The sequence below is a fragment of the Danio rerio genome, chromosome 17 (assembly GCF_052040795.2).
Source record: "Danio rerio strain M-AB ecotype USA chromosome 17, GRCz13ab, whole genome shotgun sequence".
Lineage (NCBI taxonomy): Eukaryota > Metazoa > Chordata > Actinopteri > Cypriniformes > Danionidae > Danio > Danio rerio.
Genome location: NC_141037.1, coordinates 53,809,750 through 53,881,838, shown reverse-complemented (window position 1 = coordinate 53,881,838; position 72,089 = coordinate 53,809,750).

Sequence of the window (72,089 nt, the reverse complement as noted above, 5' to 3'; positions counted from 1 at the left end):
CCCAAATATGGTCCGTATTTGGCCCTTGTCTGGAAGCCAGATTTGGTCCAGTCATGTACCGTAATTCACTGCGGCATGTGGGCCAAGCAAAACCTGGTTGTGTGGGCCAGAGCTGGGCCAGAGAAATTTTGCTATGTGGGCAATGTAATCAGACCGATCGCCATTGCTATAAAGATGCCATCTGAAGACAAGTTTACATACTTGAATCGGAAACATTTCCATTCAATAAATGTGCAGATAATATGATGCTTAAATGTGCTTAACATAATACACACACTTATTAATGATTCCTATTTGTCTTCCTCGTGATGAATAGTAAGCATAACCTGATTTGAAGCAGGGAAAAAAGAAGAATGAGTTCATCAGACGCTGTATTCAAACTGAGTTCACGATCGAACGTATCAAAAGATGTTTACATGCGCTTTACGAGCTACGCCACTCACGCTGCTGCTTGCTGGTCTCTTCAGTTTTGTTTTCTCTGTCAATCAAACGGTGATGGGTGGGATTCACTCAACTAAGTCATTCCAATGAGGTGTGCTATTTGCACTTATCCTAAATAGACACTACAAAATTTTACACCTTTACATTGGACCATTTCTTTTTTTATTCACTTACAGTGCGATGTTCAGACCCCACTGCGCTAACCGCATCAGCCAAACTCTCCCACTCTATTTTTTTTTTTCGGAGAACAAACTTGCAAATAACACAAGAGAGGAGAACCTCCAATTCACATTCTGTTTCTCTTCTTGCTCGCTTTTGCCATTACTTTTTCGTTTATTTTTGCCAAGGTAGAGTCATTATCATATTTATTAGGGGGAGGAGGCAGGGAGGGGTTTTGAGTTTGTGCATGTGCACTCCGTTTCACGTTAATTCAGATGTACAAAGAGAATATGCGTGAGATTCTGCGTACACAGTGTTTCATACATCTGATTTTTTTTACTGCGTACGCACATTAACAGCTTTGTGTGTACTTAATGTTTTAGTATCAATTCAACGCAAGTCTTCGTACATGAGGCACCTGGTCTTCTGCACTCTCCCTGTCGACCTGTGGTTTTCTTTGAATCTGTCTGTTTATATATATATATATATATATATATATATATATATATATATATATATATATATATATATATATATATATATATATATATATATATATATATGTGTGTGTGTGTGTGTATGTGTGTGTGTGTGTGTTTAAATAAATAACATTTTATATATAAAATAGATTCAGACATAAAAATAATAATAATATAAAACTAATTTATATATATATATATATAAATTAAAAAAAATAAATATAACAATATATAAATTAGTTTTATATTATTATTATTTTTATCATTATTATTTTTTATAAATATACATATATACACACATATATATATACACACACACACATATATATATATATATATATATATATATATATATATATATATATATATATATATATATATATATATATACATATATATATATATATATATATATATATATATATATATATATATATATATATATATATATATGTGTGTGTGTGTGTGTGTTTAAATAAATAACATTTTATATATTAAAGACAGATAGATTCAGACAGATTAAATATATATATAACAATATATAAATTTGTTTTATATTATTATAATTTTTATCATTATTATTTTTTAGAAAAAAAAAAAATATATATATATATAATGATAAAAATAATAATAATATAAAACTATTATATATATATATATATATATATATATATATATATATATATATATATATATATATATATATATATATATATATATATATACTAGTTTTATATTATTATTATTTTTATCATTATTATTTTTTATAAATATTTTATACATTTTTTTTAATATATAAAGGTTTAATTGAGCATTTCATACAAACATTTTAAAGAAAATGTTAAACAGGTGGGTCTTCAAAAATTGAGCGGAAAAAGAAGTGGATCCCAAAGTGAAAAAGTGAAATGACTGGCTTCATTTCAGATGCTATGACCTTTTAACCAAAGCAGTATTTGTAGATAACTAAACTTAGTGGTCTAAAAAATATACAATTTGACATCAACACATTTTAATGGACTTTCAGACACTTAAAAAAAAAAAATGTTGCAACTGAATGTTTCCACGGAAAGTTACGAAGGAGCCGCGACGTCTGGTCAGATAAAATATACACCTTGGCAAAGCAAATAAATGAATAAAAGTACCAAACAATCATAGACTTCCAATAACATTTGTGGGAACCAATTTAGTCTGCTGGTGTTGTGCACTGCCAAGACAAAGAGAAACCCCATTGATCTGCTGGTAATGAAAACGCAAAGCAATCTAATCATGCTTTCATTTGGCCTTTCGTTTGACCGCTGGCACCAATGACTAATGACATGTCTTCAAACAAAACAAGTGCAGATGAAGCTTGTATGAATATCACTCTCGCTTATTGAAGGAGCTATTTAATGCACAGCTCAGCTGTTTGTTATTGAACATGAGCCACGGGAGAAGTCACTTCTTATGATACATCAACTAAAAACAGGAGAATCTGTCAAATGTGTAAGTATTAATATGCTTCCTTGTATATTCACAAGCGGGAACATCAGTATATTCACAGTTACATTAAAATCATTACATTTAATTGTCTGTTTTAATGTCCCTATAGATTTTTCAGAGATATTATACTTCAAACACTCTTCAGATTTACTAATACTTTATATTTAAAAATATGTTATTTGAAAAAATACATCCTTTTGAGTCATCGATGTGGCAATAATTGATTTTAAATTACTTATTAAAGAAATCTACCCACTACAAAGCTGTTTGTTGCCACAGCGATGTAGAAGAACGTTCTATATTTTGAGGCTAAAAACTATGTTCTACCAGGGCTTGACATTACCTTTTTTGATCACCAGCCACTGCGGCTAGTAGTTTTCCAACAGTACAGACAGAGACAGAGGAGGCAAAAATTTTGAAGAGAGCCAGGCGAAGACCCAGAGCTCAGCCAGGAATGAGGCCCATGACCACAACAGGGAAAAAGATGGATACACAGCCAATTCAGATGCTATAGGCTATATTTACACCAAACAAATAACAAGTGTATTGTTGAAATGTATATATAAAAATTATGTTACAATTATTTCATGATTTCAAGTTAAACGAAATCGGTCACACTTTACAATAAGGTTCATTAGTTAATGTTAATTAATGCATTTACTAACATGAACAAATAATGAACAATACATTTACTACTGTATTTGTTCATGTTAGTAAACGTTAGTTAAGGAAAATGCAGTAGTTCATTGTGAGTTCATGTTAACTCATGGTGCATTAACTAATGTTAACAAGCATGGACTTGGATGTTTAACAATGCATTAGTAAATGTTCAATTATGATTAACAAATGCTGTACATGTGTTGTTCATGATTAGTTCATGTTAGTAAATGCATTAACTAATGAACCTTATTGTAAAGTGTTACCACGAAATCTGCAAATTCCTCTACTTCAACATGTTATTATGTGCCAAAACTAGTGGAAAATAATTAAAAAAGGGCATAATAAAAGAAACAAAAAAATGGGTTTCATTCATACTCACTTGGTATAGATTATTAGATTTACTGTTATTCTTAGAAAAGGATACCAAAGCATCTCTTCAGGGTGGCCACAACCAACAACAAAAGGAAAATACAAAATACAATTATTAAAATTACCTTTAAAACATGTTCAGTAATATTCCAGATAGGCCAGTGAATGCCATAGACCTTTTTGGGAAAGGTTTGAGAGATAGCCTTATATTAGGGTTGGGCATCTAAGCTATAATGCCGATCCGATACGCATCTTGATACAAAGAATACGATCCGATATATTAGCGATACATTTGTGACATATTGCGATGCAACACGATACGATTCACACCCATATCACGATACGATGCGATATTTCAGCACTAACTAATTAGATCAAGTTTATGAGATGATGTGAAAGAGGATGCTGTGCCATTGAATGAGTTTGATTATTTATAAACCAAGCAAAACCAAGACTTTTTTTACAAACTGGCTCTTCTCTCAGAGCCAGAGTGTCAGTTTACAGTAGAGGGCCATTTTAGAACATATAGCACATATTATTTAAGTATTTTCAAGATAAACAGAATGTATAAGTGCAATATATATATTAATATATATTAATATATATATATATATATATATATATATATATATATATATATATATATATATATATATATATATATATATATATATATATATATATATATATTTGCACTCTTTCAACATAAAGGTTTACCATTGCACAACAAGAATTGTGATTTAACTTTTCAACTATGAAAACAAGTTTTACAAAGATATTTTGCCACTGAATATTCAAAACTTAAGGTCGTGAACTAGCAGTGTTATGCTGCTTTGAAACATCACTGTCACTGTAAACAACAGGCTAATAAAAATATAACAAACCAGCAATCTTCTTGCTGTGAGGTGGTCAAACTACCCACTGTGCCACCGTGACACCCATTATTTTTATCATTATTATTATTAATATTATTATTATTATAATTAAATAAAAATAAACAGGAGGAGGTGTTTAAAACCTTCGTTCTCAGTGACACTTGGCTGAATATCTTTGCAGATGAACAATGCAATAGCATCCGTTATTGGAGTAGTGCGCACAAAACAGTTGCGCACGGAAAAAAAAACTTGCAATACTTTTCTCACCACTTTTGGAGCTGGTTGAAGCAGTGCGAAAGCCGGGGATGCAGGAACACTGGAAAATGCTTTCACAACAACACCGTGGCGCCGCTTCAAGTGAGATTTCAGATTAGTCATACTGCCCGCGTATTTTACAGATGCGCGGCACATTTTGCAAATTGCATCTGTCCTGTCATGTCGTCCATCCTTAAATCCATAATGTTGCTTGCCATACTTTAGATTTAAAACTCAGTGAGGACTAAAATGTTTGCTTTGCTTTTCACGCTTTCTGAGGGCGCTCCACTAGCTTCATCCGCACACCTGATACACTGAGTTGTAGTGAAAGTGTACACATCCGCAAATCCGTTGCTAAGGCTTACTTTATGTAGGTCGATTAAATTATGCGCCAAAAACAGGTTGACAACACTTGTTAATAAAAAAAAAATACATTCTATATTAAAAATATAAGCTGTATCTCGGAAAAATCGATGCATCTCGCAAAAACCGATGCATCTCGATTTGCTTCCAAAATTTCATTCATCCTCTGCTGCTCAACCGATGCACTCGCATCGTGCACGCGCATGACCGCGTATCGATACATATCGATGAATCTTCCCATCCCTACCTTATATATAGGGCACTTTTAACGTTTTTAGAGAACACAAGATTAGGTCATAGGATTTAGTAGGGTTTTAATGATTCTGTCCATTTCGGAGTTGAGGAGCTCAGTGGGAAAGGTGGAGGTGGTAAACACGCAGCGCCAGCTTTGGTCTAAGAACTGATGCTCTGAGGTGGATGGGTCCCCTTTTGAAGCTGCGGTCACACTTGACTTTTCTCCCATAGACTTCCATTCATACGCACGCGAATGCCACAGACTGGAAACGCAGAGTCCTAGTTTAGTTTCGCAGGTTGCTATGCTGCAAAGTTCAAGCTTGGTGAACTCTGACCTGCAAAATCGCATCACTTGACTGCGTGAGACCAGGCGAGGATAAAAACATGACCTCTCTGGACAGAAATTTAAAACGTGGAGCAATCGCTTGCTTTTTTAAATGTCTAATAAGCTTGTTTAATCCCGCCTCCTTTTCGCAGCGCCGCACGAAAGAATATCCCTTAATACACAGACGTAGATATCCATCACCCGAATGCACGAAAAATACAGTAGGTGGCAGTAATACTCCCAAGGAGTGAATGGCCAATAAACGAAAAAGAAGAAGAAGAACCTTTAAAAAACAGATGCTGTGTCCCAAATGGCACTCATGCACTATGTACTTATGCACTTACACACTCAACAGGATAGTATATGTATGTAGTGGCGTCCCAAATGGCACATTAATGTTTTTTTTTACTAAGCAGATATTCAAACCGTTTCCTTGATGACGTTTGACGGTTGTCAAATCAGTAAAATAAATGAGCAAACTATCAAATAATACCTGCCGTGAGTATAACCGCATTCACCAACGGGAGGCGCTTTAATCCCTCTCGCAGGAGAAATTTGCTTTCACCATCCAAAATAAATAAAGTTATCCAACATGTGCGTCCGATAGCTCCGCCCTTTCCGCTATGTGAGCAAACCTGCTGTCGTTGAGTGCGTGAAGTGTCCATTATTACACACTTCATTTTACCGGCTGAATGAGTGCATCATCCGGGTAATTAAAGCACTACTTACACTATTTATACTACAAAATGGCGTAGAATAGTGCATAAGTATGCGATTTGGGACGCAGCATAAAAGAAAATACAGAAAGCTTCAAATCCTTAAAATCAATGCAGAGGCAGGTCACCCCTAACCCCTCAACTTTTCAAAAATAATTTCAACATGTCACACGTCACATGCGTTGTTAAAATTAATTAATTAATTGCATACAGTTGAAGTCAGAATTATTAGCCCCCTTTTGATTTTTTTGATTTTTTAAATATTTCCAAAATTATGTTTACAGTATGTCTGATGATATTATTCCTCTGGAAAAAGTCTTATTTGTTTTATTTTGACTTGAATAAAAGCATAAATATTTTAAACAACATTTTAAGGTCAAAATTATTAGCCCCTTTAAGCTAATTTTTTATCAATAGTCTACAGAACAAACCATCATTATACTATAACTTGCCTAATTACCCTAACCTGCCTAGTTTACCTAATTAACCTAGTTACGCCTTTAAATGTCACTTTAAGCTGTATAGAAGTTCTTGAAAAAGATCGAGTCAAATATTATTTACTATCATCATGGCAAAAATAAAATAAATCAGTTATTAGAAATTGGTTATTAAAACTATTATGTTTAGAAATGTGTTGAAACAATCTTCTCTCCATTAAACAGAAATTGGGGAAAAATAAACAGGTGGCTAATAATTCAGGGGGGCTAATAATTCTGACTTGAACTGTATGTATCAAAGGTTTGTAATCAACCTGAGGAGAAATCCAGGAGCTCTCAACCCCACCAAGATCACACCAGAAATAATCTCTACAAGAACTATTGGCAGATCTTTTTGATAGCTATGAGTTGGTGGGCATCCAATAGCGAATCAGACCACATCATCAGAGAGGCTATGTGCTAACAGTCACCGCAAGCAGATGAAGAGATATAAAAAAAACAAAGTGCAACAAAAACACGAAAGACTTTACATTAATGCTGGCATACACTCACTGGACGCTTGGCACACCCGTTCAACTGCTCAGTGACACATATATCTAATCAGCCAATCACGTCAGCAACTGAATGCATTTAGGCATGTAGGCATGATCAAGACAATCTGCTGAAGTTCAAACTGAGCATCAGAATGGGGAAAAAAAGGGGATTTGTGTGACTTTGAAGATGGCATGGCTGTTGATGCCAGATGGGCTGTTCTGAGCATTTCAGGAACTGCAGATTTACTGGGATTTTCACGCACAACCATCTCTAGGGATAGAAGGCTCAGAAAAGAACGAGGAAAACGTGCACTGATTTTGCATATCTGCAGCTTTGTTGGAGAAAATACTTTGTTTTTGCCAGAGGTCAAGGCTGAGAGAATGGCAACGTAACGCAAACAGCCACAGAGACATGAGAAGATAAAAAAATAAAGAAATAAAGAAAAGAAATAAAAGCACTCTAAAGGATTGTTAAGCTGCATTAATGAGGGCAACCAGAGCCAGGAACACTTCTCAAAAAGACACTGTAATCTGAATGATATCTCACTTATAGTCTCTCTGTTTCTCTTTCCCAAGATTCACATAATCGTGGATCTGGCCCGTATCCAGAGCAGATGGCTGTCGTAGTTATCGAAAACTGATTCCTGCAAAGACCCCAGTGACAGACAAATCTATGCATTGATCCTGTTGGGTAGTCCACCCGCCTGATGACTAAGGGCCTACTCACACTATGCCATCCGTACTGTGCCCAGGCCCGTTTCCCGGATCGTTTGAGAAGTGTGAGTGCGTTGAATCGGGCTCAAGCACGGTTCACTTGGCCGGCCCTGGCCCGGTTGGAAGAGGTGTGCCTGAGCACTTGGGCTTTCGCTTGTGTGTGAGTGCAAAATGCGCCAAAGCCCGAAACTGAAAGCGAAACGTGACTTTTAATAATAATTATAATTAATAATTCGTTACATTTATATAGCGCTTTTCTGGGCACTCAAAGCGCTTTACACAATGGGGGGGGAATCTCCTCATCCACCACCAGTGTGCAGCATCCACCTGGATGACGCGACGGCAGCCATTTTGCGCCAGACCACACACCACACACCAGCTGATTGGTGGAGAGGAGACAGAGTGATGATATGCCAATCATGATATGGGGAGGGTTAGGAGGCCATGATGGACTGAGGCCAGTGGGCAGATTTGGCCAGGATGCCGGGGTTAAACCCCTACTCTTTTTCGAAGGACATCCTGGGATTTTTAACGACCACAGAGAGTCGGGACCTCGGTTTAACGTCTCATCCGAAAGACGGCGCTCACTGAGCAGTATAGAGTCCCCGTCACTATACTGGGGCATTAGGACCCACACAGACCGCAGGTTGGGCGCCCCCTGCTGGCCTCACTAACACCACTTCCGGCAGCAACCTAGCTTTCCCAAGTGGTCTCCCATCCAGGTACTGACCGGGCGCAGCCCTGCTTAGCTTCAGTGGGCGACCATGTGAGAGTTGCAGAGAGCTAGCTGCCGGCAAGGGCTTTTAAGGGGCTGTTTCATATAGATTTAGTAATCATTCTTACTGTTCGGTGAACGCAAACTGCCGAAGTTTATTAAAGACGAGAACTCCTTACTGCACGTCAGCTGCGCGGCTTCAGCAGACCTCCTCAGTCCTGCAGCACGAGAGCTTTATGATTGTTTATGAGCGACAAAAGTGGCGGATCTGTTCGGCGAAATATCTGACTGCGTGTCACCGCATCCCTAAGGACTGTTTGGCGAAATATTTGACTGCATGTCACTGCATAACAAACGACTGAAGCGATATAACTAGAGAAATCTCCACTGTGCTGCTGAGTGAGAGAGCGCTTCTTACTGAACAGCGCAGCAGCGATGATGTAAGCGTGCCGAGGCCCATTTGTGGTGTGAGTGCGGGCCGTCGGGGGAGACGGGAGGGGGGACAAGCGTGCTTTGGCCCGGTTCGAGGCAACTGTACCTAGTGTGAGTACGGCCTTAGACCTGCACCTTTTCCATGACGGATAATCATCTAGGCTAAAAATTTGGCCAGAGAGGAACTGGTCACCCCAGCTGAAGCTGAATGTCTTCTCTCTATTTTTGTCAATCGGTGAAGTTTTGGTTCCTTGACATTGTTGCCTCTAGCTTGCTTCGTTGGGACTGGCCAAGCTGCGCTTCAGTGGAGCTGATCTTCAGTGCATCAGGCTTCAACAGTGACATTTGTACTTCTGGCATAGACAGCCTAGTGGGCAGTGCACCAACATATAGTGCCAATGCTATTTGAACGTCCCACGTTTGAGTCTTGGCTCCAACTTTGCTTCCATTCAAGCCACTGTCCAGTCATAAAAAAATAAGGAGGGCTGCATGATGGATCAATGGTTAGCACTGTCACCTCACAGTAAGAAAGTCACTGGTTTGAGTTCCGGCCAGGCCAGGTGGTGTTTCTGTGTAAAGTTTGCATGTTCTCGCCGTATTATTGTGGGTTTCCTCCGGGTGCTCTAGTCCAAAGACATGTAGTATAAGTCGTTATGTCATGTCATCTTCATCCGTTTATCCGGGGCTGGGTCGCGGGGGCAGCAGTCTTAGCAGAGAACTCCAGACTTCCCTCTCCCTGAACATTTCCTCCAGTTTCTCCGGGGGGATACCGAGGCATTACCAGGCCAGCTGAGTGACATAGGGCCCTATCATACAAACGTCGCAATGCGCGACGCAATTGTTGTTTGCTAGTTTCAGCTTGGCGCAAGAGTGGTTTTGACGTTTTGCGCTACGCTGTTTAAATAGCAAATGCATTTGCGCTCATATGTGTGCCCATAGGCGTTCTGGTCTAAAAAAGGAGGCGTGTTGAGGCGCATTGCTGGTGCGTTGCTACTTTCAGAAACTATAATAGATTGTTCAATAGACCAGAACAAAGCTGGTCTAAAGTCCAGCGCAGAGCGCGTTAGTTGTGCACCTCGCTTACACATTGCTTAATACACAAAGGATGTACAGCAATACGCAAATATCTTTACATATGAAAAATAATTCAAATATTAAGAATGTATATAGGATAAAATAAGGATATTCATAGGATATATAATGATATACATTTATATTTATATATAAATAAAAGGATTAAAATATTACAAAACATATTATTTTGTAGCCTACATAAATGTAAAAAACATACTTTCATGCCTTCTAATTTTGTTGCTGGAAATAAGAACTGAATTTAGAGGTAGTTTTGAAACAAATCTTTGCGCTTAACAAACAAAATTAATTATGTGTTGGCTAAAATAGGCAGAAGTATAAATCAGCCTTAAGGCGAGGGAATGCGCTATTAAAAAAAAGCAAATAGCATATAACAAACCAACTTTTTTTCCATTTGGAAAATTTAAGTTATTAACAATAGTTCTTATAAAAGATGCGTTTTTAAAATTTGCACCAAAACTGAGGCCTTCATTTTACAAACTATAAAACATCTATTCTGTATCAAATTAGGCTAATGCAAAACTACTTGTAAAAAACTGGAGGTGACAAATCGCAGTACTGCAATTACTGCGCGTGAAGAAACGTGTGTTTTTAGTAGCCATATCTGTGGCTGTTTCTCAATATGCATTATTTAGCGGTCTTGCATCCTCATGTAACGTCATCATCAGCTGCCAAAGTTCAGTTCCAATACTCAAGACCACAAGAACAGAGGAAGAGTGAAAATTCCCGGATGTGTTCTTGATATAGAGGACGCACCGATGCAGACTTAAGCACCGAACTCGCTGTAGAAGTCCCAGAAGTCATTGTGACTGGAGGTGGGATGCGCAGCATTTTATTTTTTAGATTTATTATTAAAGTTCGGAAATATCACTTATTTATCTCAGGAGTTTCCCTAAATGAGACAGTGAATGTAAACATTAACATGAACATCTTAATAAAAGAATAAACAAATTAAGGGTGTTTGCTTAAATTCATATTAAAATATGTTTTATTTAAATTGTGCAATGCATATTTATGATGTTTTTATTCATGGTATATATTTTGAAAAGGGAAAAAAATTAATCATTGTATGAATACTGCAATGTTAAAAAAAAATTCCATTCAAAACGCGTGAAGGTTATGTGACCATCAGGAAGAATGCAGCGTCTCATTTCTCACAGGACACGTTCTCTTTTCTCATGGTCTCCCGAGTTCGTTCTTCCAAAGACACCTGGCAAGACCGGTCTCCACAAGAATGTTCTCTGCGTTCTTAGAATTGAGAAACAGCCTCCCTAGTAGCAAAGAATTCTGGCCCAGATTTGGCAGAAAGCTGCCACAGCAGGCATTCATCCGGCACTGGCATACAGCATGTGGGCCAAACATGGCCCGGGTTTGGCAAAGGTGGCACCGTCTTTAAGGCGGCACACAAGATTTGGGCCAAATGAAAAATGTAGTATTTGGCCCAGATTTAAAAATTTGAAAGTGGGCCATTTGAGTTTGGCCAGTCTTGACCCACATTTAAAATACACTAAAATCATTTTTGACTAAAGAAAAACAATTCTACCAATCAGGTCACTTTGAGAAAAAGCGTGCCCATAGCGTGCCTAAACCGCATCACTCCATGGGTTTATCAATTTCATTGCAATCGTGACACACCAACCTATCTGGCCCAGTTCAGGCCCAGTTATGAGTTATTAACTTGGCTGAGACTTGGCCCAGATATGGTCCGTGTTTGGCCCTTTTCTGGAAGCCAGATTTGGTCCAGTCATGTACCGTAATTCACTGCACCATGTGGGCCAAGCAAAACCTGATTGTGTGGGCCAGAGCTGGGCCAGAGAAATTTTGCTATGTGGGCTGTATGTGAAGCTGCTTTGACACAATCCACATTGCTATACAAATAAAGATGAATTGAAAAAAAAAATGTATCATGGAATATTTCAAGAATGTTCCAAAGAGCATATTGTGCAGTGTGTACTTGAGCCCTTTTAACCAGCGGTGTGTTTTGCTTCCTGTTTCTGTTGCTCTCTACTGTAGTTCTTGCTCGTTATGTGTTGCTATGGACACCATTTATATTGCAAACCTGTTTCTTGTTGTCCCCTTGTTATTGCCTGTATATATATAGTGCTATAGTTTGTTCAGTTCTTTGTATTACCGCCACATGTCTTTTGTGATACTCTTTGTTTCTAAGGGTAGATTTTGTTCTCTGTTTTTAATAATACAATAAAATAATAACGTCTTATACTTGCAGTATAACTCAAAAGTGGCGAATAAGAGAGCATGAGATGCTTTTTATCATTATATAATAGCTTCAGACCTTATCCCACAATTCACTGCACCACATCATTCATTGCTCTCATGGAAACAGGAGACGTTTCAGATCTTCTTCCATATTTTAGCATAACACATCACCCATGCACTTTAAACAGCCTCGTTATTAACAGCTCACACTTTTGTGTGTTTTAGAACTCGATGGTACTGCCTTCTTATATTTCTTTTACTGTGATTCACTGTGCTTTTCTTGGTCCTCGTAAAAATTGTTTTTCTCAAAGCCAGAAGTGTAATTTTCTCTAGTATGAACGAGAGGTTGAAACAGATGCCGTTCGGAGGTCTGAGGAGAGATCAAGCAACTTGGCAATGCACAGATCAATTACAGCTAATGCACCTCAGAGCACTGTAAAAAAAAAAAAAGCAAGATGCAGATGAAAAAAAAGCAAGTTGGCACCGTAGCATGCTCAGAGCAAAGCATCTTCACAGAAAACACAAATTATTATAAGGTCTGAGCTTTTGGGCACATGTTGACTCTTTTTTTTGTGAGCGATAGGGGAAACATTTCATTATAGAGTTCAATATTCACTGTTATTGCTGTGGTGTTTAAAATATCAGTTCACTTCTCTTGGGATTAAATTAGCATTTTTTTTGCCCATCTTGATTTTACATTCTTTGGCAGATGCTTTCTTTTCTGTGTGACCTACGGCCCACAGCTAATCCAGTGTTTGTGACAAATAACAAGAGATGTATAAAGTACTAGAGACCCAGACTTAAGTAAAAGTACAAGTGCTCTATTGAAAAAGTGACTTGAGTAAAAGTTGAAGTGCTCTTTAAGCACCATACTTAAGTGGAAGTACTAAAGTATTCAACATTTCTTTGTACTTAAGCATTGCAAGTAGTTTATTTCAAAATGTATTACTCATATACTGAAATTAAAAGTAGAAGTATTGTGTATTGTACAGGGTTTAACACTAAGGATTTTTTCTACTGGCCCATTTGGACCAGTGGTTCAGATTTTTACTTGCCCTGCCAATATTTTCACTGGCCCACCAAAAAAAAAAAAAGTTAATAGTTATTACTTAACCACAAAAAAAAAAAAACATGTCAAAATGTTTGTAAATCTAGAATTTAAATATTTAAAAATGTTAATAAATGTATAATGAGAAAAATTCTAAGTGTTTTGGAACAAAAGATGGCTGACCTGCCAAACTGACGGCAAACTGTACAAAACATCACTTAAGTGTTTTAGCCGTGGTGCACCCTCGTAAATGTCTGCTTCCAAGATGTTAGAAACAAATGTTTTCCCTTTAGCATAATCATTTGATGTTACCGCCATGTTGCAGTCTCTTCGCTGTACTGGTCTATATGGAAAAAAATGTGCTCACAACATCCAATCAGATAAGAAGAACCGAGAAGGTAGCATTTGAAGGCTTGAAAACACTGTTTTTTATTTGAAGGCTTAAAAAACACTGTTTCTCAATTCTAAGACTGTATTTGCACGCAATTGACAAAAAGTCACGGGCAAATTAAATTTTAGTGACAAGGCAGCACTGGCCCAATCGGGTCAGTAACGATCCTGTCTACTGTCCCGAGCATCTCACACGCTGCCCCCGGGCCACCTGGCAGTCCTTATTGTTAAGCCCTGTTGTAGTTATTAAAGAAAGCAGTCAAAATACATCATATTGTTTTGCTTATATTAAATGTCTTTTTTGGGGGCATGAAAAGAAACATGGTTTACGATACTGTTTTTCTCTCGCGCTTAAACTTCAGATCTGATAGATTATAACAGCTTTAACACACACCTTTCAAAGTTGTGTGTCACAAAAACACTCCGTAAGATCCTGGCTTGACAGCCATTACAGAAATAAAAACACAGACATGTTAATGCCATTTGAATTTCAAAACAATCAATGCCAATAAAGAAAAAAAAATTACATGTTGGATTCTAAGTGGACTGCAGAAAAATAAGAGCCAAAATACAGGGATTGCAGATATGAACATTGGAAAATAATAACAATAATAATAAAGTATTGAAAACAAACCATTGCACTCATTAAAATGTTGTATTGCTGTGAGTTGAGAACATTAATTATTAAGTAGAAACAATTCTGCTTAGTCCTCCTTTACATTCAGCCAGTTGCTAAGACAGTCCAGTCTGTTGACATTATCGGGAGACAATGTGGACCTTTTCTTTTGAATGATGTGAGCTGAGAGTGAGAACAGTCTCTCACAAGCAGGATCACTGAATCAGCATATGCATTTCTGCGACAAGGACGTAAGAAGCATCAAGCGGTACATCAAAGGCACCCACAGGTACACGTTGTGTCACACCAAGACTTTGGTCACACCATCTCTAAATATTTTAAACAACTTTGAGGGATACGGACGATGACATTTAGGCATTAGTTCTTGCTACTAGGACACGCGCACACACACACACAACGCATGATGCATGATCGCGTTCATCAAATTTGCCCAAACTAAGCGTTCTTAAGTTTGGCCATATTTTAACAAGGATTCTGAAACAGCAAGGTGAAGCAGACGCTTTTAAGGGGAAAACACGTCAAACTTAATGAAACATCTGAGGGTGCGCGCTGGGAGACAGAGGAATGCGCCATCTTTGACAGCTCACGACTTCTTCTGGCTCTATTACTGAGTCCATTTACATGGACACCAATACTTCAATATTAATATGATTTAAATAATACTCTCATTAAGGGTCGACCATGTAAACAGCAAATTTTGATTACAATAAAGGACCACCGAGTCACGAAATGTGAAGGTTTTTCTTTCCGTTCACCATGCAGTCTCAAATTCCATTAAAACAAAAGCCGAAATATAAAAAATGAAAGATAAGAAAACTCTGGAGGAAAGCCTGGAGAGCCTGATAATGTGACATTTATTGTTTTATACTAAAACTTGCCTTCTAAAAGTGCTTCCTTGGTTTCATCCATATTTCTTTGCATGTTGAACACACGTCGACCACAACAGGAAAAAAAACTGCGACTGCGTTAATTGCGTAATTTTTTTTAACGCGTTAATTATTTCAAATTAATCGCATGTGGTAACACACTAATTTTGACAGCACTAATATATATATATATATATATATATATATATATATATATATATATATATATATATATATATATATATATATTTAGCATTCTGTTGCAATGTCTTTATTTTGGTCCTTTTAACCCACCCAATGCAAGTATAATGCCAAATATATTTTAGCACCCTGGGTTGCCTTGAAGGAAAGTTGTGTGTTTGATTAATTTAGTCATGAAGGCTCTTAAAGACTGTGATATTTTTTAAGTTTAAGAAACACAAACAACTAATTAGCAGCTTACTAATAGTTATTTAGAAGTTGAGTTTGGGTATTGCATATAGGATTAGAGATATAGAATAAAATCATAACTGCAAATGTACATTTAATATCTTAATAATAGATAGGTAACACTAGTTAATAGTGGGAATTGGTACTTAAACTGAAGTGTTACAAACAATAATTTTGTAGATTACTGTAAAAAGGCTTGAAATCTCAGGACAGTTGCTTATTATGGAGGATGAGGGAGCTCTCGGATTTTTTTATATTTATTTATTTTGGTGAACTAATCATTTAACTACTTAAGTTACTGTTGTAGTGCATAATTTTACCCTTAAAAGAAAACAAAATTTAGACTACTTCCCCAAGGTTCAACAACTATTTGATACTAAAACTCAAACACAGCTGGCAGAACAAATTCAGAGGTGGCCTGAAAACATGAGAACAGGATGTCCTGGCACCTTTTTTTGTTGGTAATTTCATTAATGGAAGGGAAGTTGACAAGTCCGGAGGGAAGGGCAAAGACATATTTGAGGGCAAACAGTTGCTAATCAAGTCTAAATGGATAAATCCCAAGCAAACCCAAAAATAAATTGTATTGTCAAATTACTGACATCAATTCAATTCAATTCATATGGCGCTTTTACCTTGCAGATCGCATCAAAGCAGCTTCACATAGAAAATCATAGTAAATTGAAACAGTGTCAGTGTCATAAATCAATGATAAAACATTTCTGCTATTTTCCATTATACATCTTTATGATTTAAAGACTCATTTTGTGTAAATTGTCTTATGGCTTGGAAAGCGTGTTCATTTTGTTCTTTTTTCTGCTTGCAGTAACCTTAATTAAATCTTAGATCTTAAGTCTATATCATCAGGAAATCTCCGTCTAAAATTAAATATTTTATATCAAGCATATAGGATCTGATGTTAATTTAGCATTAAACAGAATGCAAAATGATACTAGATTTAAGTACGCAGCAAAAGAGTCACTATAATTAATTCAGGGGCAATTTTATTCAATCTTTCCTTCCTCAAAGCTGTCAGGTTTTGTAAGAGAAACTCTGTATTGACAATCTTTTTACCCTAAAGTATCATGCCACATAATACTGATTGTGATGCTGGACCCATCCCATCCCAAACTATTTTGACATATTGTATATGTACTTGTCCTCATTTTATAAAATACAACAACAAATTAGCAGCTTACTAATAGGTATTTAAAAGTTGAGTTTGGGTATAGCATAAAGGATTAGAGATATAGAATAAAATCATAACTGCTAATGTACATTTAATATCATAATAAAAGGCAGGAAACACTAGTTAATAGTGGGAATTGGTACTTAAACTGAAGTGTTACAAACAATAATGTTGTAGATTACTGTAAAAAGGCTTGAAATTTCAGGACAGTTGCTTATTATGGAGGATGAGGGAGCTCTCGGATTTATTATTCAACTTCCTAATGTGTGCTCCGAAGTTGATCATGTTATTTTGACATACTGTATATGGTCTTGTCCTAATTTTATAAACTACTTGGAAGATGGAGAACAGATTTCATAATGTTTCAAATGATAGAAAGAGCTCTTGGTAAGTAAAATAAATGCAACAGCCTTAGTCACACTGCCTCTTTTCCAGGAACCAGTAAGATACAAAAATATATTTATATAAAAATTATTAAAAATAATGGGAAAATGGTTTTATTTCTACTTGCGACTTCCGTTAAGTTGTTTTACAATGGGCAACTGAACATCCAGAATAAAATGGTGTTAAAAATTCAATTAAAAGGCTCTATGAATCACATTACTTGCAAGACACCAGGCAATTTTTGCCATCGCTCTTGCAATCTGTCTCTTAAAAAACCTCTCTTTCCACTCAATCAGATGGAGTGGGGCAAATTCTGACCAGCTTAGATTGCAGAGTGCAGATGAATTTTTTATGACGGAAGACTGATGAGATTTGTGAAGAGCTAATGCATGCGGCTGCTTCACCTCTGTGCTAAGCCGGTTTCTCTTTTCAGTTAGCAATTAATTACACTGATTATTTAATCAAATATTTATGAAATATTTACAGCATATTTTTGTTAAGCGAAGCTTCTATTATTTTTTAGCATTCACCAATACATCTAAACAAGACAAAAAAAAAAAGAGTTTATTTTAAGGTACAATTATTGCTATCAACAAATTGCAAAAGTGCTGTAAATAGAAGTTTTTGACTCTTCTAAACTATAGAAATACCATAATGTGTTTGCAGATATTAAAGAAACATGATAAGCGAACAATCTTGTTAATCTTAAAAACAGTGATGAAGTCAGATATTCTGCTTTGAAAATGGCTGTTGCAATGTCTTTATTTTGGTCCTTTTAACCCACCCAATGCAAGTTTAGCCAAATATATTTTAGCACCCTGGGCTGCCTTGAAGGAAAATTGTGTATTTGATTAATTTAGTCATGGAGGCTCTCAAAGTCTGTGATATTTTTTTAAGTTTAAAAAACCCAAACTAATCCTTCATTCATTTTCTTGTCGGCTTAGTCCCTTTATTAATCCGGGGTCACCACAGCGGAATGACACGCCAACTTATCCAGCAAGTTTTTACGAAGCGGATGCCCTTCCAGCCGCAACCCATCTCTGGGAAACATCCACACACACACTCATACACTACGGACAATTTAGCTTACCCAATTGACCTGTACCGCATGTCTTTGGACTGTGGGGTAAACCGGCGCACCCGGAGGAAACCCACGCGAAGGCAGGGAGAACATGCAAACTCCACACAGAAACGCCAATCGAGCCAAGGTTCGAACCAGTGACCCAGCGACCTTCTTGCTGTGAGGCGACAGCACTACCTACTGCGCCCCAAACTAATTAGCAGCTTAATATAATATAAAATAATAGTTATTTAGAAGTTGAGTTTGGGTATTGCATATAGGATTAGAGATATAGAATAAAATCATTACTGCTAATGTACATTTAATATCTTAATAATAGATAGGTAACACTAGTTAATAGTGGGAATTGGTACTTAAACTGAAGTGTTACATACAATAATGTTGTAGATTACTGTAAAAAGGCTTGAAATCTCAGGACAGTTGCTTATTATGGAGGATGAGGGAGCTCTCGGATTTATTATACAACTTCCTAATTTGTGCTCCGATGTTGATCGAAGGCTTCAGACAATTGGAAAGAAGTTTCTTTTCTTTCTTTTTTTTCCATGGAAGTCTTTCTATTGCATTATATTGTTATTTAATTGTATGACAGGCCTATGAAAGAAATATGAATGTAAATGGAGAAATGTATACTTGTATGGTAATGTCTTACAAAAGTACTTTGACCTTTAGCCAGTTGTCTCATTAGCTGCATTTCCACTGTCAGGCCAGTGCAAGCTATAGGGCTTTTATCTGGCCGGCCCAGGCCAATTGCCCGGAAGGTGTTGGAGTAGTGAAGCCGAAATCATGTCGCTTTTACATTGTGAGGCTAGTAGCTCAAGTAGCTCGCAGTGCGTCACGCAAACCCCACCCCCAGAAAGTCCCCCGAATCAAACTTCACACAACCCGCCAACTTCAGCAGGAATCAGGCAGATAAAGCACACCATTGCATCATCACAAAACGATTAAAATGAGGACAACCGAAACAAACAAATGACAAGTTACTGTACAGTAGTACATTCATTCATTCATTCATTCATTCATTCATTCATTCATTCATTTTCTTGCCGGCTTAGTCCCTTTACTAATCTGGGTCACCACTGCGGAATGAACCACCAACTTATCCAGCAAGTTTTTACATTTTTAGCGCAACCCATCTCTGGGAAACATCCACACACACACATTCACGTACACACACACTACGGACAATCTAGCCTATACCCAATTCACCTGTACCTCATGTCTTTGGACTGTGGGGGAAACCGGAGCACCCGGAGGAAACCCATATGAACGCAGGGAGAACATGCAAACTCCACACAGAAACGCCAACTGAGCCGAGGCTCGAACCAGCGACCTTCTTGCTGTGAGGCGACAGCACTACCTACTGCGCCACTGCTTCACCCACAGCAGTACATTATATGTCTCTACACACTCTACAGCACTCACTGACTGACTGTTGGCATCGTGCATCGAGTGGTCTCGCCACTAACGCAGGGTTATTGCTAGAGCGGATACGTTTGCGGCCGGAAGTTAACGAGAATTATTTCTATTATTTATAAAATTTCTCATTTGTTGTATTTTATTAACGTCTACCCCCACCCCAACCCTAAACCCAACCGTCACAGTAATGTAAAAACAGTTGTTGAGTATTAGTTATGTTATCTATTAAATAACCTAATAAAATTTATTTTTGAACACCTACCCCCACCCCAACCCTAAACCCAACCCTCACAGTACTGTAAAAATATAAATTAAAAAAATGCTGCTTTATTAATGTGCACAGCGCACTTCCAGCCGGCTGCATATCCGATCTAGACTTTACCCTAACGGAGGGGTGACCCAGCGCAATGAGCGCACCATCCGTAATATAAAACCACAGAAATTCTCTGGTAATAACCCGGTATGAAATATATTTTATAACATTCTGGTTTTGATAGACGTTGTCAAACATTCAGCCCAAATGCTCTGAAGAGACGTAAAACATAATTTTCCCCTATAGGCTATATGACACTTAATAGTTAATTCCCCTTTATTTAAGAATGTTGCATATAATTCGGTGATCTTAAGTGTTAAGTGTTTCAGCACATAAGAGCAAGGCTGGGAGATGACCAGCTAAAACCAGCTTGACCAGCTTAGCCAGGCTGGGAGCCCAGCCAAAACCAGCTATGTCCAGCTTAAACCAACCTGGTCAAGCTGGTTTTAGCTGGATTTAGCTGATCATTTTCCAGCCTGACCAGCTAAGACCAGGCTGGAAATGGCTGGAAACCAGCCTGGAAATGGCCAAAACCCCTCTAAAACCAGCCTGGTCGACCAGCTAAAACCAGCCAACCAGCCTAGGCTGGTTTAAGCTGGATTTTTCAGCAGGGGTGTTCACACCAGACGCGGAACGCGCGGATAAATCGTGCTATTCATGCGTAAATAGCCGCGTGAACATTTGAGTTTACTCGCTTCATACGCGTGTCAAACCCCGCTTCATTCGCCTGTCAAATTCACATTAGAACAGACGCGGATTCGCGTGATGGGCTGGGCTTCTGTCTGCCCGAAGACTCTAGCTACATAGCTAAATGGCTAACATGGATTTTATGAAGAAAATAACAATGTTTATGTGCTTTATGAAGACTGAAAAACAGCGTCGATACGTTTAGGGTCGTGTCTGAGTCCACTACATTCTTTCAGAGGAGCATCCAGCTCTGTGAGCTCATAAATTCCTCCAAAAACTTAATCTGGATGACGGAGGCTTTCAGCGGTGCTTCTGACTGAGCCAAGCCGAGTTTGATGAACTGTTGTCGGTGAAGGCTGGAGGATTTTCCTAGGAACACCGACAACAGGTTCTACATCACAATCACGCCCCCACAAGAGCAAGCTTCTGATTGGTTAAGGCGGCGCGAATGTACGCTGAAGTTCAGATTTTCGAAATCTAGAGATTCGCACGAAACGCTCGTTAAGCACGTCAAACGCGCAAAACGCTCAATTCACCCTGCGTCATTCGCGCAATTTGCGTCATTCGCGACACGCCATTCACGCCGCAGGATGTCTATTCGCACGTTTGCATTGACTTAACATGTAAATCACTCGCGCTTGACGCGCGTTCCGCGTCTGGTGTGAACGCAGCATAATAAAGCTCTACATCAGGGGTCGCCAACCCTGTTCCTGGAGAGCCACCTTCCTGCAGATTTTAGTTGCTACTCATATCAAACACACATGCCTGTAATTATCACGTGGCGTTCAGGTCCTAATTAATTGGTTCAGGTGTGTTTGATATGGGTAGCAACTGAAATCTGCAGGAAGGTGGCTCTCCAGGAACAGGGTTGGCCACCCCTGCTTTACATTTACAATTTCATTTTTGAATTTTTTACCACGTCATATAAAAACATAAATGTCCTTGTTTGAGGACACAGAACACATTTTGTATTCGCAGGTTTCCCCAATGTGTTTGTAAAGCAGCGCTGCGCAGGACTGGATGACAGAAAAGAAGGTCGTTTCTGCTTTCACCCACCCAAAAATGCAGTTTTTCAAGATTTGATTAATACCATCGTATTCAAATACTTTATAAATATTATTTTAAACCTCCGGTGTTTATTGTTTTTAGAAAATATCGAAAAAAAATTTTTCAGATGGGCCTTTGTAAAATGAAAGTTATATATGGCTTGAAAACGGTTAAGTTATGTATTGTACATTCCTACACTGTTATAGCTTTAGTTTGTTTTATATCGGTTTATTTATTTAATGTGATTTTATTATATCTGATATTTGTAAAGGGCGAGGCAGTGGTGCAGTAGGTAGTGCTGTCGCCTCACAGCAAGAAGGTCGCTGGTTCGAACCTCGGCTCAGTTGGCGTTTCTGTGTGGAGCTTGCATGTTCTCCCTGCCTTCGCGTGGGTTTTCTCCAGGTACTCCGGTTTCCCCCACAGTCCAAAGACATGTGGTTCAGGTGAATTGGGTAAGCTAAATTGTCCGTAGTGTATGAGTGTGTGTGTGGATGTTTCCCAGAGATGGGTTGCGGCTGGAAGGGCATCTGCTGCGTAAAAACTTGTTAGATAAGTTGGAGATTCGTTCTGCTGTGGCGACCCCAGATTAATAAAGGGACTAAGCTGACAAGAAAATGAAATAAAATGAAAACTGATATTTGTAAATCTTTAAATTATTTCAATATAGCTTAGGCTATTTTATCAAGATATGACACCATTGTTTTGAGCCTACAAAAGTGAACATGTAATTTGTAAAGTTTTATGTCTTTCTGTTGTATTCATATTTTGTATTTTTCTTCAAAATAAAAATAAAAAAGAAGCCACCCGCGGCATCAACAGAGCTGTGAAGCGAGTGTTCTTTTGCCCTGTCTTTCACTCACCTACAGGCATCTAACACGCACATAGGCTATCACGCACAAACAGACCTTTTAAACTTGATGAAAATTCTCGACAACTTTTACTGGCTGCTGTGTCTTTAATATGATTTAAAGATTAATATGCATAATTGAAACACCAAGGAGGATGCAGCAAAGAAAAGACCCTTATGAATTAAAACTTTATTATTTCATGCAACAGCCTTATATTTAAAAGGAAAACATGAGGGCGATCATAAGCAAAAGACCCCTACCCTATATTCCTTTTATGGTATAGCCGATCTTAAACTGACCAGCTATGTTTTCTTTCCCTTATTTATTTATCTGTTTGCCGCATGTGTGTGTGATCAGAAAATTAGTGTAATGACGGCATGCCATTTTTACCAGACTCGGGCAAAGTCTGCCTCTCCTTTCACTCCGCCCCGAAGGCCCAAGGTATTTGGTAAGCCAAAAAGACCGGCCGCTGGCCATGAGAAAGCCCCGCTTTGGCCCGATCAGGCCCCGGAAGTGACATTGGAAGCGTGACTGGCCTTGGCTCACTCCCTTTAGGCGGGATGGTGGAAACGCAGCAATTGACCTTATTACTTGAAGTGTTCTTAGTCAGGTTTGTATATTAAACACTTAACAATACCACTACATTCAATTCCATTCAATTCAGCTTTATTTGTATAGCGCTTTTACAATGTAGACTGTGTCAAAGCAGCTTCACCTAAATGGTCATAGTAACTGGATCAGGGAAGTTCAGTTTTAGTGTTTAAGTTCAGTTCAGTTTAGCTCAGTTCAGTTCAGCTGAAGAGCAAATTCATCGATGCGTAGCTCTACCGATCATTTGTTAAACATGCCATTTTTGAAAAAAAAAAAAAGATTGCTGAAGCACCAGCATAAAGCCTGATTTATACTTCTGCGTCAAGTGACCGGCGTAACCCACGGCGCATGCAACGCGCGTGGCTGTGCATTTATACTTCTGCGCGTTGTTTCTGTCGGTCTGCATTAACACTTCCAAAACGTTAGTTGGCAGTGAGGTGTAAATGTTTCTCTGTGTCGAGATTCTTCGCTGCTTTTTTGCTTTTCCTAAACACCTCTGGGATGTACAAGTGGTTCAAACTCGCTCATTTTGAGGCAGGAACCGGCGGACGTGCAACAATTTTAACTATGAGGTAAACACAAAACAAAACTTTCCATCCGGAGCTCCTTCACGGGACTCCACACTTGTAAACAATCGCTCGCGCCATTCGTGCGGCTCTCTGTCCCGCCCAGACTCGTCAGCGCTACCAAGCCGACCAATCACAGAGCTTACGCTACGCGTCGTTGCGATGTGTAGTTACATTTTTTGAAAGGTGCACGTCATTGACGGCGACGGCCACGGCGAAGGGCCTATGCGTCAGCGCCGTAGCATACGCCGACGTTTGACGCAGAAGTATAAATCAGCCTTAAGTCTTCGTATACAAAATGTTCAATCACATATAAAAGCACTTGACCTTGATCATCTTAAATCTTGTAGTGCAGTCTTGCACTAGCTGTGCCAAAGTGATAGGTCACGATGGTTTTCCCACAAACTCTGAGTAGCTTGAAATAGATGAAGTTAAGTGCCCCATTGTATCGTTTTTACATTTAAATTTTGCCATTTGGAAGAAGCTTTTGTCCAAAGCTCCTTACAAATGAGAGTCTTTAAGCGGCCAGTCATAAAAGGCAATATTCACAAGAAGTGCTACTAATACAAAAGGTTCTAACGTTGTTAGAATGATTAAGGCAGGACATAGGCAGGGGGTGAGAAATTTAGATGTAGTCAAGTGGTCATGGAGGATATGCTTGAATTGATTCAGTGAATCAGCTAGAGCTGAGATATTGATTTTGCATTGATTCTGAGATTTTATTGCTATTCTCTCTTGAATCGATTTGTATTCTAACAGCAGACTGTGCTATAGGGTAGTATGTTTGTACACACTAATGATCATGAGAAAGAGCAATTGTTTTTAGCTGAGTCATGTAAATTGGCTTTAATGTCACAGGAATAACATAAACACAGCTTGTATCTTTCTTAAAGGGCCATGAAACCCCGTCGTTTCAGCAGGGTGTTTTCACACCTCTACTTTGGAAAAAGTCAGAAAAGTGGGCGTGTCCAGCTCTGTGTAGGGGGGAGTGTCAGAGGAAGAAAAGAGGCTTGGTGTGGGAGTGTCTATTTGAGCGCGCTGAATTTCAGAGTCAAAGCACACACCCAACAGGGGACAAAGTGACTGTGTTGACATGGACATCTGTAGTCGAATTATTTGCCAAATTATTAAATGGTGGACTTTAACTGCAGTTTGGCTCTTTCACTAAGGGAATTCATTCATGTCCCTCCCGACAAACGAGCTATTTGACTCGAGGCACTGCTCTAAGCGTGTATTTTTCATGCAATGCAAAAAAAACAAAAAAAAAAAAAACAGTGTTTGTTCAATTCGAACAAACTGAATAAACAAAGAGCACTGGTCGCTCACTTACCAAATCTGTAGAGACAAGACAATCACCAGCAACTAGAGCCGCGCCTTCATTAAGAGGAGACTACAAGCGAATCCGGATCTCAGCGTTTGCAGATGAGAACAGCTCCCAGGTAAACAATGTTCCTCCTTAGACACGCAAGTTATTGTTGTCGCGCGTCGCGTACACTGTTAATCCACACGTTACTCCAGCTGCGCTCTCACAGAGAGAAAATGAAAACAAAACTTAACTGCAGCAAACTATAAAAGCAACACTTCACGCTTGTTTTGCCAACACAACGTGGCGTTTCTGTCATCTAAACACTGTGACAGTAATGAATATTAATGAAGTTGCACAATAGAGCGCGCTGATTGGTTTGAACCAAGCTTTACTCATGCATTAATGCAGCACACTGTAAGACGTAATAAGACACACTCTGACACAGACGTCCAGTCTGCACGCTGGAATACAACGCTATTATCTGATGGCCGTGACGCAGCTTCAAAAATTCGTTTCAAACCGGAAGTACGAATTTGCTTGAAATAACGCAAAAACAACCAATTTACACTTTTTAATGAAATATAGGTGTCCTAATAGTGTTTTTAGCAGAGTGGGACACATATACGACTGTCAACAGCTCAAAACATGTGTTTTGGTGTTTCGTGACCCTTTAAAACCGTTTCTTAATTATTAATGATTTTAGAAACAAGAGATGTGTGAAAGAAAGTGGAATTGAGCAGAACATGGCTGTTTGTAAAGTATACAGGGCCATCTGCTGTTAAAAACTAAGCTCACAATTTATTCAAGAGTGAAGAATGATGTATTCACAAGTTGTAGTATCGACAATAGATAATTTTTCACCATATAGCTCATGAATCAGCATGTATGGGATTGGGGAGATCGCTTCACTAGTGAGAAACAGTAACTGAAAAAGTTCTGGAAAGAAATTAAGAGTCTCTTTGTGATGGTACCATTAGGTGGTACTGACTGAAGGCTTCTAAAGGTGGCTGTAGGAGCAAAAGGCGGTAGGAAGGTGCAGGGAATATGGCTGTTCTATGGAAGCTTTAATGATTTGAGCTTAAAATGGGCTTCACAAGGTAGCCAATGCAGGGAGATAAAGAAAAGGTGTGACATGGGCTCTACTGGGGTCTGCGAAGCCCAAATGAGCTGCAACTTTTTGCATCTTTGGAAATGTTTTAAGGGTGCCTGATTGAAGTCCACACCGAGATTTCTGACTGATTTTAAGTAGATGATTGTTGATGACTCCAGCTGGATGGTACATTTATGTTGTATAGCTTGAGCTGCAGGAAAGAGAAGTTCTGTTGTTTTGCTAGATTAAGTTGCAGGTGATGAGCTTTCATCCATGCCGAGATGTCCTGTGAGATATGAGATATATGCAGCTAGCATTGGGTAATCTGGTTGAAATGAAAAGTAAAGCTGTATGTCGTTGGCAACAGTGATAGGAAAAACAAACAAACATGTAATCAGATCATGGGTTCTAGCTCTGTGGTGTAAATGTGGTGTAAATTAAGATAATGGGTCACAAAACTGATCCCCAAGGAACCCCCAAGGATATCTTTGGGCTTCGAGGTAAGAATCAAACCAGCAAATCAGTCCAGCAATGCCTAATGAAGAGAGATTAGCTGCGTCCCAAATCGCATACTTGTGCACTATTCTACGCCATTTTGTAGTATAAATAGTGCAAGTAGTGTGTTCACACTGAAAACTCTAAAAATAATAAGTGCACTTTAATTACCCGGATGATGCACTCATTCAGCTGCTAAAATGAAGTGTTTAATGATGGACACTTCACGCACTCAACAACCGCTGGTTTGCTCACATAGCGGAAGGGGCGGAGCTATCAGATAACGTTGGATAACATTATTTATTTCGGATGGTGAAAGCAAAATTTTCCCATGAGAGTGATTATAGCGCCTCCCGATGGTGAATGCGGTTATACTCACAGCAGGTATTATTTGATAATTCTGTTGTTTATTTCACTGATTTGGCGACCGTCAAACGCCATCAAGGAAACAGTTTGAATTTCCACTTAGTAAAAAAAACATCAGTGTGCCATTTGGGATGACACTACATACATATACTATCCTGTTGAGTGTGTAAGTGCATAAGTACATAGTGCATGAGTGCATAGTGTATAGTGTGCCATTTGGGTCGCAGCTAGTGAGTAGGAGAATCTGATGATTCACCATATCGAAGACAGCTGACAGGTCCAGTAGAAGTAGAACTGATGATTTGGAACCTGCTTTAGCAATCTACCAGGCTCCAGGGACAGAGTAGCGCAGTCTCAGTGGAATGTCTAAGTTGAAGGCTGATTAGTTGGCGTCCAGTGTTTTCTTTTTTTTAAATATAATCTAAAATTGTGAGAAATAACAATGCAAAAAAACAGAATTGAGTTTATATTTTATAATTTATATTATAAACATGTTAAAAAGCCCCTATTATACATTAAATAGGGTCATATTTCGGTTTTATGGGTCTCTAACAACATACTGATATGCATGCAAGGTCAGAAAACATGTTCATGGTCTTATAATATGAGTTTATTTTTACCTAATTATCCCAGCGACTCCCATATGAGTCGTTCAGTGATTCATTTGTTCCAAAACCCCTCCTTAGCGCAACGCTAATCTGTGCTGATTGGACCGATGACAGCCTGTTGCGATTGGTCGACAGCGTTCAGCACGAGAGAGTAAAATGCCACGAAATATGAACAAAAATATTTGATGAAACACAGCAGGGTTTTTAGTTAACTATTTGACTACTGTATGTACAGTAAGGATGGTTTTGACAAAATATCACATGTAGTAAGTTGGTCTGGTCTCCGTTTTGACAAAATATTTCTTGTAGCAGGTTGGTTTCTTCTCCGTGAAGTTACTACAACCTTCAAAATACAGTTAAAAATCTTTGGTGAAATACAGTATTGTTTTTTTTTTTTATCTATTTGACTACTGTATGTACAGTAAGGGTGATTTTGACAAAACATCGCCTGTAGTAAGTTGGTCTGGTCTGCATAAAGTTACTACAACCTTCAAAATATGAATAAAAATCTTTGGTGAAGTACAATATTGTTTTTAGTTATCAATTTAATTACTGTATGTACAGTAAGGGGGGTTTTGACAAAATATTGCCTGTAGTAAATTGGTCTCATCTCAGTACAGTAACTGCAACCTTCAACATACAGATACAAATCTTTAGTAAAGTACAGTAGTGTTTTTAGTTATCTATTTGACTACTGTATGTACAGTAAGGGTGGTTTTGACAAAATATCAACTGTAACAAGTTGGTCTGGTCTCTGTAAAGTTACTACAACCTTCAATATATGAATAAAAACCTTTGGTGAAGTACAGCAGTGTACTTAGTTATCTATTCGACAACTGTATGTACAGTAAGTGAGTTTTTGACAAAAAATATTGACTGTAGCAAGTTAATCTGGTCTCCATGAAGTCACTACCACCTTCAAATTATGAATAAAAATGTTCAGTGAAGTACAGTAGTGTTTTTTTATTATCTATTTGACTACTATGTGTACAGTAAGGGTGGTTTTGACAAAATATTGCATGTAGTCAAATGGTCTGGTCTCCATGAAGTTACTACAACCTTCAAAATATGAATAAAATCCTTTGGTGAAGTACAGTAGGGGTTTCATTTTTCTATTTGACTGCTGTATGTACACTAAGGTGGTTTTAGACAAAATATAAGCTGTAGCAAGTAGGTCTGATCTCCATACAGATTCTACAACCTTCAAAATACAGATACATTTTTTTTGGTGAGGTACAGTAGGGTTTTTAGTTATCTTTTTGATTATTTGTATGTACAGTAAGGGTGATTTTGACAAAATATAGCGTGTAGTAAATTTGTCTGGTCTCTGTAAAGTTACTACAACCTTCAAAATACAAATAAAAATCTTTGGTGAAGTACAGTAGTGTTTTTAGGTATCTATTTGACTGCTGTATGTACAGTAAGGGCAGTTTTACTAAATATTGTGTGTAGTAAGTTGGTTTGGTCTCTGTAAAGTTACTACAACCTTCAATTTATGAAAAAAATTCTTTAGAAAAGTACAGTTGTGTTTTATTTATCTATTTGACTACTGTATATACAGTAAGGGTGTTTTTGACAAAATATCACATGTAGTAAGTTGGTCTGATCTCAGTGAAATTACTACTACCTTCAAGTTATAAATACAAATCTTTGGTGAAGTACAGTAGTGTTTTTAGTTGCAGGTGATGAGCTTTCATCCATGCCGAGATGTCCTGTGAGATATGACATACAGTTGAAGTCAGAATTATTAGCCCCCTTGAATTATTAGCACCCCTGTTTATATTTTTCACCAATTTCTGTTTAATGGAGGGAAGATTGTTTCAGCACATTTCTAAGCATAATAGTTTTAAAAACTTAGTTCTAATAACTGATTTATTTTATCTTTGACATGATGACAGCAAATAATATTTGACTTGATATTTTTCAAGACACTTCTATACAGCTTAAAGTGACATTTAAAGGCTTAACTAGGTTAATAAGGTGAACTAGGCAGGTTAGGGTAATTAGGAAAGTTATTGTATAACGATGGTTTGTTCTGTAGATTATCGATATATTATTTCAGCGATTCATTTGTTCCAAAACTCCTCCTTAGCGCGACGCTAATCTGCGCTGATTGGACCGATGACAGCCTGTTGCGATTGGTCGACAGCATTCAGCACGAAACAGTAAAATGCCCAGCGCAGTTTTTCAAACCCCCGGGTCGCAGTCTTGCCAAGTTAGCAACTTTGTCGCTAGATTTAGCAACTTCTCAGAAAAGTTTTTCAGAAAAGTGACTAGCGACAAAAATTTATCGACTTTTTTGTGTGTTACTGGAGAATCTTATAGACTGTCATTTGTGCATACTGTATCGTCCCTACTCTTCTCAATGAGCTGCAGGTGATGCAGTTGGCCCCTCCATCACCTCAGAGCACCGACAGGCGGCCTAGTCCTCCTCGTACAGCAGCCTCTCCCACCTGCAGCCTGACAGCAGATCACCTCTCTGCGTACCGACGGCAAATGATTTAGCACCGGCAGTGTCAAGGTATTCCCCTTGTACAGTCAAACCGATCTGCTTCTCCTTTATTTTAACAATTTAATTTGACCGTTTATTATTTTCTTGTTCACAATCACAGATATTTTAGAGAATTTCAGAACTTGTCTGAGTTTATTACGTCTGAGAGATTACTGCAAATTCACTACACATCTATACTGATATACTGTGTTCAAATACCTCTTTTATTAACTAAAGGCTGTTAAACAAACAGAAATGGTAGAGCGTGATGACGTCAGTAATATGCAAAATAACGTATGACGTAATCTAGCGATTTTCCGGGCAGAGCTTAGCGTCTTTTTGTTGAAAATAGTTGGCAACAGTGCCGGGTCGCCAACATTGGTATCGGATCCAATCGTAGCGGATGCCCGAAACACGCTTCATAGTAAACTTACTAACACCACAGTAAACGATACCCGGTTCTCAACAGTGTTATTCAGACAACTCACCCCCGAAAGCAGTGCAGTTAAAAAGGAGTTAACAAAGAGTTAACCTGCTACAGTGCAAGCTGTTACAAAACACAATTAAACACAAAATTTGAAAGCTAGAGAAAACAAGAAGACAATCCATTTACTTACTTTTATGAAATGTGCCATGGGCCAGGTCTGATTTCAATAATTAGCTTTCATTTTGGAGCTTTTCTCTTTTTTTCCCTTCTCAGCTGTAGATCATTTCTATTTGCAATCATTGCTGTACCACCTCTTGCATGAAATGTCTTATGGTCTCAGGGCCTACCTGTACTCTGCTTTGCCCAAGGATCACATCCCCAGCCAGGGGGTTGTAGCACTCACCAGCGCTCCTCCTCAGCATGCAATAGCCTGCCTTTGTTTGACTGTGTGCCTAATAAACTGGCCTTATTTTTTGCACGCACCTCAGGTGTATTGTCTGTCCGTTACAAAATGGAGGAAGAACTAATCCATTGCTGCCCAAAGGGGCATAACTAAGCAACAAAACGATCTGTTAAGGAGGAAGTATGTCCCAAAGCTAGCATACTCTTCTGTTGCACACTCAAAAGTATAAACTTTTCCTTCAAAAAGAAATACATACTTTTAGGGTGTAATATAAGTATGCAAACTGGGACGCAGCACATAAGTTGTGTATTGAAGTTCCTGTCGAGCTCTGTTAAAGTCTCCTTCCTTTAACAAATGAATGAATCGGCCATTATAAGTGTGTAGACTGCTGAACCACTTCTTTCCGGTCTTTGCTGCTGTGTTAGTGGGCGGGGCCGCAGGTTTAAATTTTCCCAGGTTTGTGTGCGCAATAATTGGGTGGGGCTTATGTTTCGTAGCCACGTCACGCCGAAACGGCTAAAGAATCGTTATGAAGACGATTCATTCTAACAACTGTGAGTCGACTATTTTTTTTTTTTTGATGAAATTAATAGTTTTAAAACTGTCCACTTTCAGATTTAAGCCTTAGCTGCATATTTCACTTCACTTATGCTGAGTTCAGACTGCATGACTTTCAAAGTAGTCGTGTCACAGATGTTTTCACACTGCATGACTATCTGGGCTAGCATTTAGTGTTGCTGCTTTGTTTACACTGCAAGATGGATCGGCGACAGGCGCTTTCACATTACATGACTTTACAATAGGAAGAATCGCCGACAACTTTGCCTAAACTGCGTCTCGCAGCCAAAAACACGTAGTATATATTTTGTTATTAACTACATAACGAGAAAGAAGCCTTTAATGGGGTAGAAAATGTACATATTTGCTCACCTGGGTTTGAAGGGAATTAGCCATTTCTCCTCAACTTTCTTTTTTAGTTTTATGTATAAACGTCAAACACGGGTGTTCCTGTCAAACCTCCACTAGTTTATCCTCCATTTCTTGGGTCCAAATAAACCGACCCTGCTGAAAAAAACAGCTTAAACCAGCCTGGGCTGGTTGGCTGGTTTTAGCTGGTCGACCAGGCTGGTTTTAGAGGGGTTTTGGCCACTTCCAGGCTGGTTTCCAGCCATTTCCAGCCTGGTCTTAGCTGGTCAGGCTGGGAGATGACCAGCTAAAACCAGCTTGACCAGCTTAGCCAGGCTGGGAGCCCAGCCAAAACCAGCTATGTCCAGCTTAAACCAACCTGGTCAAGCTGGTTTTAGCTGGATTTAGCTGGTCATTTTCCAGCCTGACCAGCTAAGACCAGGCTGGAAATGGCTGGAAACCAGCCTGGAAATGACCAAAACCCCTCTAAAACCAGCCTGGTCGACCAGCTAAAACCAGCCAACCAGCCTAGGCTGGTTTAAGCTGGATTTTTCAGCAGGGGAAAAAGAGCGCTTTTAACTTCTACCTCAACCTCCCACTGGCCTGCTAGTACACACACAAGTGAATGCTGCGCTCTAATTGGCTGTAGGCGATCGCCGATGTTATTTTCAGTTAAAACTCATTTCACACAGCATGATTTAAATCGCCGATACTTAGCACGCCAAATGTCTCACAGGCATTGGCGACACATCTGCGATTCTTTCAGATCGTGTCTTTGATAGTTACTACTGTGTGATTGTCACTCATGAGCAGCGATTTGCCTTTGATTTTGGGCATTTGTCGGTAACTTCTCAAAACCTGTCGGTGAGTCAAAATCAGGGCTAAAATTATGCAGTCTGAACTCGGCATTAGAGCTGTGTTACACACTACATGGAAGGTCATTTTCAAAAACCCATAATAGGAGCTCTTTAAAGGTTCAGGACACCCTGGAGAACTTTTTTTTATATTAACAGATTTGTGTGTGTTGAGAATCAGTTAAGACAATGTTAGCACCTGTCAGCTTTAATTGTGGGGAAAACTGGATAATTTTGAGCTTTTGTCAGCTAATTTCAGCTTCCGGGTTTAAATGATTTTTGGGGCGGGATCAAAATCGGCGACATAGCGCAGAACTGCAAGTGCAATGATGACGCGTCGGTTTCTCATTATTATTCATAGCAGAGTTTTCTTATCCTATGAGAAGAGCCGGCTGCTTAATTATTCATGAGACCTGCCAGACCTGCCAGAGTCAAGCCCGAGCTGTGAGTCACGTCATGGACTCACGGCACGGGCACAAAGTATTTAGCCGTTCATGAAGGCTCATATGCGTTTGTTTCCATGATCCACGCGGTTTGTTGCATGTTTTCCCCTGCAATCTTGTCAGGGCCGATCATACAGCAAAGCTGTGTGTGTGCTGCTAGCATTTTTGTCATGAGAGCAGCACGAGAATTAGAGAATGGCGGACGCTGTCTTTTATCAGGAGTTCGTTCACATTCAGACACATCACTGTGCTGCTGTGTTTGCCTAAATCCTCCAGATTACCAGCAGGGCTAACGGTTAAAATAGACAGGTCAGGAGACCTGCTGCACTGAGTCTGCTGGATACGGGGATTGAGGGAGAAGTCCTCATTTATAGCGTTTACATGAACACACTTATCTTTATAATGATATAAATTGTGGTTATGTGTATATGAAATTACGAATAACAAATGTAGCAGGGCATTAAATCACTGTTCATTTCTTTGCATTTTAACTTTGTAAACTATAAACTCATGCGTCTCCTCACGGTTTGTCTCATTTTGTGAGCTAACTTCGTTCGTTCACGTTCTCCCCTGCTGGCCACGCCCACTCCTGCTCGATGCTCGCGGAACTCCACGCCCATTAATCATGCATCTTTTGAAAAAATTCTGAAGTAGACTTTAACCGAAATTGGGGGGTGTTATGGCCCTTTAAATCAAAATTGTAAAGGAAATTGTTAGGAGGAAGCCATAACAGGCCCGTATTGGCTAATCGGGAGAACCGGGAGCATTCCCGGTGGGCCGGTCCGTTTTTTGGCCGCGAGGGCCAGCGGTGTCCCTAGCTGCTTGCACTGTCAGCAGTTGCACTTTTTAAATTTATTTGTTTATTTGACCATAACCTCACTCTTTTTATTCCTTCTTTTGCCACAGCTCCGCTCTTTTTATTTATTTTCTCGCAGCTCCGTGATCAAAATGCAGCCCGCAGGTTAATGATGATCATCATTAACCTGCGGGCTGCACCCCATTTCACCCCAAACAGCGGCACCTTAGTGAATATTAATTCATAATTCATATTATTGAATATTACACCTGCTCAATGAAAATCAGATGATTCACTACATTAGTAAATCTGACATAACTTAAACAGATCTCTAAAATGGGGAGAAAAAGAGCAAGGGTTAAAAAAAAAAAAGAGTAGACATCAATTACAGCTAATAACATTGCAATGTTTAACAACGCCATTGTGGTCTAGTGCAGGGGTTTTCAAACTTTTTCAGCTGAAGGCCCCTTTGTGTAGGGCGAATTCTTTCGGGGACCCCCCAAAAAAAAAAATCATGCCACCCCCACAAATTAACAACTGTACTTAATTTTTTAAAATTGTATTATTCAATACATTTATATTATTATATATTATTCAATAAATTTATATTATTCACTATCTGGATTAATTTTTGTAAGATGTCAGTTGAGTTGACATGGTTTCAGTGCTTCAATCTATTGATCAAATCTTCATGCGCAGTGTTTATTGTGGTCTGCTCTCATTGGATTCCATCAAGCCATATTTTGTGATCGAGTCATCACGTTTACACAGTTTTTTTATGCCATTTTTATGCTTTTTTTCTGCCTATGCACAGCTAGACTCTTCTGTATTTACCCTTACAGCTGAGAGTCTAAATGTATCTAAAGATTTAAAGCTTTAAAGTTTTAAAGAGTTTTGTCATTTATCAGCCTGTTAACAGTTATCTGTACTGTTGTAACTAGCAATACTACAATGGAGGCTGTAGTGGTTCAGTGTGTTTTGTTTATTTTTATTCCTTTTTTTTTGTGCACATCATATTTACTCAGGTCGACAATCCTGACTTACACTGATAAAAAATAATTTCCTAAATGCAATCTAGAATTGGGTATTCAAGTTCAAAAAGCCACAAATTTTACTTTGCTTAATTTTAGAAGCTTTGCTGACTTTAAAATGTCCATATCAGTGTGTTCTATTAATAATACTGAACATTACATTTAAATTATTTACACAAATAAATATGGGGAAAAAGTGGAACATTTTGAAAAAAATGCATTTATATTAAGAGTATTAAAATTTGATCCGATATGTTGAGCTCCATTAAATACAGAGCACTAATACATTTTAATATTTAATAAATAATTAGCCCTATAACATAACACAAATAGATACATTATAATTTTTATAGGCTAAAGTGGTTTTATTCGGGGTGTATACAATTTAGTTTTTTTTAATCATCCAGTTATGGACCAATGTGAGTAAGAGGTCCACTGCAGAGCTCATCCAGCTGTCATTAGTGTAACAGGAGTGAAACTCATTCGCATTCATTTAGTTGTTTAGCGTAAAAGAGGTAAGCGTAAGTGAAAGGTAGACGCCGTCAGGTGCAGCAGACAAGCGCCAAAAATCACAGGAAGCGGCCGGCCAGAAGCGCTTATTCAATAAAAGTCCCGTGCACAGAGGCGGGCCGCTGCGCTTCTTTTCCTGTTTCACGAAAGTGTCAACTGCATTTAAATGACATAAGCATAAAGCTTAATTTGCAGTACTTTTGAGCTCAAATTATTATAAAAAAATTATTAACCTTCAGAATGATGCGGGACACAAAATTCATCCATGTGGGCCCATTGATTACCCCTTATCTAAGATTTTTTGCTGCCCCCCTAGCGCCATCTGGCGGCCCCCAGTTTGAAAACCCCTGGTCTAGTGGTTAGAACATAACGCTTTGACGCAGTCGACCCGAGTTCGAACCTGATCAGAATGTTTTATTTTCAGTGTTAAGACATAAAATACTGTTTGGGTTACTTATGTAGGGATACATTTTTTTTTTTTGTGTGTGTGACGACCATTACAAAGGACTGTATGTTTATAAAGAATTAATGTTCTCATATTTATGGAAAACATTTGAAGTTCTAAAGCAGCTGTCTCCTTGAAAAAGACATGTTAGTGTCATTTGAAACTGAATTGGAAATGATGTTGCTTTAATATAGTTAGTCGTTAGCCCCTTTCACACAGTGATACCGGTAATTATCTGGAAAATTTCCGGAACCACTTTACCGGTATATTCAAAAAAGCGCAGTTCACACAGGCAATTACGTTACGGAAATTTTCCGGAAAAGAGCGTTCACACATCCATTCCAAAATACCGGTAAATTCTGACATCATTCACCACAAATGAGCTCTAAACGGCTGCGCTTGTATTTGTAAACATTTGACTAAACTACAAACTCTGTGGATGATCAATATTGTGAACAACTTTCGCAGGATCACTTTCGCATGTCGAGATGTTCATAACATGTGCGTGTGCAGGCGCTCACAGGCTGTTTCAAAGGCACACGCAAAGCTTAAAGGTAAACAAACAACGGCTTATCATAAGCATGTCATCGATGATTATTTACACAGTTGGCATAAAGAAGAACATATAAACATGATCTGACTAACTAGCTAAATGTGTCTGGAAAAATATTCAAAGGTTTTTATTCTCACAAACCGCGCGGACGTAAATGCGTCTGACTGTTGTGATTGGCTAAAGCAGACGTCTTGTCAGTACGTTTTAGACGTGCACGCGCTTATTACGGTAATCGTCCTTCTGCATTCACACAGCGCAGCATTCCGGCAAATTGCCGGTAATGTTACAACTTCTCTTTCCGGAAAATAGCTAGAACGAATTTACCGGTATTTTCAAAAAGGACCCGTTCACACATACAAGCTGTCCGGAAAATTGCCGGCAATTCTCCAGAAAGGTCTGTATGTGTGAAAGGGGCTATTGACTGAGGTGGGCCGGTCTAAGGCTTGAAACTCCAGAGTTAAAAAGGAGTCCCACTCCGGCCCTGAGCCATAACAATCATGAGATTAAAGACTGACAATGACCTATTATCATTTTGATTTGTTTTCTTGGCACATTCTGCACAGCAATCTTCACTTTACAACTAAAATAAAACAAACATTTACAAATGCATCCATTGTAGCCATTTAAAAAAAAATATGCCTACCCCCCCCCAAAAAAAAAAAAAAATCCAGCCAGCCAATATCCAATAATTCAAAGAAATATTGCAATTACACATCTCCAATTATTTACTTAAGAGAGACGTTTCTTTCTTGCTTGGAGAATTGATTGAATGTGATTGCAGTGCGAGACGCAAGTAGGTCTTTGTGAATTTTAAAAGAAAGGGGCTTGGAGTGTCTGATTTACTGTGCGAAGGAGAACATAATGAATGGCCGAGAGTGCCACGCTTGGAAATTCATTTTCATAAAATAAATTCTGGTGACCTCGTTGCATTTTGATATTTCTCCGTGGTGCGCTTGCTTACCGTCTCTTCATTTTTTACCCGTTTTGACAAACTAACAAGATGAGGAGCCATGACCCTGTCCAGTTGCCTGCTTGGCTGGACACTTTTCATGCTTTCTCGTTTCTCACATTTTATCTTTCCCCATCGCTCTCTTATTCTTCTGCCCTCTCTTGCCCAGGCCTAATTTGACAGATGAAAATCAAGGCCACATTTTTCATCTTCCCCAAGCAGCACATTCAGTGAAACCCAGTGCTGGGATGCAAGAGTGTGTGTTGCTAACCTCGTTAGACCAAGTAAGAAGATTCTGCCTCCAACTAGAGTCAGTCTCTCTTCAAACCTTCAAACTGTTGGCCCACAAAGTCTACAATTACCACTGATGGATATGAGAAAGCTCCAACTCTTAAAGTAAAATAAACTAGAAACTATGAAAATGAACTCGCTTTTATTAAATCAGCCCTTAAAAGAACAGAAACTGCATCAAAAAAGTCTTTAATGCAGTTTTCGCAAGAAATATTTAACGTCTCTATTCTTTAAACCTTGTAGCTAATAACACCAGGCATGCGGTGAACAGGCAATTGGACACGGAGCAGACTGATTCATTACCGCAGACGTATTATTGTAGCTCTGCTGGTGTGTGTAAGCGCGCATATGTTAGCAGTAGTTTAAATCTGTGTGAAGCTGCGTTTTAAATAGACATAGGCCAGACCAGACATTAGCCTGAACCAGCATGCAATATTCACTGTTAAAGGGACCAATTAAGCAGGACTGGCGCATATTTCTTTTCTGATATGTTATGAAAGGAGCGGAGCTGAAATTAAAACTCCATAAAAAGAATAAAGAGAAACTTTAATTAAGGATTTCACTCTGTTCTTTCATAAGGATAATTTATTTTGGGTTTTTTTAACGTGTCTGTATATTTATACAGCTAAAGCCTCAATTTTTTATTTCATTTCTCTAGAACGACCACGAATGAGAGCTTTTTTTTTCTCTTTGGTCGAAACGAGATTAAATGTAGATCAAATGCAAAAGATTTAACAACATTCATCTCGGGTGGAACAGTGGTTAGCACTGTCACCTTACAGCAAGAAGGTCGCTGGTTCAAGTCCGGGCCAGGCCAGTTGGCTTTTCTGTGTAGAGTTTGCATGTTCTACCCATGTTTTTGCCTCACAGTCCTAAGATGTGCGCTATAGGTAGGCCCACAAAGAATCTGCATGTGCAGAATTCCGCAGATTTTTAGCCCATCATTAACTCTGTTTATTTACTTGAGTAAATGTGTGTGAATCTATATTTATTCAGCTTTTAAAATAATTACAATAATATTATTGACTAATATGATCATCTGATTTATGCACAATACAGATTGTTAAACAAGAAAGTTGGATCTAAGATGGCCGACTTCAAAAAGGCCACCATGCTCACCACCCATCTTGAAAAGTTTGCCCCCTCACATATACTAATGTGCAACAAACAGGACATTAATATCACCAACCATTGCCATTTTATTAGGGTGTATCCATATAAATGGCCCACCCTGTATGTACGTGTGTATGTGTGTTTATATATATATATATATATGAAATGAAGGTATATATATATATATATATATATATATATATATATATATATATATATATATATATATATATATATATATATATATATATATATATATATGCAAAGAAATTTTCACAGTATGTCTGATAATATTTTTTCTTTTGGAGAAAGTCTTAAATTGTTTTATTTGTTGCTAGAAATAAGCTTTTAAAACTATTATGCTCAGAAATGTGCTGAAACAATCTTCCCAGAACAGAACAGAATTTGGGGGGGGAAAAAAAAAAATATTTTAAATATAAACAGGGGCGCTAATAATTCAGGGGGCTAATAATTCTGACTTCAACTGTATGTATATATATATATATATATATATATATATATATATATATATATATATATATATATATATATATATATATATATGTGTGTGTGTGTTTTATTAATGTTATTATTATTATTATTATTATTATAATTATTATTATTATTATTATTGTCATTATTAAATGTTGCATGTTGTAAATTAAAATGAACAAACTGACAAATATACAGATATTAAAAAAATAATTCTAAATATAATAGCTATTAAACATCTTTAAAATTGTACTTTTTCTGGCTCTTAAAAACATTTTTTAAAGTAAAAAAAGTATGTACCTCAATTTCTTTAAACATTGATTGAGAACACAACCTCTATCTTAAAAGTCTCCCTAAAATCATCCCGAGCAAGCCTCCAATTGTCCTGTTCCTATAAAACTCTAAGGGTTAAAACGAAAAGAAAAAGAGGGGAGAGTTTTTAAAACATCTGTCTGCAGACCCAGAATCACCAGACGATAACACATTATCAGGCAATCATTTTCTTTTATTTTTAATCAGGCAAAAAAAATTATTAAGATGAATTAAAGAATATAATAAAAAGTAACTCAGCATATGGGAATCCTAAAATAACAAACAAAACAGTCACTATCAGAAATCATTAATTTGACACTAATTAACTAAGCCAAAGTGGATTCTAGACATGGTGTTGCCCATCTTGACTTGAAAACAAACACTTGAAACGTATCTTTGATTTGCAAAACAATGGTTTGGTGTTACCTTTGCTTTGTAGTGTACCTGTGCCGAGTTGCTGTGTTTGTGTCACGTTAGTAATTGGATCAAGGCCAGTGTGTTCGGCTTATGTCACATAAAGCCAGGTAATGTGATTGGTAGCCCATAAGACTGACTCTTCAGAGCTTCTTGTACACTAATTAAGAGTCAAATCATTGCCTAGTGTAGCTAACAGTCTTGTACTACTGAAAGGAATTAGGGCAGGGACAAAGAGAATATTGCAGGCTTATGAGAGCATAATATCCCCATTACTGTGAACAGAATTGCACAGAATTATAATAGAATAGGTCACTCCAGTAAGTATCAGCCCAACTTTAAACAGTGGTTGAATAATCATTTTCTGGTGGACATTAATTTACACACACACACATGCTTGACCATCATCCTTTGCGGTCTGTTGTTGCTACAGATCCAGTAATGCGGAAATGGAGTGTGCTGCTAGAAGCGGGGATGAAAAGAGCTGGAAAACTCTAAAGCAGGTCGCACACCAGAAGCGCCGCTCGGCGCCGCGACACGGCGCGTACATGACAGATTAAAGTATCGCACACCAGACGCACACATTCGAATGATATTTAACATGAAACTAATCAGATGGCGCTCTGTGGCGCGGCTGAAAAATGAACTGCGTCCTGAGCCGTCGCCGGGCGCCGCCGACAGCCGCCGACTTGCGGCGCCGGTGTGTGTATCCTGATAGAAACCTATGATTAGAATTCTAAAATACATGGCGCTGCGTGGCGCGCCGCCGAGCGTCGCTTCTGGTGTGCGACCTGCTTTACACGCACAGTTCAGTCCTGCATTATCTCCGTGTAAGTTCAGACTTCGCAAGTTTGATCATGGCTGCAGTCTCTTCTTCTCAGTTTGATATGGAAAAGCAGATTATACCGAGGACACGGGTAAATCTTCAAAGGGAAAGTGTACTTTATAACTTCATTCACATCACCCTGGCTTCGTTGTTTCACTTTCTCAACAATAAACTGTAAACATGATTTAAGGAACTGCCTATTTTCATTTTAATATTAGCAACTTAGACAGCAGACATGTTGAGGCGTCGTGCTGCATATATGAGCGTCATCTTCACTGTATGGATATTTATAACAAAACGGAGCCAATAACAACTGCCTCCTTTCAATTTCAGTGAAAATACGAAACACAGCCTCTCTTTTGCTGAATATCAGTTTTAAGAATCGATAATGGCCATTTTAAAAGTATAACATACAATAAGTTTATACATTATAGGAAATAAAGGCAAGCGATCAGTCAATATACAGAATGTACGTGGTTACATTAATCATTAACTTATCTTTGCGCTCAGCCAAAACACGTTACCTGAGAACAAGATTCCAATGACCAAAGTCAGGGAATATGTCGTTAGATAAAGACAACAAGATAAATGAAATATCCCGTTTAATAAATATAGTGAGATTAGATCCAGCGGGAGATGCTTGATGAGAAGTCCGACTAGCAGAGCTCTCATCTGGGTAGATGGGCTGAGTGTGATTAAATGTTGAATGTGATGAGTTTTCAACAATACTAAATTGAAACTTTATTTTTTTACATGGTTTAATACTTTTTTGTTATTAAAATTGAAGTTCCTGTTTCAAAGCTTACAGATAGATGGCTAATTTGTACGTCATTGGCACTTTTGGCACTTTTTTGGAGTATTTTCATAAGTTTTGTTTTTTCCTGTAAATGATTCAATAAATACCGTACCGTGACATTCATACCGAGGTATTACCGTACCGTGAAATTCTGATACCGTTACATCCCTATATATATATATATATATATATATATATATATATATATATATATATATATATATATATATATATATATATATATATATAATTTTTTTTTTTCTAATGGGAATGTCTGGAAAAGACATTTTTGTCTTTAAATTGGACTTCTGTTCTTCATCTCATTAAAAACAAAAAAACAAAAAAAATTTAAAACCACTGATATTAGCTTTAACATGTTAATCAGAAGTAGAGTTTCATTCACAGGCAATATTTTGATATTGCCATCCATTTTCAGGGTGAAATATAATTAATAATTTGTGTTTCACAGTCTCTAGTGTATCTTTTGGTAATTGGGTTTTCGTTTTTAAAACGTATATTGAAAAACAAAAGCTTTTTTTTATTTTAGTCTTAATATTCAAAAACGAATATTAAAATAATAGGTGTTTTTCTTTTTTATAGTAAAACACGCAAAAGCAACATTCAAAAATGATTTGATTTTCGAATAAAAAAATTTAAATCACCAGAAAACAAAAATGAATAAAGGCTTGTTTTTTTATATTCCGAAACCAGATAGGCCAACACAATCTCACGGCAATTCATAACTTTTTCATTTAGTGTCTAATTCGTATGAATTCGTACGATCTAATTCGTACATTTTAGTACGATTTGCTCATCCCCCAATGACGGTTGGGTTTAGGGGTGGGGTTAGGTGCCACGCCTCCTTTTTAAAATCATACATTTTCTTACGACTGAACTTCAAAAATCAAATGGCTGCGCCCGCTCGTCGGCAAAGAATAAGGTGAATAGGCTATTATTTTATCCACTTAATAATGTTATAAAAGGTATTTTCTTTTTTAAAACATATTTTGCTCATTAAGACGACATATTTCTTATATAAGTGCCGGTAATAGGATACATATTTATTTTTCTTAGCATGTTTTAAATTAAACAACCTTTAATTTGAGGTCACATGCAAGCATTACGTTGCTTTACCGAACACTTTTCTGAAAAGAAAGTTTTAATATTGTTAAAACCATAATACTACCACTTCCCAAAGTTTCACAACGAATCATTTCAAATAAAATAGGCATTAATACAGTTTTGCATCTAAAATTGCGAGTTGTTTCACTTTGTCCAGAGGGTTTGCAATCTCGTGAATATTTGAAACAACAAACATTTTGAGCTCATATTAAATACCTGCTCCTGATCATTGAAGCGCTTCTGATATTCAATCCTGTCAGAAAGGAACAAACGTGAGAGAACAGTACGAAAAAACAAAGGGACTATTATGATGGAAATACTTTCTAACAAGAGGTTACACATGCTGCTGAAGATTAAAGATGCATATGAGAGGTTTGCACTGACTGTGGGCTATATTTCGTTTGTTTTTTAATCTAAATAAGGACTAAATGTCTGTTGTTTGTAGTATTTTCTGTAAGTGGTACAATATCGGAGATTGTAAGGGTCAGTGTGTGTTCATATATGTTAATTTATTTATTTATTTTAAATAATTGTACAAGTTACAGTAGGCTATTTTGTATCTTTGATCTGCAGTTATAATCAAATCATGTTCATAGAAAGGTTAGTAATGAACATTTATACAAAAGTATTTATGTGTATAAAGCATCTGTGTTGTGAGAAGTGCTTCTCATTTGATACAAGAATGACTTGTACAGCTTAAAGGCTCGTACATACTAGGACGCTTTTCGTTTGCGTTTATCATCAGCGTTTTGAGATGTTTTTCCAGATTCAAACCCAAGCGATTTTCACTGGCGTTGAGCAGAAAAGTATGCAAAAAAATCACTCCTTGATGTTAGATGGCGCTACACAACTTTTGCGCTTGAGCGCCTCCAAGTGCTGTTTACTGTAACTTCAGCAGCTCCGTGCACATGAACAAAAGTTCTAATCTGATTGGAGGAGAAGGTTTCAATAGAGTCTGGCTGCAGATTTGCAATTGCACCTCCAGGGTTGCATGCTCGAACTTGCACACTCAGGCAACCGCGCTTCCTCTGCAAATTACGTCGTTTACAATCACCACCTGTGTCCGCTCGCATGAAAGTCCTTCAGTAATTCTACTTAAGGGTATCCCCGAGGCGGAAAAATCTCTGAGGTAATGGATTTCATCATTGTAACAAACTTCTTACGTCACCCTTACTCAAGCCCCTTTTTTCTAAGCGTTTTCTAAGCGTTTGTAAGCGGGCGCCACAGTTGCTATGGTTACGTAAACAGATCATAACGAACCACGAATGCTTGCCTTACAACAGCTCTTCAGTAATGTTGCACATCATCTGTGCGGCTTTCTTTACGTTAAGCGAGTCGAGATGTCCCCTTATCGAGTCGATCTCGACATTATGTTTGGTGGACCGATAACACTGGGCTGGGATCATGTAGAGACTGTTGAAGCTGCCCTGCAGCTGAGATTTCATGTGGATGCACTCCTGTGCAGACATGCTAACTTATCAAGAATAGTTGTAAAAGAATAGTTTTCCAGGAATCATTGCTGTAAGTCCATAATGTGTATCTGTTAATTGTAATACTACAACTCCTTGAAATGTTTAAAATAAAAACTGAAATTCAAATTTACCTGGTGTTTTTTTATTCATAATTGTGTAAGAATACCTTGTTTGTATATTTAGACTGATATTTAGTTGATATAAATAATAAGTTTAAATTTGCTGGTATGAATATTAATAGAAGCCAGCTTTGGTAAATTTACATCAAAGCATTTACTCATATGATGAATATACCAACTGCTTTTCAGTGAGTGTGTGTGTGTGTGTCTGTCATGTTGTACAACATAAGTAGGCTACTTAGAATTATTTGACAATGTTGGCAAACTTACTTTTGGTTTATTTGTGTTGATTTTATGTGACGTGACAGGTGCAGGTGTCCATTGTATATGACGTCACTTGCATAGGAAACGTGGGTGCCTGAGCGTGCAAGCCCGAGAGTGTAAGCCTAAAGATGCAAGGTAAACTCTGCGGCCAGACCCAGAGGCGTTTCTTTAAATGATGCTTGTACGCCTGCCGTTTTGCTTGTTGTGGGCACGGTCACGTTGGTCTTTATTTAGTCAGTTAAATGTTGATGGAAAACACGAGCAAAAAGCATCCCAGTGTGCACGGGCCTTTACTGTAAATATTTCCTAGGTCGAAAATGATGTTGTCTACCATTGGTACCCTTTTAGTAGTGGAAACGCAAGCCTGATAAAGTTGACCTGTGCCGCCTGCACTGTACCACTCAGTGGAAACAAGCCATAAAGGTTGCAAATGAGTTGTGTGCTTGCATTATCACTCCGCTACAGTGGGCATGAAAAAGAAGAACGCCTCAAATTTCCATATTCGTTTTTAAATATTAAAACGAAAATCAAAAAAAGGCTCGTTTTTCGTTTTAAATATCCGTCTAAAATTAAAATCCAATGACCAAAAGATACACCGACCTCTCTGGCATGGCCATTTATTTTCATTCATTCATTTTTTTTCGACTTAGTCCCTTTATTAATCTGGGGTCGCCACAGCGGAATAACCGCCAACTTAGGCCCCGTTTACACAAGTGCGTTTTAGATCAAAAACGATCCGCATCCACAGTAGCATTTCACCTAGCTTTTCTGAACATATCTCCGTCCACACTACGCCACCAAAAACGTATATCACATGACCATTTGCGCACTCTGGGCATGCGCGTTCTAGTATAAACAGAAAGCATGCGTCTCGCTCAGCATTTGGTTATTGTTAGTCAACAAACGCCGGTTGTACATTAAACGCGATGGCAAAGAAAGCAAGAGAGGTATTTTTGTGGACAGACGACGAGGTCGAGTTGTTACTAAATGTAACAAATGAATAACTGCACAATGGCGTCTAAAACAGACAATAGTGCAAACAACGCTCCCATTTCTGTGTCCATGTTGTTGTTTAAAGTATTGTCTTCTGGTGGCGTTAAAGCCATGTGTTATAGTCATGTGATAGGGACTTGATGAATAAGGGAAGGGTCCACAATGACACAAAAGCCCCAATCAGGTAGCGAATCAGTCCTGCCTCCGTTTTCAGATGTCTCCATTTTTCCTCATCCACACCAGACGGAGCAGCAGCATTTCAGAATGAAAACGGCCTCTCCAGGGTTTTCAAAACGCTCCGTTTTCAGCGCACGAGAACTCCGGCGTAGTGTGGACGGATGGTGTAACCGTAGCAAAACTTATGCATTTAAAACGAAAATGCATTTGTGTAAACGGGGCCTTATCCAGCACATTTTTACACAGCGGATACTCTTTCAGCCGCAACCCATCTCTGGGAAACATCTACACAGTTACACACACACATACACTATAGACAATTTAGTCTACCCAATTCCCCTGTACTGCATGTCTTTGGACTCTGGGGGAAACTGGAGGACCCGGAGGAAACCCATGCGAACGCAGGGAGAACATGCAAACTCCACACAGAAATGTCAACTGACCCAGCCGAGGCTCGAACCTGCCACTCAGCAACCTTCTCGCTGTGAGGCGACAGCACTACCTACTGCACCACTGCGATGCCACCATTTATTTTATCTCAACAAAAGAAGAACATTTATATCAGCTGGACAAATTGTTCCTCTCGTTTAAAAGATTAAAAGTACATTAGGTGGTTGAAAGGTTAAGTGCTAATGGCAAATCTCGCCACACACACACACACACACACACACACACACACACACACACACACACACACACACACACACACACACACACACACACACACCATTAAAAGGGTTATTTGATAAGAACTTTGAAACTTGATATTTTCATGTGGTATTTTGCTAATACATACAGCCTAACACATAGAAATGCCTAAGAGTTGACTGATAAAGCCTATTCAGCAGTTGTCCTTCACTTGTTACTTTTAATCACCTCTAAATGCCACATAAAACTCAGTGAACTGTGGTTGATCGCTTTCTATGCCATCCAGGTAATGACTGACTGACTGACTGACAACCTTTCATGCTCAGTGACCTAACAGAGAGCAATTTTTGTATGAAAAAAAAAGCTCCAGAAGGAAAATACATTTCACCCAGGCAGCCAAGCATTAATAACTATAACAAATTCAAATGACCTATAGACATAACCAAGCAAACAGGATTAATGTGATTTCGGATGTGACGAAACTCTAACATTTGGTTGCAATTCGGTTGCTGTAGGTAAGGGGTTCTCTGAGGTTTTTAACGTGCAATTTCATGCAGAGTTTAGCGTCAGCCATGATCAAACTCGGCTGCCTGTAGCTTTCTAGTAAACCTGAAGAGTTGATTAGCTTTTTCAGGTGTGGCTGAGTATGGTTGGAGGTAAACTCTGCCGGTCCTGCAGGTTTGTGAACTGAGTTATGTGATATGCCAATGAACTCCTGGATAGAAGAGTGAATGAATCAATTGTTGAAGGTTGGTATTTGTTTGAACAATTAATTGGAGGTCTTGGGAATTCATAAGAAATAGCTCACTTCTGCATCAAAAAACAAGTTGATTATGGTATGTCTGTCCAGGGGCCTGTTTAATTAAGGAGGTTCAATCAACTCAGAGTTTAAACTTGAACTCGAAACTTGATTTACCGAGAGGTTAATAACTCAGAGTTTTCAGTTTCAGAACAGCTGATCTGAGTTACGTCAATCAACTTTCAGTAGACCAACTCAGAGTTAAGCTGCGGTCACACTTGACTCTTCTCCCCATAGACTTCCATTCATAGGCACGTGAATGCGTCAGACCGGTCATGCGTTAAGTTTCGAAGTTCGCTGTGGTGCAAAGTTCAACCTTGGTGAACTCTGACCTGCGAAATCGCATCACTTGACTGCGTGAGACCAACGTAGGATCAAAACATGACCTCTCTGGACAGAAATTAAAAACATGGAGCAATAATAAAAAATTGTTTGTTTGCTTCTGCGTTTGGAGTAGCGATCCTTTCTGTTAATGTCAGTTTGACGGCTTCAGCCACAATATTCTTAACCATGCCCCTCTCATCATTTGTTTACTTTAAGAAAATGATGAACAAATAGAAACCCCGGCCCCCTACTCAATATTCTGTTTTAGTTGGAAGTACATCAACACATTGGGATAAAAGTCTGGTTCACAAAAAGTGAGAGTGAGGCATGGTTCACAAACCTGGCGTTCAGGCAAGCCTTTTCTTTCCACTAGAATATATTCAAAATGACCCATGATACATTGTTTCCTGCAATCCAAGCCAATAGTTGGTGATGTTGCCTTGTAAAGAAATACTATTTGACTGTACATAAGTGGTGCAAAAGTGGTCTTCAAAAAGTACACTTCAGGGTGAAAACAATCATGGCAGCCATACTGAAGTGTCTGTTTACTTGATCAGATCCAGAGTTGCCCTGAATGGCCGGCAAGGTTATAATAGTTTTGGACTTTTCATTAGTTTTAGTTTTTGTTTCGTTTTGACTGCTTGTTTTCAAATTCAGTTAGTTTTAATTAGTTTTAGAGGCAGATTTACTCGTTTTTATTAGTTTCTATAATTTGAAATGAATTCGTTTTAGTTTAGTTTTTATTAGTTTCAGTATTTGTTTGAGTTTTTTTCTAAATGAGGATATTTGTTAGGTGCAAGATTTAAAGTCGACAGAATAAATGTTGTATGATAAAAACTCAGCCTTATATTTTCTAAAACATGTATTCAGAGATAACATGAACACTTTCATCTTACACCCATCCTCAAATTCAAATACAACAGCCCACAGGATAGCAGCCCTAGATACAATATGTGTGCAAGGCTGCTTCAGAGGTTAGACACACAGTAATGATTGGAAGTTCGGATTTTTAACGCGGATGTTTGAACATGTAGTCGGCATTCTCAGCAATAGTTATATCAGCCATTTAAAACATCACCATGATCTGAAAAATGTCTAACAGTAAAATTTTGCAACCCAACTGAAGCATGAATCACTTGTTTAAATTCCATTACAATTGTTATGAAAAAAACTTACGTTTTTCACCAGATCCTCTCATATAAGCCCTTGGTTCAGCCGCGCTGCAGTTGTTCTAGTTTAGTTCAGTCACACAGAAGGCTACTGTTTCCTGAATCCCTGATCCCTGAATCACTGAATCCCGCATGTGCAGTATTATCAGTTCACTGCTTCTCAATGTATTGTTACTGTTCTGAAAACTGAATAAGAGTATATATTGGATTATTTAAAGTCAGAGGGGGTATTAGGCTTGTTAAAAAGTAAGTAGTTTGTGGATAAGACACGAATCGTTTCAAATGATTCAGTTCAATTTGGTGAACTAGTTCAACCGATTCACTTAGAAGATCCGGTTAAAAAGATTTGTTCACAATACAGAAATAAGCCCCATTATTACATTGTCTGTATTTAATGCTGTCACCGTGCTGCTGTCATGTCCACTCAATGTTTTTGTCGCGGGAGCAACAGCGAGGCAGACTGGAGAAGAACCGGCTCGATCTGGCCAGTGGCAGCAGGACTACAGACTCTAAGTTGCTGTTTGGGTCAAACACCAGCAGCGCGAATTATATTTACTTCTAAGCGGCTTACAGTAGGATTATGTATTAAATACAATCACAAATAGGAAAACGAATGAGGTTTTTGCTATAATTTTATCTAGTTTCAGTTAGTTTTGTAAGCAAACAATACAGCTTCAGTTAGTTCTAGTTTTTTAAGAAACTCGTTTTTATTTTTATTTCAGTTAACGACAATTATTTTACATTTTAGTTTTCATTTTTTCGTTAGTTTTCGTTAACTATAATAACCTTGATAGTCAGAGCCATCTCCAAATTTTCCCTGAACGGCCAGGGTGTCTCCTGATTTTCCCTTAATGGCCGGAGCAGTCTCTAGATTTTCCTCGAACGGCCAGAACCATCTCCTGAGTTCCCTCGAATGGCCGGAGCCATCATTTGAGTTCCCCTAAAGATAGGAGTCATCTTTTGATTTCCCCAAAAGCTGGAACCATCTTTTGAGTTCCCCTAAAGGCCAGAGCTGTATTTTAAGTTTCCCTAACGCTCTGACCATTTCTTGAGTTCCCCTAACAGCCAATGTTGTCTTCCTAGTTCCCCAAATGGCCTGAGTTGCCCTTTGTGTAAACCCCAGAGCTCTCCTGACAAACCTGAAAGTATACGAATTACTTACTATAAAAAGTAACAAAACTAGTTTCTTTTTTGAAGAGTAACTTGATATTATAATTCATTATATTCAAAAGTATCTTTCTCAAACACTAGTGCCAACCCTTTACACTGCAAAAAATGCTTTTCTTGCTTAGATTTTTTTGTCCTGTTTCTAGTCTAAATATCTAAAATTACTAAAATTAAAGTTTTTTCCTTAAAACAAGCAAAATAATCTGTCAGTGGGGTGAGCAAAATAATCTTGTTTTTTCTTTTGACGTAAAATTATTTTGCTTACGCTATTGGCAGATTATTTTACTTGTTTTAAGGATGTAACTCACTTAACATTGGCATATTATTTCTCAAAACAAGACAATATGTTTTGCTTGTCTAGAAAATTCTTCTTGATTTAGGAATTGAGATATTTGGACTAGAAACAAGACACAAAAAAAATCTAAGTAAGAAAAGCATTTTTGCAGTGACAGAACTCCTTAACTTTTATGATTAAAAAAAAAATCTGATTTTTTTTCAGATTTTCTGTAGTGATGTGCGCCTTTTGTAAAACTTCTTTGGAAAGATAATTATTGTGAAAAGTGCTATGCATGTAAATGTAAATTCAATTGAATCATAAAAAGTAAATTAATAAATAAATAAATTAAAATCATCCTTGTGGATGTTAGGAAAAAGACTAATTTCACATTAAGCGCTGTATAGAAAACATGACAAGGTTTTTTTTTTTTTTTTACACTGACGTCTTTTGTTTTTTGGTCACGTTACCTATATGTTCTTCAGCAACAGCTGTTCCCCATTGTATACTGTGTATAAAATCTCAAGAAAGCTAGCAAACAACAAACTAGTTGGGAGATCAATGTTAGAACCCATTAGGACTGAGAGAGTGGGCTGGAGAGTAGGGGGCTCCTAGCAATAAAACCATATGACTTACATTAAGTGAGAAAGATGAAGTACCAGGACAGGAGGAAATGGGATTATGATGTGGCCCGAGGGGAATGAATATCTGGCAGAAGTATTGCGCGATCAAGGGTGACTCAGCTCCAGCAGGTGAAAAGAAATGAAATAAATAACCACCTCCCATCTCCTCTTATCTTTCTATCTTTTGTTCCTTCTCCCTGTTTGCCTATTATGCCATCATATATTGTAATACATATTATTGCTATATATATATATATGTCAATGTCAATACAGTGTTATAATAATAAATACAATAATAATAGCATATAATATTATAATAACAATACAATAACAATATTATAATATATAAAATATATACAGTTTAAATCAGAACTTTTAGCTCCCCTGAATTATTAGCCCCATTGTTTATTTTTTTCCCTAAATTTCTGTTTAACGGAGAGAAGATTTTTTCAACATATTTCTAAACATAATAGTTTTAATAACTCATTTCTAATAACTGATTTATATTAATCTTCACCATGATGCCAGCAAATAACAAATTACAAGATATTTTCAGGACACTTCTAGTCAGCTTAAAGTGACATTTAAAGGCTTAACTAGGTTAGGTTAACTAGGCAGGATACAGTAATTAGGCAAGTTATTGTATAACAATGCTTTGTTCAGTAGATTATTGAAAAAATAGCTTAAAGGGGCTAATCATTTTGTCCATAAAATGGAGTTTAAAATTTTTAAAACTGCTTTTATTCTAGCTAAAATAAAACAAATAAGACTTTCTCCAGAAGAAAAAAAAATATTTATCAGACATACTGTGTAAATGTCATTGCTCCATGAAACATAATTTGGGAAATATAAAAAAGAAATTATTTTTTTTTTTAATAAAATAATAATAATAATAAATAAAAATTGGGGCTAATATTTCAGACTTCAACTGTATGTATATTAGGGTGCACACTTGTTTCAACATCCTTATCACAATGTATGAATCAGCAATAGTCACATTGAGGGATCTGCAAGGTGGAGCTGGGATTATATTAACCATACACCACATTTTAGAACATGATTTGTGGGGTCATGGTAAATTTGAACCATATTAGAGAAAACCAGAAAACTGTTTCATTTTTTTTTACTTTGTTCAATGATATTCATTGATGTTTGTACTTTGTTTATTGTATTTATTCAGATACTCTCCTGCAATATAATCCCAATTAATCTAAAATCATGACCTCTTTCCAAATTGAGTTAAAAATCATCTTGAGAAAACTAAATATTGCAATATGTTTATCTAATTTAGCCCTAATATTCTTCTATATCTCAATCTTTATTGGGAAACACTTTACTGTCGTCCATGCACTTGTTAGCACATTATGTTTTCAGTTTTTGTATTGCTTATATTCAAATACAGAATACAAGTTTTCAATTCCACAGTTTACAAGCAACTTTTTTAATTAATTAGAATTGTGACACGAACACCAGTGATCTAAAACACCATAGATTGCTGGAAAACACAAGTGTTAACTGACTACAAATCCACCATTTTATGGACTACAACTCCATACATGCACTCCGCTCACACACACATGTTCCAGATTATGACTGATTACACTCTCCCAGCAATGTTTATTTTGTGTTGTCACTTGTCACTTTATGTACACTGGAAGCTTCTGTAGCCAAAACAAATTCTTTGTGTGTGTGTGAAGCACACCTGGCAATAAAACTGATTCTGATTTTGAAAGCGGCAGCAATAAAAGCTTACAATTTACCAGTCAATCTACGCTCCAGCTCTCACTTATGGTCATGAGCTTTGGGTCATGACTGAAAGGAAAAGATCTAGGATACAAGTGGCCTTCACAGGCTGGCAGGGCAGGAGCTGTCACCCGGGAGGAGTTAGGTGTAGAGCTGCTGCTCCTCTACATCGAGATAAGTCAGCTGAGGTGGTTCGGGCATCTGTTCTGGGGAGGTAATACCTAGGGAGGTGTTCCAGGCATGCCCCACCAGGAGGAGGCCTTTGGGAAGACCCCGGACATACTGGAGGAATTTTGTCTATAGGCTGGCCTGGGAATGTCTCGGGATCCCCTCGGAGGAGCTAGAGAAAGTGTCAGGGGAGAGGGAAGTCTGGGTTTCTCGGCAAAGACAGCTGCCCCGGCAACCCGGCCACGGAAAAGTGTTCCAGGCATGGAGGTGTTCCAGGCATGCCCCACCAGGCACGGAGGTGTTTCAGGCATGCCCCACCAGGAGGAGGCCTTTGGGAAGACCCCGGACATACTGGAGGAACTTTGTCTCTAGGCTGGCCTGGGAACGTCTCGGGATCCCCTCGGAGGAGCTAGAGAAAGTGTCAGGGGAGAGGGAAGTCTGGGTTTCTCAGCAAAGACTGCTGCCCCGGCAACCCGACCACGGAAAAGTGTTCCAGGCATGGAGGTGTTCCAGGCATGCCCCACCAGGCACGGCGGTGTTTCAGGCATGCCCCACCAGGAGGAGGCCTCTGGGAAGACCCCGGACATACTGGAGGAACTATGTCTCTAGGCTGGCCTGGGAACGTCTCGGGATCCCCTCGGAGGAGCTAGAGAAAGTGTCAGGGGAGAGGGAAGTCTGGGTTTCTCGGCAAAGACAGCTGCCCCGGCAACCCCGCCACGGAAAAGCGGATGAAAATGATATGTGGAAAAGGGGAATGCAACTTAAGACTATTAAGTTCACCCAAAAAAAAAATTATTCTGTCATTAAATACACATTTCAAGAGCTCACACTTAGGTGATGATTGATTATAAGCAAGTTTGGCATGGGAGAGAGCGCTGAGCTCAAAAGGTCCTCCCGTTTGCAGGGCGAGAGGGGAGCTTTGAGCTCAGGTATATCTCAACAACTCCCCCTTTTTATGAGAGCTGATGACTAAAATGAATGCTATGAAGAGATATGCTGCAGGATGAGAGTTTGACTGTTGTGCTAAATTTAGATTGATCAATTCACTTGTAGTGTATGTTTTTGGAATGTGGAAGGAAACCGGAGAACCCGGGGGAAACCCACGCAAACACGAGAAGAACATGCTAACTTCCCACAGAAACGACAGCCGGCTTGTTAAAGGACTAGAACCAGTGACGTTCTTGCTGTGAGGCGACAGTGCTAACCACTGGGCCACCGTGCCGCCCTATGAAAGGAAAGGTGGAGGAGAAGGGGAAGAAGGGAGGATTCTTCAAATTGAAGATGACTGTAGTGAGAAACCTTGGTTCTTTATAGAGGGTTAGAAATCGTCTGATTGGTGGATCCTACATTGTCAATGCAGAACCAGCCGTGTTCAATCATAATCTTGTGATCCTCTTGAAATTAGGTCATAAATAAACTTCACTGGCGAGGCAGTGGCGCAGTAGGTAGTGCTGTCGCCTCACAGCAAGAAGATCCCTGGGTTGCTGGTTCGAACCTCGGCTCAGTTGGTGTTTCTGTGTGGAGTTTGCTTGTTCTCCCTGCCTTGGCGGGAGTTTCCTCCGGGTGCTCTGGTTTCCCCCACAGTCCAAAGACATGCGGTACAGGTGAATTGGGTAGGCTAAATTGTCCGTAGTGTATGAGCGTGTGTGTGAATGTGTGTGGATGTTTCCCAGAGATGGGTTGCGGCTAAAAGGGCATCCGCTGCGTAAAAACTTGTTGGATAAGTTGGTGGGTTATTCCGCTGTGGCGACCCCGGATTAATAAAGAGACTAAGCCGACAAGAAAATGAATGACTGACTGAATGAATAAACTTCACTTATGTTGTTCCAATCCCCGGAGGTCTTTGTCCATCTTTGCAACACAAATTAAAATAATGTAAATGAAATCCGAGAGCTCTCTCATCCTCCATAGACATTAACAATTGTTGTCAACAAACATTGTCAGAGCATCTGATGTGACTTCTATGGTACAGCTGTAATTATACAAAGCTCCAAATGCACCAAAAAAACAACTTTGAATGTCTCTGAGTCATTGCTGTCTATAGGAGGTCAGAGAGCTCCTGGATTACATCTAAAATATCTTTATTTGTGTCTCAGGGGATTACCAGGACGACTCGAAGGTGAGCAATTAACACAAATGTAGCTATTGGTTGAACTTCTGCTTTAAAGTATACAAACAAACATCGTGGACTTTCGCTTTTCAGAACACGTCTGCACAGATGGAAATTCAAAAATGAAATAGCTTTGATTCCACGGTTAGCGTGATTAATTTCATTTAATCACACGTCTTTTAAAAATATGAATCACACCAAATGAACATGTCAAATGGGTCCTAATTATCTCACTCGTCTCATTATGCTGGCACATTTTGGCTGCATTTAATAACAACAACAAATACAGGTGACAGAAAAGAGCCTTGTCCAACTGTTTCAATCCTTTCTCCGCAACCCCCACATTAAGGTCTCACAGGAGTCCTTGAAAAGCACAGCCGCACTGACAGAGGAAACAGAGAAACGCTGATGCTCGAATGAAAATCAAGAGCCGTCGTGATGGAAAAGCAATAATAAAAGAATATTAGAAAAGCTTTCGGAGGGAAGAGATGTAGATGGGATGACAATTAGCTAACCCTAATGCTAAAACTGTTTCCTCCGCAGAGCCAGCTTAACCTATTACCGCCATCTGAGTCACTGTATTACACCCTATAGCATTTATCTTCCCTTAATGGCCGTAAGAGCTGCGGGATTGCGTCTGAGTATGTGCGTGGGCTCTGTTTCACTGGTCATCCTGCGCGTGTTGGAATTCAGAAGCTTCAGTTGACGTAATAGATGCATTATCTCTAATGCATCTAATGTGAGCGGAGAATGACATGCCAAGACAGTGAGTTTTTCTCTGTATTGCAAATGCATTCAAAGCAGTGTTATAGTTCTACATGGTTTCATTTATGTATTCAACAGAGGCTGAATTGGCTTCATATTTCATCATATTTCCTCCTTTATAAATATGACTGACCCTGATTTAACCTTCTCCTCCTCTCACAGACGGGAAATAAAAAGGATTAGCATGATTTAACTGGTATTTGTCATCCTCCTTGGGTGTTAGATTAATAAACCATTAACCAATAGTTTAGGCAGAGATCATTAGTTATGTTGCGCTACAATATGGTGTAAATCTTTGTATGAGAAGAGCTAAATGAAAGATTATTTACAGTAGTCTCTTTTGAAGAACGTTCTATTTTACTGTCATGCTTATAAGTCCTTGTGTTCGATTCAAGTGTGCATTTTTCAAATATACTAATATATATATATATATATATATATATATATATATATATATATATATATATATATATATATATATATATATATATATATATTGTTTTGACAATACGTAAATGAGTCAAGAGCCTAGAACAGTGGTGCTCAGCCCTGTTCCTGGAGATCGACCTTCCTGCAAAGTTCAGCTCCAACCCTGATCAAACACACCTGAACCAATTAATTAGGATCTGGACAGCACTTGATAATTACAGGCAGGTGTGTTTGATATGGGTTGCAACTGAAATCTGCAGGGAGGTCGATCTCCAGGAACAGGGTTGGTCACACCTGGCCTAGAATATTAAAAGTATGTTGTGCTTCATCATTAACACAACAGCCAATCAGGGACTGTGGAGAGGTAAGTATGATGATCGAACACCCAATGAGGGGGGAGAGCATGCTCAGAGCCCGGCGGCTAATCAGCAGGCCAATCAGAAATAATAAATAACACCTGTTTATTCTAGTGATTGAGCCGAAGAGACACCCTTCTTAAGGAGAAGAGAAGGAGCAGCCGGGAGAGAGTACACACACACACCTACACTGCTACGTGTGTTGTGCATTTGGAAAATAAAATTATACAACTTATGCCGAGTTCAGACTGCATGATTTTCAAAGTAGTCGTGTCAGATGTTTTCACACTGCATGACTATCTGGGCTAGCTTTAGGTCGCTGCTTTGTTTACACTGCAAGATGGATCGGCAACAGGGACTTTCACATTGCATGACTTTACTATAGGAAGAATCGCCGACAAGTTCGTCCAAACTACATCTCACAGCCAAAAACACGTAGTTTATTTTTTGTTATTAACTACATAATGAGAAAGAAGCCTTTAATGGGGTAGAAAATGTACATATTTGCTCACCTGGGTTTGAAGGGAATTAGCCATTTCTCCTCAACGTTGATAATAAACTAATTTCTTTCTGTATGAAATGTGCACAAGCAGCGATTTGCCTGTGATTTCAGGCATTTGTCGGCGATTTCTCAAAACCTGTCGGCGAGCCAAAATCGGGGCTAAAATCACGCAGTCTGAACTAGGCATTACCTGATATCGCTGACCCTGTCTTCTTCAATTTTGCAGACGTGTAGAGTATCCACTACCTGACAAAAGCCTTGTCGCCTATCCAAATTTCAGGAACAACAAATAATAACTTGAATACTGGTTGATCATTTGGTATCAGAAGTGGCTTATATGAAAGGCAAAGGCCTCTAAATTATGCTTATTCTACCAAAATAAAACATGATCACGCCTTGATTTTTAATTATTTAATTAGTACAGTAAGGTCTGACTTTGCTTAGACATTTAAAAGGCACCTATGGTGAAAAAAATCGACTTTTTAAGCTGTTTGGACAGACATGTGTGTAGGTATAGTGTATAGACCGTCATATTGGGCTGATATAAACACACCCAGTCCTTTTTTTTCAATTTATCAACATGAAAACGGTGGACCAATGGGAGCAGTTTTGAGACTGACCGCAACTACGAGTATGGTTCCCCTGCCCACCAATATTGATTGACAGGCACGCATTACCACATCCTCAGTTTGTTATTTCATGTCAGCCATTTTCAGCGTGAGTCAAAACGATGTCACCAATGAAACACACTTGCTCTATTTTTGGATGTAAGGCTCTCATTGGGCTTAACGTGAGAGCCTTCATCGTCTTCCTGCGAATTAGCAAAAGAGATTTTACATTTAGCTGCCATTACACGCAGTGAATGTGACATCGAGATTTGGGCCATTAAAAACAGCTGATCCACGGAGTCTTTCCAAACATTTGACTGATCTCGGCTGGTGGATCAACATTCACCACAGGTTCGCTCTCATCTGGTTGTAACTTTTGATGGGTTTGCAAACCTGTGTACTTTTCATTGTGTCTTCCTTAAACTTCAGCCGTTTGCATTTCCCGCGGTCACAGAAGCTCCCTGTTATCTCCACTAGGTGCAGCTGTAAAGCGTGAGCGCGTTGCCTTGCGTGTACGTCCCTCCATTGGAAATAACGAACTTGCCTTAGTTATAGCCTCAGTCAAAGTTAAGCTTGGTTGTTAGTCTCGGTGTACAAGCTCGGAACTTTAAAGGGTCACGAAACACCAAAACACATTTTTTAAACTGTTGACAGTCGTATATTTGTCCCACACTGCTAAAAACACTATTAGGACACCTATATTTTACTAAAAAGTGTAAATTGGTTGTTTTTGCGTTATTTCAAGCAAATTCGTACTTTCAGTTTGAAACGAATTTTTGAAGCTGCGCCACGGTCATGACATAATAGCGTGTATTCCAGCGTACAGACTGGGCGTCTGTGCCTGAGTGAGTCTTATTACGTCTTACAGTGTGATACATTAATGCATGAGAAAGGCTTGGTTCAAACCAATCAGCGCGCTCTATTGTGCAACTTCATTAATATTCATTTGTGTCACCGTGTTTACACCACAAAGACGCCACGTTGTGTTGGCAAAACAAGCGTGAAGTGTTGCTTTTATAGTTTGCTGCCGTTAAGTTTCGTTTTCATTTTCTCTCTGTGAGAGCTTATCTGGATCACGTGTGGATTAACAGTGTATGCGACGCTCGACAACAATAACTTACGTGTCTAAGGAGGAACATTGTTTACCTGAGAGCTGTTCTCATCTGCAAACGCTGAAATCTGGATTTGCTTGTAGTATTCTCTCCATAAAGACGCGGCTCTAGTTGCTGGTGATTGTCCTGTCTCTACAGATTTGGTAAGTGAGCGACCAGTGCTCTTTGTTTATTCAGTTTGTTCGTATCGAATTAAATTAACTATTGCACTGAGTGCAGAAATGTTAGCACCGCATTTAGTGACCGGAATAACACACGCGGCTTTCTGACGCTACCTGCCGTGTGCATCTAAGTTTCCGGGAAATGCGGAGTTTTTTTTTTTCTCTCATTCGCCGTGCGGTATCAAACATTGCATGAAAAACACACGCTTGCAGCAGTTCCTCGAATCAAATATCTCGTTTGTCGCGAGGGGCATGAATGATTTCCCTGAATGAAAGAGCCAAACTGCAGTTAAAGTCCAACATTTAATAATTCAGCAAATAATTCGACTACAGATGTCCATGTAGGTTAAACACCATCACTTTCTCCTGTCTGTGTGTGTGTGTATTTTGACTCTAAAACTCGCGCGTGCACAAATAGACACTCCCACACCATCCCACTTTAGTTCCTCCGACACTCCCCCCTAAACAGAGCTGGACACGCCCACTTTTCTGACTTTTTCCAAAGTAGAGGTGTGAAAACACCCTGCTGAAACGAGGGGGTTTCATGGCCCTTTAAACTAGCACACAGTTGGCATATCTTTGTTTAGTCGCCGGTTTTGTTACGTGCAGAAACACGGTGTTAAGAAGCCTTGATGATTATTAACCATAATGGATTAAAGTGTGATTAATCCGCTTGTTAAGTTGTGACGTGTGTAATACTGTTTCCGGGTCCAAGCTGCCATTCATTTGAGTAGAGAAATCATTCGTTTATGATCACGTTTTATTCCTATCACACATTAAAGTTAATTTTACATAAAGTCATAGTGTACACAACAATCTCTGGGCTTGCTGCAAAACAAATACCAAAAATTTTACAATTAATAAAAAATTAATCACTTTCTGGCCATTGGATATTAGGCATGGACATATATACTGCCATCGTGATTTTCGAAAGTATTAAATCGCTTTGTAAACGTTTATTATCACCATTTCATGAGTCTCCCCATTCAGTTGAATAGAGTGCTTGGACCCAGAAGCCGCTTCGCGTGACGTCACACTTAACAAGCGGATGGTGAAACTGGTTAATCGTTGCATCCCTATACGGATGACGCATGCATCGTTAGCTGTAAAATGATAACTCTGTAACTACCACTCTGACATATTCTGACATATTCTGACATATTACTTCACTGCAGGGCAGTGAGATAGGTTTTCAGTACTTCTCTCATTTGCAAGGTTATGCCTTCAGGATGCTGTTATATCCAAAACGTTTGACTTTGTCTCAGAGTATTGATTCCCAGAAGTCTTCATTTTGACTAAATGGCACTAGACTAACATGTGTAGTGCGTGCATTGCAGAACTCAAAAACAAAAGTTCTCATTTTGTATATTGGTGTTAACGTCAATATAGGACTACACATCATCACTGTATTACACAGTTCATCCCACACATGTAAGAAAATAGGTCACAACCCTGATTTACATCCTGAAACACTGAAGGCGTCAATGATGATGACACTGCAGACATTAAAAAAAACAAAAGATGACACAAATTCCATGATCATATGCATATAAAACCTTCTGATCTGATTTAAGACATTTTTTAAAAAGCCTTAATTCATGGAAAAGCCATTTAAGACTTAATAGTTGCAGAAACCATTGTTCCAACGGTATATGTAAATCGAGGAAAACTTTTTGCTCCTCAAAAACCACAACATGCAAGGACAACTGAGTACAATATCAAACAAACAAACAAACAAACAAAAACAAGATCAGAAAGATTATTTTTAGCATGGTCTCATCTGGTGACACAAGCTGAAACAAGGTCATGAAATAAGGGCCATTTCATTCCAGGCGTCTCAGCTGTATTGATAGTGATGTTTGCTGTGCAGCTCTTGTTAGCAGAGCTTTGCTCTTGTTGCTATTTTAGAGATCAGAGGACTGCAACATAAGGCAGATATTGAATGGCAAAACTCGCATATGCGAGACACAGACACTGGCGGTCTGTATTACTGTCCGTTTGTAGACTAAAAGCCTCATACCATTGCTTATCAAGAAGCAGAGAATGAGGATGGCACGAAGCTACAAATGGATTTGAAGCCTGACTGAAAAAGAAGAAAGAAAGCGGTGCTTACTCATACAAATGAGTGGCTCGGCATTTTCCAAATGAGATTTACATACAATTTTCAGCGGTTCTGTTTAATTTAAACCGCTAAACAATTTTGTGCATGAGGAGAGGTGGCATGACAAGCATACACAGGAAGTGAGTGTTTGTGTACAGTATGTGTAAGCTCTTTTGTGTTCAAGAATTGCAAACTAGAATTGGACTTTCAGAACCCCAGTGGTCAGGGTTTAGCTTGTTAGCATGGCCCTGTTAGCCCTTTCAGGTAGATGTTATAACACCATCTGGTGCAAAAACCAAAAAACTCTTTCCACTGACCATCATTCAATCAGAAAAAAAAAACAAAAAAACAGGACAATGACCCCCAAAATAAACATATTGGACACTCCACTACTTCCCATCCAACCTGGTAGAGCTTGAGAAGTACTGCAAAGAGCAATGGGCAAAAATTCACAAAGACAGGTGTCCCAAGCTTGTGGCATCATATTCAAAAAGACTTGAGACTGTAATTGCTGCCAAAGATGCATCAACAAAGTACTGAGCAAAGGCTGTAAATCTTTATGCACATGTGATTTTCAGTATTTTTATTTTTAGTAAATTTGCAACAATTTCAACAATTATTTTTTCACATTGTCATTACGGGGTATTGTGTGTAGAATTTTGTGGAAATAAATTAATTTATTCCATTTTGTAATAAGGCTGAAACATCAAAAAATGTGGAAAAAGTGAATACTGTCCGGATGCACTGTAGGTTAGGTAAGGTTAGAAGAATTATAGCTGCTGCTACTGAACGTGTGCACATCAGTATTATTATTGTGATTCTGTAAAATAATATATTTTTTAAATTACTGTAGGTTTAGGGTTGGGGTAGGTGTAGACGTTCATGAAACGCAATAGACATTTAGGGCCCTATCATACACCCGGCGCAGTGTGGCGCAAGGCGTGGCGCAGTAGTCTTTTGGTAGTTTAAGCTTGGCGCAAGAGTCGTTTTGAGGCGTTGCGCTACGCTGTTTAAATAGCAAATGCATTAGCGCTCATTTGTGCGCCCATAGGCGTTCTGGTCTAAAAAGGAAGGCGTTCTGAGGCGGACCGCTGGCGCGTTGCTATTTTGAGAATCTATATTAGATTTTTCATTTGACCAAAACTAACCCGGTCTAAACTCTGACGAAGAGTTGCGCCTCGCTTACACACTGCTTAATACGCACAAGAGAGCAATAGGCAAATATCTTTACATATGAAAAAATGTAAATATTAAGGATATATATATATATATATATATATATATATATATATATATATATATATATATATATATATATATATATATATATATATATATATATAGGAATAGATAATGGATATAAATACAAAAGATTAAAATATTACAAAACATATTATTTTCTAGCCTACATAAATAAGACAAACCACTGCATTTATGTCTTCTTCATCTTGGGAGGCTTTTTCAGTTTATTCATAACAATTTGCTTTTGTATAATGTTATAATTATTAGCGCTATTATTTATTTTATCCATATTTATATTTGTTTTATTAAAAACAAGCTTAGATTTGCCCACCTGTCAGGTTTTAGACTATATGGGGCACAGCATGTGTTTTAGGATATAACTCAGGTTTTTGAGCACATTTTGCTATTATTATTTTTATACTATCTATACTTTTTTACTATCATTTATTCGTTTGCTGGAAATTAGAACTGAGTTTAGAAATAGTTTTGAAACGAATATTTGCGCTTAACAAACAAAAGTATTTATTTATAGACTAATTGTTGTCTGTATGTAAAGTTTTCCCTATCCAAGAGCGAATGTGAAAGTGATCCATTATCTCTCATTCTCACGCAGTAGATGCTCTGTTTAACTGTTTTCTGTTAAAAAAAAAAAAACTGTTAACTGTTTGCTTGTGAAATGCTCAGTTTTTCCACTTATACTTACTTTGCGTACTGTAAATAGCGAATGCACTCTTGGCGCGACGCAGCTGGCTCTTAAAGGTAATGGGAGATAAGATTCTAATTGGTTTATTCTCAAAACACACCTATAACTCATTAAGAAAATAAACTCAACCCTTTTAGAACATGCGCTGCGGCGCAAGGCAGATTTCCCGTCCTTAAATTAGCAAAAACGCGTTCTGACACGCCCTGAAAGCGTTTGCGCCCTGCGTTTTGCGCTCTGCGCATGGACCCATAGGAGCCCATAATAGAGATATATATATCAAAATAGAGCCCATAGGATTCAGTGATAATATGACATTCTGGCATGTCGATATTAAACAGAAAATTAGGATGTTCTTAATAAATTGTTAAAACAATGTAGACATTTTAAATCAGAACAGGTAAAAAGCAGCAATTTTGTCTTAAACCTTTCCATAGATCACTTAGTGAAGTTTATTTAAATTAATTTCAAGAGGAGCACACACTTTTGATTGATAGCAGCTGGTCCTCATTAGCTAATGCACGATGATTCCTAAATCGCTATAAATAACCAGAGTATCTTACCTTAGCCATTTTCATCTTGAAGAATCCCTCCTTCCACCCTTACTCCTCCCATTTCCTTGTCAGGGCAGCACAGAGGCCCAATGGTTAGCATCATTACCTCAAAGCAAAAATATCACTGGCTCAGATCTTTACAAGTCGGCATTTCTGTGTGGAGTTTGCATGTTCTCCCCGTGTTTGCTTGGGTTTTCCCCAGGCTCTCTGGATTCCCTAAACAGACCAAAAACATGTATCACAAGTAAATTGACAAAACTAAATTGACATGACAAACAAGCGTTGAATCCAGTATTCACATTCTATAGCAGGGGTTACTTGTTTCTAAAAGGCTGGTGTTCTGCAAATTTTGGCTTCGAACCTAATCAAACACACCTGAACAAGCTAATCAAGATCTTACAAGGTATACTTGAAACATCCAGGTATGTTGAGGCAAGTTGGAGCTAAACCCTGCAGGGACACCTGCCCTCCAGGACCAGGATTGGTGACCCCTGCTCTATAGCATTCATAATCTGCATCTACCAGGGTGCTCAATCCTGTTCCTGGAGATCTACCTTCCTGTACAGTTTAGCTCCTACCCTGATCAAACCCACCTGAACCAATTAATTAGGATCTGAAATCCACTTGATAATTACAGACAGGTGTGTTTGATAAGAGTTGCAACTGAAATCTGCAGGAAGGTAGATCTCCAGGAATAGGATTGGCCACCCCTGATCTACCATTATCAAGCAGGGGAGTTCTCAAGACCTACCTGAACTCATACTCCCCTCTCGGCCTGCAACGGGAGGGAGCCCCAGGCTCGAGGATCTCACAAGCTTAGGGCTCTCTCTCAGGACAGCATGCCAAACACGCTTTACAATCAATCATCAGCTAAGGGCGAACTCTTGAAATGCTGACAACAATGGTGGCACTGGGAAATAAACGTCAGATGTTTTTTTTTTTTTTAATTTCACAAAAAGGACAATGGTTTACTAGGATAAAGTATTACTCGCTCATTGTTTTAACTGTGAGAATTATACAATTGAAAATCAATGGACAATTAAATAAACAAGTCCTCAGTTTAAGCATTAATTTCTTGATGTGTGACTTTTTACTGTGAAAAGAGCAAGAAAATAGCAAGCGATTGTCTTAGAGCTGGCAAAAGCTACGAGAAAGCCACAAAGAAAGCACCTACTGAAGCCAAAGCACCAGACATGCATTAATCATTGTCCAAGGCCCACATTAACAAAATGAAGACTTCTGGGAATCGATACTCTGAGACCAAGTCAATCGTTTTGGATATAACAGCATCCTGAAGGTACAAACTTGCAAATAAGAGAAATAGTGAAAAGCATTTAGGCCATACAGTCATGTTTGGCATAATCAAAGACTATAGCCAAACTATTGACCTTATTCTAAAATGCGGAAGTGCGCCTGTTTTCGCGATTGTCTTAGAACTTTCGATTCAGTCGCCTATGGGAGAAATGACTAGGAATAATAAACGGCAGAAAATGGCCAAACTACTTGATCAACAAACAAATGTTTGCATGACTACACAGACCAAGTAGCATAATATAATAAGAAAATATTAAATTGCAACATCAAGCAGCATAACGAGCAGTTGTTAACGTCAAAAAATGAATGGAAGTGAATGTGACTGGAAGTCGCGGGACAAAAAGATTCAAATGGCAGCGCCCACTCGACAGCTGAGAATAAGGTGAATAGATTGTATTTATATGAATTATGTAGATAAAAGCGATTACGTGAAAGCAGAAAGTTTGTAACAGTCAGAGATGCTATTTATTTTTATTTTTGTGTTTTAGGCCTGTTTTCTGAAATCACTGTGACTATACATCCTTCCCAAGGTGAAAATCCTACAGAGGACAAGTATTTCACCTGACCTTCGCACTACAGAACGTGGTGGATTATGTACAGATTTGAGCAACAGTTCTCATCAAACATCAGAGCACTCAAGAAGGTCAATCTCTAAGAGTAAAAAAGATAGATGTGACAATATGTTGTGAATTTGTGTTGAAGTAAGGTCACAGAGTTGTATGTAATGTGGAAGACATACAGTGCTGTACACTGGAATATGGTGTTTTCGAACTGAATACAAGGTGTTCTCCTTATTTGTGTAAAAAATGCAAATCCTTTTAGGGCTGCAACTAACGATTATTTTAATAATCGAATAATCTGTTGATTATTTTTTCGATTAATCGATTAATTTATAAATTTTCTTGTCAGCTTAGTCTCTTTTTTTAATCTGGGGTCACCACAGCGGAATGAACCGCCAACTTATCCAGCAAGTTTTTACGCAGCGGATGCCCTTCCAGGTGAGGCGAACGTGCTACCCACTGTGTCGCTGCTCCAGGATTAACAATAGTCAATTTTTATATTGATGATCCAGGACCAACTTTACTCAGTTTAGTTATTTGATGATCCAGGATAATCAGTAGTCAGTTTATATAGTTGATGATCCAGGATCAACATTAGTCAATTTATATATTGATGATCCAGGATCAACATTAGTCAATTTATATATTGATGATCCAGGATCAACATTAGTCAATTTATATATTGATGATCCAGGATCAACATTAGTCAATTTATATATTGATGATGCAGGATCAACATTCGTCAATTTGTATTAATGATCCAGGATCAACATGTTTCTATTTATATATTTGATGATCCAGGATCAACATTAGTCAAGTTATATATTGATGTTTTAGGATCAACATTATTCAATATATATATTAATGATCCAGGATCAACATTACTCAATTTATGTATTTGATGATCCAGGATTAACATTAGTCAATTTATATATTGATGATCCAGGATCAACAGTAGTCAATTTATATAGATGATCCAGGATCAACATTAGTCAATTTATATATTGATGATCCAGGATCAACATTAGTACATTTATATTGATGATCAAGGATCAACATTAGTCAATTGATATTAATGATCCAGGATCAACATTAGTCAATTTATATTGATGATCCAGGATCAACATTAGTCTATTTACATATTGATGATCCAGGATCAACATTAGTCAATTTATATTATTGATCCAGGATCAACATTAGTCAATTTATATTGATGATCCAGGATCAACATTAGTCTATTTACATATTGATGATCCAGGATCAACATTAGTCAATTTACATATTGATGATCCAGGATCAACATTAGTCAATTTATATATTGATGATCCAGGATCAACATTAGTCAATTTATATATTTGATGATCCAGGATCAACATTAGTCAATATATATATATATATATATATATATATATATATATATTGATGGTTTAGGATCAACAACAATAAATTTATATATTGATGATCCAGGATCAACATTAGTCAATTTATATATTTGATGATCCAGGATCAACATTAATCAATATATATATATATATATATATATATATATATATATATATATATATATATATATATATATATATATATATATATATATATATATATATATATATATATATGTATATATATATATATATTGATGGTTTAGGATCAACATTAGTAAATATATATTGATGATCCAGGATCAACAATAGTCAGTTTATATATTAATGATAAAGGATCAACATTGGTGAATTTATATAGATGATCCAGGATCAACATTAGTCAATATAAATATTTATTGATGGTTTGGGATCAACACTATTCAATTTATATATTTAATGACCAGGATCAACATTAGAGAGTTTATATATTGATGGTAGAGGATCAACAATAGTCAATCTACATATTGATGATCCAGGATCATCATTAGTCAATTTATATTGATGATCCAGGATCAACATTAGTCAATTTACATATTGATGATCAAGAATCAACATTAGTCAATTTATATTGATGATCCAGGATCAACATTAGTCCATTTATATATTGATGATCCAGGATCAACATTAGTCAATTTATATTGATGATCCAGGATCAACATTAGTCAATTTATATATTGATGATCCAGGATCAACATTAGTCAATTTATATATTGATGATCCAGGATCAACATTAGTCAATTTATATTGATGATCCAGGATCAACATTAGTCAATTTATACATTGATGATCCAGGATCAACATTAGTCAATTTATATATTGATGATCCAGGATCAACATTAGTCAATTTATATTGATGATCCAGGATCAACTATGGTCAATTTATATATTGATGATCCAGGATCAGCAGTAGTCATTTTATATATTGATGATCCAGGATCAACATTAGTCAATTAACATATTGATGATCAACATTAGTCAATTAACACATTGATGATCCAGGATCAACAATTGTCAATTTATATTGATGATCAAGGATCAACATTAGTCAATTTACAAATTGATGATCCAGGATCAACATTAGTCAATTTATATATTGATGATCCAGGATCAACATCGGTCAATTTTTATATTGATGATCCAGGATCAACATTAATCAATTTATATATTGATGATCCAGGATCAACATTAGTCAATTTATATTGATGATCCAGGATCAACATTAGTCAATTTATATATTAATGATCCAGGATCAACATTAGTCAATTTATATATTGATGATCCAGAATAAACATTAGTTAATTTATATTGATGATCCAGGATCAACAATGGTCAATTTCTATATTGATGATCCAGGATCAGCAGTAGTCAATTTAAATATTGATGATCCAGGATCAACATTAGTAAATGTATATATTTGATGATCCAGGATCAACAGTAGTCAATTTATATATTGATGATAAAGGATCAACATTGGTGAATTTATATTGATGAACCAGGATCAACATTAGTCAATATAAATATATATTGATGGTTTGGGATCAACACTATTCAATTTATATATTTAATGACCAGGATCAACATTAGAGAGTTTATATAATGATGGTAGAGGATCAACATTAGTCAATCTACATATTGATGATCCAGGATCATCATTAGTCAATTTATATTGATGATCCAGGATCAACATTAGTCAATTTACATATTGATGATCAAGAATCAACATTAGTCAATTTATATTGATGATCCAGGATCAACATTAGTCCATTTATATATTGATGATCCAGGATCAACATTAGTCAATTTATATTGATGATCCAGGATCAACATTAGTCAATTTTTATATTGATGATCCAGGATCAACATTAGTCAATTTATATATTGATGATCCAGGATCAACATTAGTCAATTTATATTGATGATCCAGGATCAACTATGGTCAATTTATATATTGATGATCCAGGATCAGCAGTAGTCATTTTATATATTGATGATCCAGGATCAACATTAGTCAATTAACATATTGATGATCAACATTAGTCAATTAACATATTGATGATCCAGGATCAACATTAGTCAATTTATATATTTGATGATCCAGGATCAACAGTAGTCAATTAACATATTGATGATCCAGGATCAACATTAGTCAATTTATATATTTGATGATCCAGGATCAACAGTAGTCAATTTATATATTGATGATCCAGGATCAACATCGGTCAATTTTTATATTGATGATCCAGGATCAACATTAATCAATTTATATATTGATGATCCAGGATCAACATTAGTCAATTTATATTGATGATCCAGGATCAACATTAGTCAATTTATATATTGATGATCCAGGATCAACATTAGTCAATTTATATATTAATGATCCAGGATCAACATTAGTCAATTTATATATTGATGATCCAGAATAAACATTAGTTAATTTATATTGATGATCCAGGATCAACAATGGTCAATTTATATATTGATGATCCAGGATCAGCAGTAGTCAATTTATATATTGATGATCCAGGATCAACATTAGTCAATGTATATATTTGATGATCCAGGATCAACAGTAGTCAATTTATATATTGATGATAAAGGATCAACATTGGTGAATTTATATTGATGAACCAGGATCAACATTAGTCAATATAAATATATATTGATGGTTTGGGATCAACACTATTCAATTTATATATTTAATGACCAGGATCAACATTAGAGAGTTTATATATTGATGGTAGAGGATCAACATTAGTCAATCTACATATTGATGATCCAGGATCATCATTAGTCAATTTATATTGATGATCCAGGATCAACATTAGTCAATTTACATATTGATGATCCAGGATCAACATTAGTCAATTTATATTAATGATCCAGGATCAACATTAGTCAATTTATATATTGATGATCCAGGATCAACATTAGTCAATTTATATTAATGATCCAGGATCAACATTAGTCAATTTATATATTGATGATCCAGGATCAACATTAGTCAGTTTATATTGATGATCCAGGATCAACAATGGTCAATTTATATATTGATGATCCAGGATCAGCAGTAGTCATTTTATATATTGCTGATCCAGGATCAACATTAGTCGATTAACATATTGATGATCCAGGATCAACATTAGTCAATTTATATATTTGATGATCCAGGATCAACAGTAGTCAATTTATATATTGATGATCCAGGATCAACATTAATCATTTTATATATTGATGATCCAGCATCAACATTAGTCAATTAATATATTTGATGATCCAGGATCAACAGTAGTCAATTCATATATTGATGATCCAGGATCAACAGTAGTCAATTCATATATTGAAGATCCAGGATCAACAGTAGTCAATTTATAAATTTAATAAGGATCCATGATCAACAACTGGGTGATCAATAACTGATCCAGGAACACATTAGTCAATTTATATATAGATGTTCCAGGATCAACATTAGTCAATTTATATATTTGATGAACCAGGATCAACATTAGTCAATTTATATATTTGATGAACCAGGATCAACAGTAGTCAATTTATATATTTTCTAAGGATCCAGGATCAACTATAGTCAATTGACATATTGATGATCCAGGATCAACATTAGTCCATTTATACATTGATGATCCAGGATCAACATTAGTCAATTTATATTGATGATCCAGGATCAACATTAGTCAATTTATATATTGATGATCCAGGATCTACATTAGTCAATTTATATATTGATGATCCAGGATCAACATTAGTCAATTTATATATTGATGATCCAGAATCAACAGTAGTCAATTTATATTGATGATCCAGGATCAACAATGGTCAATTCATATATTGATGATCCAGGATCAGCAGTAGTCAATTTATATATTGATGATCCAGGATCAACATTAGTCAATTTATATATTTGATGATCCAGGATCAACATTAGTTAATTTATATTGATGATCCAGGATCAACATTAGTCAATTTATATATTGATGATCCAGGATCAACATTAGTCAGTTTATATATTTATGATAAAGGATTAACATTGGTGAAATTATATTGATGATCCAGGATCAACATTAGTCAATATAAATATATATTGATGGTTTGGGATCAACACTATTCAATTTATATATTTAATGACCAGGATCAACATTAGAGAGTTTATATATTGATGGCAGAGGATCAACATTAGTCAGTTTATATATTGATGATCCAGGATCAACATTAGTCGAATAACATATTGATGATCCAGGATCAACATTAGTCAACTTATATATTGATGATCCAGGATCAACATTAGTCAATTTATATTAATGATCCAGGATCAACATTAGTCAATTTATATTGATGATCAAGAATCAACATTAGTCAATTTATATTGATGATCCAGGATCAACATTAGTCCATTTATATATTGATGATCCAGGATCAACAATGGCCAATTTATATATTGATGATCCAGGATCAGCAGTAGTCATTTTATATATTGATGATCCAGGATCAACATTAGTCAATCAACATATTGATGATCCAGGATCAACAATTGTCAATTAATATTGATGATCCAGGATCATCATTAGTCAATTTATATTGATGATCAAGAATCAACATTAGTCAATTTATATTGATGATCCAGGATCAACATTAGTCCATTTATATATTGATGATCCAGGATCAACAATGGCCAATTTATATATTGATGATCCAGGATCAGCAGTAGTCATTTTATATATTGATGATCCAGGATCAACATTAGTCGATTAACATATTGATGATCCAGGATCAACATTAGTCAATCAACATATTGATGATCCAGGATCAACAATTGTCAATTTATATTAATTATCCAGGATCAACATTATTCAAGTTACAAATTGATGATCCAGGATCAACATTAGACAATTTATATATTTGCTACGGATCCAGGATCAACTATAGTTAATTGACATATTGATGATCCAGGATCAACATTAGTCAATTTATATATTTGATGAACCAGGATCAACAGTAGTCAATTTATAAATTTGATAAGGATCCATGATCAACAACTGGGTGATCAATAACTGATCTAGGATCACATTAGTCAATTGATATATTGATGATCCAGGATCAACATTAGTCAATTTATATTGATGATCCAGGATCAACATTAGTCCATTTATATATTGATGATCCAGGATCA